This window comes from Pristis pectinata, chromosome 4, assembly GCF_009764475.1.
Source record: "Pristis pectinata isolate sPriPec2 chromosome 4, sPriPec2.1.pri, whole genome shotgun sequence".
Classification (NCBI taxonomy): domain Eukaryota; kingdom Metazoa; phylum Chordata; class Chondrichthyes; order Rhinopristiformes; family Pristidae; genus Pristis; species Pristis pectinata.
This window is the reverse complement of record NC_067408.1, coordinates 5,761,732-5,833,820: the sequence shown is the minus strand read 5'-3', so window position 1 is coordinate 5,833,820 and position 72,089 is coordinate 5,761,732. Positions and strand designations below refer to the sequence as shown.

The following is a 72,089-nucleotide window of genomic DNA, read 5'->3' as shown; positions in this document are numbered from 1 at the left end:
GTATTCATTTATCGGGGCCAAGGAGCAAGGCCACCATTTATTGCCAATGGCAATTGCCGTTAAATTGAGTGATTTACTGGACCATTTGGAGTGCAAAAACAGCCCCTTCGGCCAATCTAGTCCATGCCGGCCTGGTTTCCTGCCTGGTCCCATCTACCTGTATCCAGCCCATAGCCCTCCATACCTGTCTCATTAATCTACCTATCCAAACTTATCTCAAATGCTACAAGTGAACCCGCATCCACCACTTCCGCTGGCAGCTCGTTCCACACTCGCACCACCCTCTGAGTGAAGTAGATCCCCCTCATATTCCCCTTAAACATATCAGCTTTCGCCCTGAACCTATGACCTCTAGTTATAGTCTTACCCAACCTTAGGGGGAAAAGCCTGCATGCATCCACCCTATACAGTATATACCTTTCATAATTGTATATACTTCTATCGGATCTCCCCTCATTCTCCCGCGCTCCAGGGAATAAAGTCTTAACTTATTCAACCTATCCCTGTAAGTCAGGTCTTCATGTTCGGGCAACCGAGTAATTTTTTTCTGCATTCTTTCAAGCTTATTGATATCGTTCCTGCAGGTAGGTGACCAGAACTGCACAAACACTATAAATTTCGCCACACCAACGTGTCATACAACTTCAACATACCATCCAACTCCTGTACTCAGTGTCCTGATTTATGAAGGCCAATGTGTCAAAAGCTCTCTTTACAACCCTATCTACCTACTGACAAGGAATTGTGGATCTGTATTCCCAGGTCTCTTTGTTCTACCGCACACCTCAGAGCTCTACCATTCACTGTATAAGTCTTACCCTGGTTTTTCTTCCCAAATGCAGATGGATGTTAATGCACAGTTGTCTGCATTAAATTACATTTGCCATTTTTCAGCCCATTTTCTCAGCTGGTCCAGAACACTTTTCAACCTTTGATAACCTTCCTCGCTGTCATTAATATAGATGATAAACAATCATGGATCCAGCACAGGTCTCCAATAAGAAAGACAACCATCTACTACCACTCTTTGGCTTCTCCGCTAAGCCAACGTTGACTCCAGTTGACTACTTCATCCTGAATGGCAAGCAACTTAACCTTCTTGTGCAGCCTCCCTTGCGGGACTTTGTCAAAGGCCTTGCTAAGGTCCAGGTAGACAACGTCTACCATCTTCGCTTCATCAGGTTTCTTGGTAACCTCCTAGAAAAACTGAATTAGTTTGGTTAGACATGACATGCCACGCACAAAGCCATGTTGACTATCTTTAATCAGGCCCTGTCTATCCAAATGCTTATATATGCTGTCCCTCAGAATACCTTCCAATAATTTACCCACCACTGACGGCAGGCTCACCGGCCTACAATTTCTCGGCTTATTCTTAGAGCCTTTCTTAAACAACGGAACAACTTTAGCTATCCTCCAGTCCTTCAGCACCTTACCTGTGACGAAGGTATTATAAATATCTCTGCCAGGGCACGCCCATTTTCTGCACTAGCCTCCCACAAGGTCTGAGGGGACACCTCATCAGGTCCTGTGGATTTTTCCATCCTAATTCGACTCAAGACAGCAGGCACGTCCTCTTTGATAATTTAGATTGGTCCATGACCTCACAACTCTTATTCCTCAGTTCTATAGACTCTGTGTCTGTATTCCCAGTATACACAGATGCAAAACAAATCTTAAAACTCCCCATTTCTTTCGCCTGCGCGGATGGATTACCGCACTGATGTGCATAATATAGCTATGGAAACCCTTGGGATTCTCTTTGACCTTGTCTGGAAGAACAACTTCTTGTCCTCTTTTAGCCCTCCTGATTTCTCTCTTCAATGTTCTCTTGAATTTCTTATACCACTCAAGCACCTCATTTGATCCTAACTGCCTATACCTGATATGCACCTCCTTCTCTTTCTTTACCAGCGCTTCAATATCCCTAGATAACTAAGGTTCCCTAAACCTGTTAGTCTTGCCTTTTATCCTGGCAGGAATATACAGATTCTGTACTCTCAATATTTCACTCAGGAAGGTCATCCACTTTCCAAGCATCACTTTGCTGGAAAATAGCCTAACCCAATCCACACCAGCCAGATCCCTACTGATGCCATCAAAGTTGGCCTTCGTCCAGTTTAGATTCTTAACCCCAGGACCAGCCACATCTTTTTTCGTAATTATCTTGAAACTAATAGAATTATGACCACTAGATCCAAAGTGTTTCCCTACACTCACTTCTGTCACCTGCCCTGTCTCATTCCCTAAGAGGAGATCCAGTACAGCCTCATGTTATTGCCGCGCCAGTGGCCCGTGTTCAATTCCCGCCACTGGATGTAAGGAGTTTGTAAGTTCTCCCTATGTGTCTGCGTGGGTTTCCTCCGGGTGCTCCGGTTTCCTCCCACATTCCAAAGACGTACAGGTTAGGAGTTGTGGGCATGCTATGTTGGCGTCGGAAGAGTGGCGATACTTACGGGCTGCCCCCAGAACATTCTTAGTAACGCAAAAAGACGCATTTCACTGTGTGTTTCAATGTACTTGTGACTAATAAATAAATCTTATCTTATCTCTCTAGTTGATTCAGGAAACTTTCCTGAACACATTTGACAAACTCCATCCCATCCAGTCCTTTTACAGTATGGGAGTCCGAGTTAAAATCACCTATTATCACAACTTTACATTTCCTGCAACTGCCTGCTATCTCTCCACAAATGTGCACCTCTAAATATAACATAGTCCCATTAACGTGGTCTTTCCTTTTTTATTCCTCGGTACCATACAAATTGCCTCGGTAGTCGGTCCTCCAGAATATCCTTCCTGAGCATTGCCATAACATTTACCCTGATGAGTAATGCCACCCCTCTCCCTTTAATATCTCTGCCCCAAAGAGGTCTAAAACAATGGAAACCTGTAACATTGAGTTGCCAGTCCTGCCCCTCCTGCAACTAAGTCTCCCTAATGGCAGCAACATCATAATTCCATGTAGGGATCCACGCTCTAAGTTCACGCTCCTTAGCTACAATACTCCTTGCATTGAAATAGATGCAACTCAGAACATTAGTCCCACCATGTTTAACCTTCCGGTTTCCATCTTTGCTTGTAGTCTTAACATCTAATCTCCCCACATCCTCTCCACTTGCTGCCCTGCCACTCTGGTTCCCACCCTCCTGCAACTCTGGTTTAAACTCTCCCACCCCCCGAGCAGCGCCAGCAAATCTTCGCAGCAGGTGCAAACAGTCCAGTTGCATAGATACCACCTGCCCTAGAAGAGAGCCCAATGATCTAAAAATCTGCTGCCCTCCCTCCTGCACTATCTGCTTAGCCACGTGTTACACCGCACTAGCTTCCTACTTTTTGCCTCGCCTCACCAGCACCGTGGCACGGGTAACAATCCTGAGATCACCACCCTGGAGGTCCTGTCTTTTAACTTAGCACCCAAATCCCTCAATTCACTTTGCAGGACTTAGTCACTTTTCCTGCCTACGTCATTGGTACCAACGTGTACTACTACCTGTGGCTGCCCACCCCTCCCCCCCTTAAGAATGCTGTGGACTCGATCCGAGACATCTCTGACACTGGCACCTGGGAGGCAAAATACCATCCGAGTGCCTCGTTCTCGTCCACAGAAGCACCTGTCTGCTCCCCAAACCAATGAATCCCCTATTGCTACCACTTGCCTCTTCTCCTCGGAGCCAAAGATCCAGTCTCAGTGCCCGAGACCTGACCGCTGTGGCTTTCCACTCGTCGTTCGTGGTGCCCCACCCCTCCTTCACCCCCCCCCCCCACCCCGTCCAACAGTATCTAAAATGATATACTTTTTATTGAAGTTGACTGCCTTTTCCCTTTCTTTCTCCTGATCGTCACCCAGCTACCTGCCTCCTGCAACTTTGGTGTGACCGCCTCCCTGTAGCTCCTGTCTGTGAACCCCTCAGTATCCCGAATAATCCGAAGGTCATCCAACTCCAGCTCCGGTTCTGTAAGGAGCTGCAACCGGATGCACTTCTCGCAGATGTAGCAATCAGGGAGATGTGTTTTATGTTAGTAACATTTGACAAATGCCGGCTCCGGTGGTGGTATTAATCGGAGTGAGGAGGACAATTTCATGAGTCACGCTTCCTTCTCTGTCTCCATAATTACCGGTATTCCTACAACTTCTTCGCTCTCACACTTTCCCATTAGCTCTTATTTGCACACTTCGTTTTGCCGTTAAACAGCATTGACGAGAAACTTACGGCAGACAGTTAACTTAAAAGTACACGTTTGGGTATCTGGAGGAAACCGTCAAAGAGAGAATGTGCAAACTCCTCGCACACATCACCAGACGTCAGGATCGAACATGCTTCCCTGGAAGCGTGCGGCAGAGCACTCAATGTCACGCCACCATGCGGCTTGTAGGCGAAATTGACCAGAGGAAAACAATTGGTTGCTCTGATCTGAAAACCTGCTCAGATATTTCACATTATATCATTGCTCTCGCTGCAAAATACAATGGGATGAATGTTGTCCCGAGCTACTGAACCACTGATATAATTCTGTTCTCAATATCCCTATATGGTCCGATAAAAAATGCTGAAAATTAGTAACATTACCAAATATTTTCGACGTGAGCGTGGTGTGTTTCAATGGGAGACACAATTAGAGGTGAGCCAGACACTGGCGTATTCAACCCCAACCCAAGAGCCAGAACACATAAACAAAATATGATTCTCTTCAGTAGTATTTCAGAAGCCATGCCCTTGTCTGAGATGTGGTCAGTCGGATGAGGACCTGAATGATTCTCGGTCAGGTAGGCCAAAAGTATCGTGAGGTAAAATGCAACGATTCCATAGAGACTGAGTTATAAAAGTCTTAATAGGCCAGAACAGGTATAGACAGCAATTTTCGTCGCCTTAATTATATTTGTGAACCAAGTGGATTTATACAACAGTCCTTAAGTTTTCGTGTAAGTCCTCACCATAACTCATTGCATGTTCCAAATTCCAGATAATTTACCGAAATTAACTTCTAGAGCTCACCCCACAGAGTTTGAGCTGAGGTCTCTGTATTGTTAGCCTAGATCTCTGGATAAATAGTAATCGTCGCACGGCTGTCGGATTTAACCCTATGACGCACCCGACTGAGCAGAGGGGAACATTTTTTAACTCCTCACCTGAGTGATCACGTCTCAATCAGTCGAACATTTTCCAACTACTGCACAGGAAATCAGATTTTTATTATTTGTTCTGATTCCTGGGCTGGGATTTGAGGACGCAAGGATCTGCTTCAGACTCAAGCGTGTCAACCATTAAGCAACAGACAACTTACGCCCATAACTTCTGATAAAGTTATTCATTTTCCATAATCGTTTCGTAACATTTCATGAGTGTCTCTGTGCTTTAGAGGATAACGTGTTATTAATACTCTAAATAACCAAACCTGCGGGAAAGAAGCTTGCACCAAGTCTGCGGACTCTACTGAATTCTCCAGAGTTAACTCCATAATCACCATTTGGGGTCAGTTGCTGCCTGCGTGTGATGGATAGCACAGAGTGCGCTTCAGTAACAACAATTTTGTTAAGGATCTGGATGCGTTACATAGTTAAAACCAGCAAATAGGGCCAATTTCTCCGAAAACTCAAATCAATGATTTCGATACTGCTTCTGAAATCACCACTTTAAGAAGGAAACACTCAAAACGGAGCTGTTCCAACCGACATCGTGAACCTGGATCGCCCTCCATTTAGCACGGGTTTTATCTACGCTACAGAGTCCAAAGTGGCAGAAATGCTCCATATTACAGATGTTTGTGAGACTGAAGCCTGCTTCAAGATAAGGCGAACTGTTCTGAATACTTCAGTGTAATACTTCAATAATTGGGGTACAGTGCTCTCGATATCTGATCGAATAACCAAAATCGCTTCAGCTGCCGTTCTGTTGATCAGCTTGTCCCCCTGTTCCGCAGACAAACCATTGTCACTGCTGCTGCGAAAAGAAAAGCAGGACCGTTGTTACTTGAAAGATAGACTTGGATGCTTTTGAGTTGCTGGTAGTCAAAACGGCCAAATGGAGCCAAAAACAAAATAAAATTCGGCAGTTGCGTGTAAGAGGGAAGTTGTCAAAATCGAGCTACTCCAACGGGTATAGCAGACCTGAATCGATAGAATCCGTATTCCAAAAACAATCTATGATGGTCTCGTAAATTTGATGATTTTTCAAGTGCATCGAGGTTCTTAAATTCAACTTGATTTATCTCCAAACATTGTTCTGTTATTGAACCGTCTGGCTGGCTCATTAGAGCTGTTCTGCTCAAAAATGTTCTTAATAAATTGTAGATTATCAAATTCATCCAGCGTCTCAGTACTGCCAACAGTCGCCAAACCAGTTCTGGAGCGGGCATCCTCCATGTGTCCATTCTGCTCACTTCCTCCGTATTCACCAAGAAAACAAGGCACAGTTGGCTCCGGCTTTTTAATTCAACAGATAACCAAATGGTCCAAGGCGCTTGTTGCTTGGTCTTCCCACCGGCATCGTGTAGACCCAGCAGCGTCGCAGATATCTTCAAAAGATATAATGTGGTTCTACGCGATATGAATCAGCTGCTGTCGACATGAATTGGCACCTAAGTCGCCGGAGGCCGCCGGTCCATTTAAGGCGCTGAGAAAGGGTGGAATCTCTGGCTTTACCTAGAACATTGCAGATTTGGGCAATAGCAATTAAGCACACACACACTGTTTTTAAAAGTTATATGGAAATCTCGGGTGGTCTGGTATCAATGGCGGTAGCCCTGAGCTCTTAGAGTCAATCCTCATATTATGCGGAAGTACTTGATCCAGACAAAGATCAGTCAACCAGAAGCGCGTTCACAAAATTGGTATCTTTTTAATATTAGCCTCAGCTCTCTTGGATTTCAAAGGGGAAATTCATAAAGATACACGTTTTCAAAATAGACCTAAAATTCCATGTCGATAAATGTGCCTGTGGATACTAAGTCTGGAATGTAAGTTTCATGCAATAAGTTTCAGAAAGGGCACCCACAATTACTGTGCATTCTGGAACCTGAACAATCCACAAAGTACTCGTGAGCGAGTGAAAATGGTGTAATTTCACATAAGTCACGCGTGCAGGAGCGGGATCAAAAGAAGAATAAAATAAAACCAGGGAAACTGACGTCCTGGAAAACAAGGGAGATGCTTAATTCTGATGTGAGTAGGGCTGGAATCTAAATTTAAGTGTTTCATTTAATAGACGCAGTATCAGAAGGATGGAATACCAGAGAACGCAGATGTGGAAATCTGGAGCAAGACGCAAATTGCTGGAGAAATTCAGCGGGTCAGACAGCATCTATGAAGGGAAATGGACAGTCGACATTTTGGGCCTAGACCCTTCCTCAGAAAGGATGGAACGGTAGCTGGGTTACAGGTTAAACTTGATATTTACTATGAAGCAATGTAATAGGCCTTAATTTCCATATTGAAATAATTGCATCTACGCTTGTCGTTTTTGTACTTATGGAGTTTCGTCCAAATGTCATTGCGCCAATATGTACAATATGTCTATATTTACGTTCCCACATGCCCACTAAATCCTGAGCATTTACAAACAGAAACACATATACGCACGCGCGCGCGCGCACACACACACACACACACACACACACACACACACACACACACACACACACACACACACACAGAAACAAAACGTGATATTCCGTGTACCTTGATGATCTGGTGCCGCGCTGGAATCGCCGGATGACCTGATAAACGATATCCATCGGAATTGGATAGACATAGAGCAGGAAAAGGATGCCACGCATATTGCTTCCAGAAGTACTTTAGAGATAGAAGGCTTTTGAAGCTTCTGTCCTTTCTGCCCATTATTATCCATTCCTCCAGAATATTAACATGAGGTAAGACGTGAAAATTCGGAAACTAATATCACAGAGATTGAATTTTCGGCGTTGATTGCCTCGTCAATGCAAATATCCTCCTCTGCTGCGTTTTGCGGTTAGGTAACATTGCATACTCTGTCAGTTGATATTCAATAGGTAACTCTCGTCTTCGTCAAACTTCTGATTTCATCTGACACGTTTCGCCTCATGCGTTTGACTGTGTAGTGCCCAGTTCTTGTGGTGTGTCCAGAGTATCGTAGCTTATTTTGTCACACAAGTGTCTTTTCGAATTGCTGCAGTCAATGCCATAGTTCTTACTCACAACCGTCACGATGATGAAGCGCATGCACGTGTAGCACAACAGAGGATAGGATGACAACGAAGAAAGCTGCTTTGGTCTCGCAATTCAATTCTGCGAAGGATCTTTGATGCCGCAAATAATCAAATACAGCCTGGAGGTCACATGCATATATTTTCATCGCCACATTCGAGTTCAACTTTTTAATTACGCTGCGTACCGTATGCGTGAGGATGGCTGACGCAGTGTAAAACAGGTAGACCAACAGTCTACGTGCAATTGCAATTACACTAGCACTGCAATTAACATGCACGAACTTCGTCACAAGAAGAAAGCTTTTCTTTTATAGTTTAGAACGTGACCACCTTCAGTTATGCGGCCTAAAGCCGAGGGATGACCACATTAAGATTTGAAAGTGCACTCCCCCACTGAATGAATCGTACATTTTCACATTTCCGGTAAGAAACTTAAAACATCACATATGAATTCAACTTGTATTGTTGGCATTAATTTTCCGTGCAATTAATTAATTCCACTTCAAAATCCTATTCTGGCAATTCGCCATTATCATATTGATGTGTGAAACAAAGTCAGAATCCATAATTTCTAACACAGTCGCTCATACAAAGATGACAAAGTAACAAGTTAAAAGACGTTGACGACTCGAGTAAAGTGATCCACAAATGAATCTGCCGGATGCCTGCCAAAAATGAGTCATGGAAGCATAGTACAAAACAGCACAGATACAGGCCCTTCGGCACATCAATTCCCCGCCGACTATGGTTCAGACTTGCCTACCATGGGGGACATTGTGAAACACCTTGCTGAAGTCCAAATAGACAACAACCTACTGCCCTACGCTCATCTACCTTCTTGGTTACCTCTTCCAAAAGCTGTGGAAAATCCGTCAAGCACCACTTTCCACACAGAACTCCATGCTGACTCGTCCTAATTAGACTTTGTCTATCCAAGTGCTCGCAGATTCTGTCCTTCAGATTTCCCTACAGTCACTTCCCCAATATTGATGTCGGCTGTCTGTAACGTAGTTCCCTGGCTTATCCTTGCTACTTTCCATCCCTCGGGAACTTCACCAGTGGCTAACGGTAAAGCAAGTATCTCGTAAAGGGCCTCCACAATTTCTTCTCTCGCCTCTCACAAAGTCCGAGGATGCACTCGCTCAGGCCCTGGGTATTTTTCCACTTTCATGAGCTATAAGGCCGCAAATACCTTCGCCCTGGTAATATGACTGTTCTCCAAAACATCGGCATTTGTTTCCTTATCTCTTGTGCAACCATGATTTTCTCTTCAGTGAACACCAAGGAGAAATATTTGTTAAAATCCTACCCATTTCCTTTATCTTCATACCCATCTATCAAGACATAGGCAGTCCTGTTGATCTCTAAGGGGACATGCTCTCTCCCTAGCCACTCTTTTACCCTTAATATACTGTACCTATAGAACCTCTTGGAATTTTCCTTAACCTTACCTGCCAGATGCATCTCATACCCTTCCGTTGCCCTCCTGATCTCCCTATTAAGTTTATTCTTAATCTTTTTATTGTCATCAAGGAATTCACACGTTCCCAACCTCCGGAATCCAAGGTATGTTTCCTTCTTTTTCTTCACCAGAGCCTCAATGTCCCTCGTCAGCCATGGTTTCCTAAACTTGCTAGGTTTACCCTTCACCCTAACAGATCAGCCACGATCTTATTGAATGGAGGAGCAGGCTCAACAGGCCAGATGGCCTACTCCTGCTCCTACTTCTTACAGTATGTTCTAACAGTAACATGCTACCCTGGACTCTTAATATAACACTCTTAAAAGCCTCAACATTCTTTCTTTTCCCTTCAAGTAGGGTCACTCAATGGACCTCTGCTAGACACTGCCTCATTCCCCAAAATTAGCCACGTTACAGTTTAGTACCAACCTGTGGACCTGTCACCCTTTTTCATCACTATCTTAAAACTAATAGAATTATGGTCAGTGGAGCCAACATGCTCCCTGACTACCACTTCACTTACTTTCCATGTCTTGTTCCCAAAGAGAAGGTCCAGTATTGCACCCACCCGAGTAGAGTCAGTAAACCTCCCTGGACACGTTTCACAAATTACACCTCGTCCAGGCCCTAAACACTCTGGGTGGCCCAGTCAATACTGAGGAAATTAAAATCTCCTACTAACACAACCTTATTATTCTTACAACTTTGAGCAATTTCTCCATACACCTTCTCGTCAAGTTTCGGTCGACTCCGATACAGCCCCGCTGGAGTGACCACCCTCCCCCCTTTCTTGATCCTAAATTCTCCCCTTATAACCTCAAAATGTCAACTCGAAGCACTGCTGTTACGTCCTCCCTTATCAAAAAGGTAACACCTCCTCCTTGCTAACTTGTACCTCTTGCCACGCATGCAGCATCTGTATCTTGCCAGTCCTGCCCTTCTCTCAACCATGTTTCTGATATGGCTGTAATATCTCAATCCCCAGAACCAATCCACGCTCTGAGTTCGTCCGCCTTACCCGTTAAGCCTCGTGCATTGAAATAAATGCAATTTAACTGAGTATTCCTTTCCCTCCCTTTTCTGTGCTCCTGGCTATCCTCGTTACCAAACTTGCTCTTCCTGGCTACTGCTTTATCCCGTGACTTGCTCCTGCTCCGACCAATCTAGTTTAAACCCTCCCATGTAGCACTGGGAACTTTCCCTGCTAAGAAATTGATCTCTCTCTGGTTCAAATGCAATCCGTTCCTTTTGTACATGTCGCCTCCACCCGGAAGGAAGCCTAGTGGTCAAGGAACCTGAATCTCTTCCTCTGCACCAACTCCTCGGCCACAAATTCTTTCTATTTTATACCTCGCTCGCACGTGGCACTGGGAGTAATCCCGAGATCAGGACCCTCAAAGTCCTGTTTCTTTTCATCTAACTCCCTGTACTCATTCTGCAAGATCTCATTCCTTGTTCTACCTCTTTGTACCAACGGCCGCTGGCTGTTCGCCCACACCCTCGACAATGTTGAAACTGCTCAGATACATCCTTGACCCTGGAACCTGAGAGGTAGCACACTACCCTGGCTTGTTTTCTGCAGCTACCGAATTTCCTGTCTGTCCACCTCACTGCGGAGCTTCCTATCACAACTTCCCTGACTGCACCCATTCCCTCTCGGCCTCAGAGCCAGTCAGAGTGCCAGATATCTGACTGCTGCTGCTAGCCCCTGCAAGAACATTCCTGTCAACAGTATCCAAAGTGGTACATCTGTAAGTTAGGGGAATGGCCACAGGGAGACCGTGCACTGTCTGCCTACTCTCCTGGTGGTCACCCATCTATCTGAATCCTGCACTGTGGGTGTGACCAACTCAGTAAAAGTCTCATCTATGATGCTCTCACCATCTGGGTTGATCCTGCGTACATCCAAATCCAGCTCTAGATGTTTGACTCGGTTTGTCAGAAGTTGCAGATGTAGTCGTCTGGAAAACAGTGAAGTTACTTGACTTCTCATATCTTTCAGAAGGAGCACTCCACTGCCGTAACTGCCATCCTGCCTACACTGAATTAAGCGCTAAGGATGAACAGAAAAATAAAGACCTTACCCCTGCCTCCTCGCTGAAGCCTCTTGAGCCAAAGCCTCAACTCCCAACTCTTACACTGGCCTCCTCCAAAATGGTCGCTTCAATTAACCTCACCTTCCTTTTATGGCAATTAGACAATCAATGAGCCTTGTTTTTTTCAAGGTTCCTGCTCTCGCTCCCGACTCCTGTAAAAGTGAAACTAACAATCAAGGAGACTTGCCTTTTTCCAGGTTCCCACTATCGCACCCACTTCCTCTAAAAGTGAAACAGGGGTGTTTGTTTAATCTCAGCCAGTAAATTACAATTACCATAGCGGTCAGTCTCTCCATTTTTGTGCCAGGCAACATGATTTGTAGATAGTTCATTTGAAGGGCACTGCAGGAATGTCATGAACAACATTAAAAATCGGTTTAGATTTAAAGCTACTTTAAATATCTTTGCATCAATCTATATGAGCTCTAATGCGGGGGACAGAGCCAGGAGTGGTGCAGGTAGAATATCATCAGAGCTATCGATCTACTGCACAGAGTGGCCTTCCTTCTGTGTCTGATATTTTATTTGCCCTATGTAATATACGATTTCAAAAAGTATTATCAATATCATGTAAGGTGATGACAGATTAGCCTGACAATTACATTATATTATACTTAAGTTGAATTGGTACCAATTATGCTGTCACATTCAAGCTTTTCTTAAACAATTCTGCGTAAATAATGAAGCAGAATCCAATTCTCGACACCATTGAGTGGAATATAAATTCCCAGAATGCTTCTCAATGTGATGTTAAATATTGAAATACTATAACTGGATCCATGCACCGAGTTCCTTTTGATGGTTGAGACAAAAGCACTGGATTTGTAAAAGACATTCACTGATACGTCGGAGGCTTCCGTTCAAATTGAACAAATACCGGTTTCAGACGCTTGGATTGTAATTACTGGAGAGTTTATTTTTGACTGATACAGAAATTCAGCCCCACTATTACAAACAAACGCATACAGAAAGGAAATGTTTACTTAAAGACATCGCTCATAATGAACAACATTCATGGATATATAAATGAAATATGTTCGCCAATAGGTCAGTTGTGATGTAAGCGGATCGTCATAATTTAGCAGTTGGCCTGAGAAGCGGGTGCGCTGCATGGCTTCAAAAAGAGAAAATCGCTCTTTGCTGATTCTGGAGACAGGCAGACCGAGTAATGGTGCGCTACTGGTGCACGCATCATGCGGCCAGTCCCAGGATAGCGTAAGGTTTCATCCATTTCAGGTCTTCGATTGAAACTATAGTTAGGACCTCCACAACAACTGGAAGAAATATAGTCTTGGGAGATATTTGTGTTTTGCCTGCATTTGATGCCAATTAGTAGAAGAATAATCACAAGAAAGAGAAAGGAAGTGCAACCAAAAATGATTATTAAATAAAGATTTAAATCAGTGAAATGTTCGGAATTCCTCAATACGTTACCAGTCTCAGTCACTTTTTCCGTGATGTTCTCCAAAACAGCAATGTGTATTGCAACCGTGCTGGAGAGGCTTGGTTGCCCGTTGTCCTTAACCAAGATGAAGAGAGTTTGTCTAGTAGCATCGGACGCCAGAATATTGCGCGCTGTTCTAATTTCACCAGAATTTTGCCCAACTTTAAACAAACTGGGATCAGTAGCTTTCACCATGTGATAGGAAAGCCGTGCGTTCTGACCGGAATCTGCGTCAGTTGCGATTATTTTGGTAACCAAGTACCCTTGGCCGGCCGACTGAGGAACGCTTTCCTCCTCTGATGATCCACTCTGTTCTGATGGTGAAACAATTACCGGTGCGTTGTCATTTTGATCCAATATGATCACATTCACTGTAGCGCTGCTGCTAAGCGGGGGCACTCCAGCGTCACGGGCTTGAACACGGATCTGGAAGTTTTTGAGTTTCTCATAGTCGAAAGAGCGCAACACGTAAATGGTGCCGTTCATGGAGTTAATGCTGAGGTAACTGGACACAGGAAAATTTTGGATAAGATTCTCCACAAATGAGTAAGAAACATAAGAATTCTGGTCCATGTCACGATCCTTTGCAGTTACCGCGAAAATAGAACTGCCCGGAGAGTTGTTCTCCATCACATATATGTTATAAGATGATGCACCAAAACGTGGGGCGTTATCATTCACGTCTGAAATTACAACCTGGATGGTTTCATTTGCAGATAGTGACGGCGACCCTAAGTCCCGGGCTAAAAAAGGTACTTTATACTCAGCGACCACTTCACGGTCCAACATTTTACTGGTAATCAACTCAAAATGATTTTTCGATGAATTTCGAAGTCTGAAGGGGATATTCTTTGGGATGTCACAGTGAAACTGACCGTTTTCTCCAGAATCCCGATCAATGACATTGATCAAAGTTATTAAAGTTCCTGGTGGAGCATTTTCCGGAATTTTACTCGTGACCGATGTCACTTTTATCTCGGGTGGGTTGTCGTTTACATCAGTTACCTTGATCAACACGGTGGAGCGTGTTGCAATTGCAGGGGATCCGTGGTCCATAGCCTGAACATTCAGAGAATAACTGTTCACTTCTTCATAATCTAACTCTCCTTCTAGCCGGATCTCCCCCAGCTGGGGGTCCAAACTGAACAATTCGAGAACTGTTGGTGAAGCTAACTTGCTGAAAGTATATGTTAGCTCAGCATTCAAACCTTCGTCCAAATCAGTTGCTTTGACTGTCAGTACCAAGGTACCTTGAGGTGCGTCTTCCCTGATGTTACCCTTGTATATCTCATGATCAAATATGGGTGGATTATCGTTGAAGTCCACCACGGTAATGAGGATTTGAGCTGTGCCGGATTTTTGTGGTATTCCACCATCAGTCGCCGTCAGGACCAACTGAAAGGCTGACTGCATCTCTCTGTCCAATGGTTTATCTAACTGTAACTCGGCATTTACAACACCGTACTCAGTTTTCTGCGCTTTGATACTAAAGTATTCATTGGAACTGATAGCGTAAACAGCGACTGTATTTAATCCAATATCCGGATCTTCTGCGCTCTCGAGTGGGAAGTGTACCCCTGGTGTAATTGCTTCAGACATCTGTAAGGCAATGGGACTGTCCCGGAATGTAGGGGAATTATCATTGACATCAAGAATCTCTACTTCGCCGCGATATACTGCCAAAGGATTTTCCAGTATTATTTCAAAAGGAATAGTACACATTGCTGCTTGCCCACAAAGAAGCTCCCTGTCGATTCTTTCACGAACAGACAAAATCCCATTGTCCAAATTTACCTTCATATACCGTCCGCCGTCATCTGAGTTTAGTCTAAATTTACGATCGGACAATTGCGGTAAATTTAATCTCAAATCTTCGGCAATATTCCCAATAAAAGCCCCGATATCCATTTCCTCGGAAACAGAATAGCGAATGTGTCCATAAATCAAGCCTCTTATATATCCCAGAATGATGAAAGCAAACCTGCTGAAAGCAATGGCGTTGTCGACCGCCGAATTCGCCATTGTTCTGCAATCAATTATTTTCCAAATCCAGCCTTCTGCTCGATTAAACCAGAGAACTGATCTCGCCACCAAATTATTGCAGCATTATCCGTATTCTCTAAATGCGTAAAGGCACGGTGTTTACCCTTCTCATCTAAACGCGCACCGCTCGCTTTTCTTGTCGATTCTGATCTTTCTGTCTTGGATGTGGGAAGGGCAATGGATCCATCTCCTCGTTTGAGATTCTTATTGGTACACAGCGACACAACCGGTCCCTTTCAACAACTACATCAACATTTCTTAAAGCTAGACTGCTCTCGTGAATATTTAACAGTGTACAACCATAAATAGTAGTGTTTTGTAAATTCAAGGTGTATTTTGCAAGGTATGTTTTCGAAACTCATGGCCCTAATTTTAGAGGACAATTATAGCTAAAATAATTTGCTTCGTCCTCGATGCATCTTCAATGCAATATGGAATCAAGATATTTCATCCACTGTAAACAACCAGACATCCGAATGTCTTGTCAGTATGTCCACCATTCAGTTATAAATCGTAATGAAGGATTTGTTAACAAAAGAGATGAACACACTGCACTAACCATCCCATCACTAGTTGGTACCAAAAAAAACTCAAGTATATCTCATGAACATGTATCCAGCCAAACATGGTACATAAGTGAGTAAATATCGGCGATTTTTCTTCACCCTGTATTCTGCAAACAAAACACATTGAAATTAACGGAATGGAACATTTCACAACGCATTGCAATTAATGCTCAACATGGGGTAATCATGTTTCACTCGTCTAGATACAGTAAATAAAGATAGCTTGGTTGTAATGTATTTCTCCTTGTATGGATATTGACTACCCTATCCATCTTCGGAAATTTTCATTGATTTTTCGGGAACAGAGAGCAAGGCCAGCATTTATTGCCAATAACCAATTGCCCCTCGGGTGAATGATTTACCAGTAGGGAGGAAATTCCATTAGTCACGCTTCCTTCTCCGTCTCCATAATTGCCGGTATCCCTGCAACTTATTCGCTCCGACACTCGCCCATCAGCTCCAATTTGTACATTTCGCCTGCAATTAATCTGCATTTATGGGTAACTTACAGTAAACAATTTGTTTACAAGTACACGTTTGGGTATCTGCAGGAATCCCTCACGGAGAAAATGTGCAAACCCCTCATAGACAGCACCGGAGGTTAAGATCGAACAGAATCTTCTTGAGCTGTGAGGCACCAGCACTCACTTTCGCGCCACCATGCGGCTTGCAGACGAAATTAACCAGATTCAGCCAATCGGATGCTCTGGTCTAAAAACCTGCTCAGTTATTCCCCATCATATCCTTGCTCTGGCTGAAAACCAAAATTAGCTGAAGGCTCTCCCGAGCTATTCAACTATTAATATAATCCTCTTCATAATATCGGTCTCTGGTACTAAAAAATCCACTAAAAATTGGTAATCTTACCAAACGTTTTTGACGTGAGTATGATGTGTTTCAATAGAAGACACAGTTACAACTGAACTAGACACTGGCGTGTTCAATCCCCAACCCAGGAGCCAGAACAAATTAACAAAATATGATTCTCTTCTCTGGTATTTCAGAAGCCATGTACTGAGATGTGGTCAGTTGGGTGAGGAACTGAAAGACGAAGGCGTCTGCTTGGTCAGGTAAGCCGAACATGTGGTACTGCAAAATACGCTGATGACATAGACACTAAGTTATAAAAGTCTTAATAGACCAGAGAGGTACCGACGGTAAGTTTCCTCACCTGAATTACATTTGTGAATGGATTTTTACAATAGTCCTTAAGTTTTTCTGGTAGCCATTAATATGACACGTTGTTGGTCCCAAGTTCCAGATAATTAACCGAATTCAAATTCTACGGTTTTCCTAGTGGGATTTCAACTCAGGTCTCTCTGCTAATAGTAATCGCCGCCACGCTATCACATTTTATCCCGTAATATTTTAGGCGCACTCGAATAAGCAGACGAGAGCTTAACTTAACTCTTCACTTTAGTGACAACATCTCATTAGGAGTGGCAATTTTCAAATACCGCAAAAGAATATCAGATTTTTGTTTTGTATTCTGATCCCTCGACTGTGGTTTGACAACGCAAACATCTGCATCAGGGGCAAGCGTGTCACCCATTAAGCCATGGGCTATTCACGCCCAAAACTTCTGATAAGATTATTCATTTTCAATAATCCTTTCATAACAATTGCCACCATTAACAAAGATATATTGGGGTTACAGAGGCTAATGTGCCATTAATGCTTTAGATAACTAAAATGACGGGAAAGAAGCTTGCTTCATGAACTCAAGACTCTTCTGAATTCTCCCAGGTTAGCTCTATGATCAACGGTTGAAATTGGTTGCTCTCAGCGTATGACGGATTGCACAGAATGCGCTTCAGCAGCAATTATTTTGGTATGGATCCAGCTGTTTTATGTTGCTAATGGAAAAAACATGCAAATGGAAGCAATTACTCCGAAAACACAAATAGTTTTGATACCGCTTCTGAAATCTCTACTTAATAGTCAAAATGGAGCAGTTCCAAACGACACCGCGAACGTGGATCGCGGGAATCTCTATTTACAAGCAAGCATTGACCCACACAGCTGTTCCCCTTAATGCCTTTACTTAGGCAGTACCTTTATTTACCAAATTTTCGGAGTGTGACCACACTTGCCAAATTTCGTCTGCATTCTGAATGTATTAACTCCAAACAACCGCGTGCAATGTTTCTTGTTTCATCAGCAAATTGATGCATTTTGGTGTCAGTCTCACGGTTTGTTGAGTCTTGGTGGCCAGCGGACGCCTGTTTACGCATCTTTCGAACGGGTTTCTGCAGAACGACCAAAGATGCAAAGTTCTCCGTGGACAACGATGTGCGGGCCCTTCTCCCGCCCTTGCACCCAGAATAGACTTTGCTGCTGAAGACGTGCATTGACGGCCGTACTGCTGCGAGGAAGGAGGCTTCCACTTCATTTGGGCTTCTGGGAATGATTGTGATCTCTCTGTAGACTGGAACACTACAAAGAAGAGAAATAGCAATTAAACGCACCAATACATTGCTTTCCAAATATTTAAAAAGTAAAACTCGAGTGATTGGTATCAATAGCTATAACACATAGCACTAGGAACATAGAACAGTACGGCACAGGAACAGGCCCTTCGGCCCACCGATCATGAAGGCAGCCTAATTAATCGCATCCGCCTGAAAATCGTTCATAACCTTCTATAAACCTGCCTGCTCGTGTGATTGTCTAAATGCCTCTCAAACTTCCTTATCGGATCTGCTTGTACCACCTACCTTGGCAGCGCGTTAAATGCAACTATCACTCTCTGTGTAAACCTTGCCTCACAAATCTCCTTTGAATGACCCCCTCCCACCTCAGCTTAAACCTGTGCTCTCTACTATATGGCACTTCCACACTGAGAAATCATTGTGATTATCTAGCCTTGCCTCTCTGCCTCCGAAACTCCAGAGAAAACAATCTAAATTTGTCCAAACTCTCCTGACAGGTAACACACTTCAATCCAGGCAACACCCTGGTGAAATGCTTCCACGCGCTCTCAAAACCCCCCACATCTTTCCTGCAGTGTGGCAACAAGAACAGCACACAATACTCCAAATGTAGCCTCAGTAAAGTTTTGTACAGATGCAACATGACTTCCTTATAAATGCCCCAACCGATGAAGGCAAGTATGCTGTACGCCTTCTTTACCATTCAATCTACGTTTCTTTCCACTTTAAGGGAGCTATGGACCTACAATTCAGGATCCTTTGGATCCTTTGGATCTTGAATTGTAGGTCCATAGCTCCCTTAAAGTGGAAACATCAATGTTCTAAAGGATCCTGTCCTTCACTGTATACATTCATCTTGCATTTAACCTCGCAAAGTGCAACTCCTCACACTTGTCTGGATTGAACTCCATCTGTCATTTCTCACACTAAATTTCCAACTGATTGATATCCTGCTGTATCCTTTGTAAACCTTCCTCCTGACATTCAGTCCTGGGATTATGCTAAATTATTTGATCTAGATTAATGTCAATCTACCCAGGGCGCTTTCACAAGGTTCACATGTTTCTTTTGTTTTTCATCTAATTAGCCACAGCACTCCTATAACTAATGGCGGAAAATGTGTTTAAAAATGACGAGCACCAAGTATTCCCCGCTGCTAAGTGTGCATGCGATGTTAGGCTTGTATACTGAGCCTCAGAGCCGACAAGGCCACTCACGATTGTTGTGCAACATTGCAATTCAATAATTCCTCATCGGTGAAGCTACTGGAGAGCACCAGTATAGTTGTTGCAATTCACTTTCGTGATACATACAAGAACGGGGGAGGGGGGGGGCACCAAGCAAAATTAATAACAGGAAACCATGAATCCTGAGACAATATAAGGGACCTGGGTGATTCTGAATTGAAAAAGGCAAGATGGTAATATTATTTTCAAATACTTCACTCAATAGACTGGGAATGAAGAGGTGGCAAAGTTAGTTGAGATATATCTAACCTTTGTGATATTTACCATAAATAAATATAATATGCTCAGATATGCTCAGATTCACTTAACGAAAGAAGGAAATCTGCTTTTCCATTCATTAGTTCCATGCATTCAGCGTACCAGTTTCAAACGTAATATCTGTACTAATGTTCTGTACGCCAATAACACTCACAACATTCACAAAAACACACGCGCCCGTGCGCGCACAAACACAAGCCACATGGTGTTAATGGCTCTTTTATGATCTTCGCGCAGTGGTGGAATCGCCAGAGTAGCTGACGAACGAAATAGATCAGGATGTCATAAGGATTGTGTGGGGAGTGGGAATGGCGCAAGTTGCGTCTAGAATTAGTTACGAGAAAGCCGGCGCCTGGTGTTTCGTAATATAAGGCCCATTCGAATACATTTCCTCAGGAATATTAGCACCAGGTAAAACGTAAAATGTAGGAAAATCACATCACTCAGATTGAAATTTCAGACGTTGACGGCGACGACACCGCAGTTATTACTGAAATAACCCTCTTCCGCTACCGACGTAGTTAGATGTGACCACTCTCAGACAACATTGATTACACGGTTCATCGTAAGCTTTCCGTGTTCTTCTTTCATCAGGCGCAACAGGTATCATACTGTTGACAATGTAGCCCTGGTTTCTTTTGATGCGTCCAGGCAATTGGACTCCCAAAATTGTTGCAATCAATACTGTGGATCGTTAATACTCGAAGGAGTGGTGAAGCGAGAGGAAGTTTAACACTTTGGAGGATCTACTGAAAACTAAAAAGGCATTTTGGGCTGCCACCCGCTTCCTGAGTGCCTCAATTGATCAAGTAGAGGCTGGAGGTTAAATGCATTCATCTTCATACCAGCTCTGCAATTCGGCTCTTTTATTCCACTTCTGGAACACAAGTGTAAGGATAACTGAAACCGTGTTAAACTGGCTGTACCACAATCTCCGTTTTATTACAATGTCATAAGAAAGGAAACTAAATTAAAATGAATGACTTCTAAGAAGAAATTGGCAATTATTATTTTATCACAGGAAAGAAAATGTTAAACATGGCTCCCTTAGTTATTCACAAAGAGTGTTCTAAATCTGAAGGAGGATTACATTGAGATTTGAGACTGCACTCAGCCACAATGTATCAAACATGTTTCACCTTTTGATTAGGTTGTTCGGCAAAAAAAAATTACCAATAAGGGTAAGACGACAGCATAAAATTAAAACGTACAACCATCCCGCGATATTAATTCAAATTATGCTCTGCTTACTTAATATACGCTGAATTCTGGAATGGAAGATATCATCTCAGTGTATTCTTTGGGTATTGCGGATTGTAAACTTCCTTACGACTAACTCACTTTAAACTCCTGTTTCTGACATATCAGCATTAAAATAATCTTGTCCGAAACAAAGTCAATTCCTACAATTTCTAACTTCACTCATTGTTCACCCATTACCCTTCCAAACGAAGATAACACAGAACTGCTATTAATGAGTTAACAAATCCATTAAAGTGGAAAGCAATGTGCCGGAAGAATACCAGCGATGGGTAAAAGCAAGATGCAAAAACTCTCTTATGAACCTGGCCAGCGAATTACAATGACACTGTGTGTCTCCTCTTTTTGTGACAGGCAGCATGATTTCGATGTAGCTCGTTTAAAGTACACAACAGCTTGTTGTTAAGCAGGTAGGAATTCCGACATTTTCCCCGGCAGTGAACTTGAGAAAAATAGCATTTGCAATCGGTTTCGATTTTATGTCAAACTAAATATTAAGGCATCAAGTTATCAGTACATTAATGAAAAAGAAGAGGTAATAAGTGCAAGAACCAGGATCATTTGGAGTATAATGAAATACATTGCCAAAGAAGCCAAATGCGCTTATTCTTGTATCTGATATTTTGGATAAACTACAAAATGCAAGATTGCACCAAACACTTTTAATATGATATACAACAATGACTCTAAACGTCCCTACGCTACATGGTTTGTTACACTTGCATTTAAAATTAATATCAGTTATACAGCCACATGCAAGTTTTTGGCTAAAAACCTAATCGGGTATAGATAGGTGCAGAATTCTCAGAAAGACTCCATTGGATTACTACAAATTCTCAGTACTTCATACAGAATGCTTTTCAGTGCGATCGTAAGTTTTTTCAAAATGTTCTTGATGCTAAGCATTTTCAGGACCTATAACTGCATCGACGTGCTAAGATGCTTCTGTGCAGTTTACACAGCAGCAATCGAATGGTGCAGGTCATTCAATGACCTGTAATAGGATTCCCATTGAAATGAAAAGCTACTGTACCAGTTTCAGATGCCCAATATCCATACAACGGACCTTCACCATAAACGAATCCAGTTCCTCAAACGAAAACAAGAAACAAATGAAATCCACTGGACAAACAAAGTGCTGGAGGAAATCAGCAGGTCAATCACCACCTGCTTGTGGGATGGGCGTAGGAGTGAGGAACTTGTCGACGTTTCAAGTCTAAAACTTGTATCAGGAGTTAGATTGGAGAGAGGATATAGCCAGTACAAAGAGGAGATAAGGAGTGGTGTTATAGAACCCAGCGCTGATTGGTGGACTGAGGAAGGGTGAACGATGACTGGCAGATTGAGTTCGGTAGAGGAGGGAGGGGAGTGGAGTTGAGAGACAGAGGCGGCTGGATAATATATGGGAGAAGACAAACAAGAGAGGGAAATGGATTCAGCTGATATAGGGGAGAGTGAAGTTTGAGACAGCTAAGAGAACATAGAACATAGACCATTACAGCGCTGTACGGGTCCTTCGGCCCACAATTTTGTGCCGTCGTTATCCTGCTCTAAGATCTATCTAACCCTTCCCTCCCACATAGCCCTCCGTTCCTCTATCATTCATGTGTCTCTCTAAGAGTCTCTTATATGCCCCTAATGTATCTGCACCCACCCTAATGTTACACGCACCCATCACTCTCTGTGTAAAAATTCTCACCCCTGACATCCCCCTTATATCTTCCTCCAATCACCTTAAAATTAAGCCTCCTCGTGTCAGCCATTGTCACCCTGGGGAACAGTCTCTGACTGTCAACTCGATCTATGTCTCTTATCATCTTGTACACCTCTATCAAGTCACCTCTCATTCTCTTTCTCTCCAAAGAGAAAAGCCGTAGCTCACTCAACCTATTCTCAGAAGACATGCTCTCCAATCCAGGCATCATCCTGGTAAATCTCCTCTGCACCCTCTCTAAAGCTTCCACATCCTTCCTATAATGAGGCGACCATAACTAAACACAATACTCCAAGTGTGGTCTAACCAGAGTTCTATAGACCTGCAACGTTACCTTACGGCTCTTGAACTTAGTACACCGACTAACAAAGGCCAACACACCATACGCCTTCTTAACAACCCTATCGACTTGCGCAGCAACCTTAAGGGATCAATAAATATGCACCCAAGATCCCTCCACAGTACTGACAGTCCTGCCGTTAACCTTGTTTGTTGCCTTCAAATTCGATCTTGCAAAGTGTATCACTTCACACTTTTCCGGGTTGAACTTCATCGGCCACTTCTCAGCTCAGCTCTGTATCATATCTATATCCTGTTGTAATCTACAGCAACCTTCTACACTATCCACAACACCACCAACTTTCGTATCATCAGCAAACTTACTAAACCACCCTTCCACATCCTCGTCCAAGCCATTTATAAAAATAAAAGAGCAGGGGTCCCAGAACAGATCCCTGTGGAACACCACTGGTCACCGACCTCCAGGCAGAATACGCTCCATTTACCACCACCCTCTGTCTTCTATGGGCGAGTCAATTCTGAATCCACACAGCCAAGTTTCCCTGGATCCCATTCCTCCTGACTTTCTGAATGATCGTTCCATGAGGAACCTTATCTTACGCCTTACAAAAACCCATGTACACCACATCCACCGCTTAACCTTCACCAGTGTACTTTGTCACATACTAAAAGAAATTAGTCAGGCTCTTGAGGCACGACCTGCCCCAGACAAAGCCATGCTGATGTCCATAGTCAGCCTGTGCTTCTCCAAATGCCCATAAATCCTGTCTCTAAGAATCTTCTCCAGTAATTTGCCCATGATTGAAGGCTAACTGGTCTCTCATTCCCAAGGTCTGTAATTATCCCTACTCCATTTCTTAAACAAAGGAACAACATTTGCCAGACTCCAATCATCTGGCAAGACTCCTGTGCCGTGAGGACGCACAAATCATCGCCAAATATCATCGCCAGAAACTACCAGTGCTGGGCTGGGATCTGATAAATAAGAATGCTGATAAAGGTAACCATTAGAGGATAAATGATGGGCAAATGGAACCAGAATCAGATGGCGGAGGGGAGAAGCCGGTGGATGAAATGTGTGGGTACCAGTTGACTTAAGCTGGGATGAGAAGAGGGCATAGAGGAGTGATGTGTGGCTGGGGCAGGGGGGTATATGGGAAAGGGAAATAAAATAGGAGGGCCGGAGAAGAATCAGAAGGAGATCGAGAGGGGGAGCTAGAGGGGCAAGCAGCATTGCTGAGGGTTACCTGAAATTCAGTATTCATACCATTCTGTTTTGGTCTATCAGTGGAATATGAGCTGTTGCACATGTACTTTGCGATGGGCCTCACCTTGGCATTGGAGAAGATGCAGGGTGGACAGGGAGGTGTGGGAATGGGAAGGGGAGTTGAAATGGTCTGCAACTGGGAGCGCAGGATGGCCACTGCGGACAGAACACGGCGACTATGTAAATCGTCACCTAGTCTGTGCTTGGTCTCACAGATGTAGCTGAGACCATATCGAGCGCACCAAATGCAGTAACCGAGGTTGCAGAAGGTGGACCAGGATCTTTGCTTCACCTCGAAGGGCTGTTTATGTCCCTGGATGCTGGTGAGTGAGGAGGTGTAAGAACAAAGGTTGCATCTCCTTTGGTTGCAAGAGAATATGCCAGGAGTCAGGGAGGGGTGGTGGGGAGGGATGAACTGACCAGGGACTCATGGAAGGAGTAGTCCTTGATGAGGATATAAAGTGGTTGGGAGGAGAACATGTGGCTTGTGATGGGATTTCGTTGCAGGTGGTGGAAAGGACGAAGGATGATGTGCTGGACGCAGAGATTAGTTGGGTGAAAAGTGAGAACTAGGGAAAATATATCTCTGTCCTGTGTGGAGGGAGTTGGAGTGAGAGCAGGTGTCCGAGAACCTCAGGATATTCTAGAGAGGAACTCATCACCCACAGTAGATGGAGAGCCACGTTTCTTGGAAAAGGGCATTTTAGATGTCCTAAAATGATAAGCCTCATCTTGAGAGCAGATGTGACGGAGTCGAAGGAACTGGGAGAAAGTGATGGCATCGTTACAAGATTTGGGGTGGGAGCAGGCTGTGGGAACGTAGCTCAGGGAATCCCAGTGGGTTTATACTAAATGTCAGTGGACAGTTTGTCTCCTGACGTGGGACACGGAGATCTAGAAAACGGAGAGAAGTGTCTGGTGCTGGTTCCAGCTGTCGTTCACCTCTACTCTCGTGGTTCCCATTATCGCCTTTCTTACTTGGATTCCAGTACTGGTCGCATTTGAGCTCCTGCTTTGCACCCTGCTAGCTGACTCCACATTCACCATGCCCTCCCCGGCTGCACCTGCCTCTTTTTTGGTCTTCCTCCATATGTCATCCACCTGCCTGTCTCCCTCATGCACACCTCACCGTTCCCTATCTTTCTCGATCTGCCCGTCATACTTCACCCCTCCTCTGCCATGCAATCACCGCCGACTCTTATCGCACCACTCCACTCTCCTCTTTATACCGGCTATTTCCCTTCTCCACTCTTCGTCCTGATGCAGGATTTCAACCTGAAACGTCGACAATTCCTTTCCCTCACTCGACCGGCTGAATACCTCCAATAGATTTTTGTTCCAGATTCCAGGGTCTACAGTCTCTTGTATCTCCAAAACAACAGGAATATTTACTTAAGTACTTCTCTCGAAATTATCTTTTTTCCTGAATGTTAATATTGCCGTCAGTAATTTAGTTCCTACATTGTGCCTCTGGATCATTGTGAACTTAACGGTTGGCTTGAGACGTGGGAACGGCGCAAGGCTTCAAGAAGAGAAAATCGCTCTTCGCTGACTCTGGAGACAGACAAACCGAGTAACGGTGCGCTTCTGGCACGGAAACTACCCGGCCAGATCCAGGATAGCGTAAAGTTTCCTCCATTGCAAGCCTGGAATGAAACGTATCGCGAGAATCTCCAACTCTGTAACAACAGCTTGGAGAATTGTACTCTTCAATGATCTTTCTGTCCTGTTTACATTTGATACCAATCAGTAGAATAATAATTACGAGAAAGAGAACAGAAGTGCAACCGAAAATGACGATCAAATAAAGATTTAGATCAGAGAAATATTCGGGATTCGCCACGAAGTTACTGCTTTCTGTAGTTCTTTCGGTGATGTTCTCCAAAGCTGTAATGTGAATTGTAAGCGTGCTGGAGAGGCTCGGCTGCCCATTGTCTTTCACCAAGATGACGACAGTTTGACTGGTAGTATCTGATTCCAAAATAGGTCTGGCCGTTCTGAGTTCTCCGGAATTTTGCCCAAGGGTGAATAAACTGGGATCAGTAGATCTCTGCAAGTGATAAGAGAGACGTGCGTTCTGACCTGAATCTGCATCCATGGCTATTATCTTGGTGATTAAGTATCCTTGGCCCACAGATTGGGGCAAGATCTCCATTGCTGCCGGTCCTTTCTGTCTGGATGGTGAAATGATGACGGGAGGGTTATCGTTTTGATCCAGGATTATCACATTCAGTGTCGCGCTGCTGCTCAGCGGTGGCACTCCAGCATCACGAGCTTGAACATGGATCTGGAAGCTTTTGAGGTTCTCATAGTCAAACGAGTGCAGTGCGTAAATGGTGCCGTTCAGCGAGTTGATGCTGAGGTAATTGGACGCCGGCAAGTCCTGGATAGGATTCTCCAGAAATGAATAAGACACGTAGGAATTCTGGTCCAGGTCAGGATCTGTGGCAGTTACTGCGAAAATAGATGTGCCCGGAGCTTTGTTCTCCATTACATACACGTTGTAAGAAGTTTCGCTAAACCGTGGTGCGTTGTCATTTACATCTGTAATTACTATCTGGATTGTTTTATTTGTTGACAGTGAAGGCGACCCCAAGTCCCAGGCTACAAACGGTATTTCATACTCGGGGACAAGCTCGCGGTCCAACGATCCACTTGTAATCACCTCATAATAATTTTTTGACGATGTTCGAAGCCTGAAGGGGGTGTTCTTTGGCATCTCGCAGCGAAACCGCCCGTTCTCTCCAGAATCGCGATCGATAACATTGATCAAGGTTATCAATGTGCCCGGGGGAGCATTTTCAGGAACGTTGCTGGTGGTTGAAGACAGTTTTATCTCGGGAGCGTTGTCGTTTGCATCAATTATCGCGATCAACACTTTGGAGTGCCCGATAATTGCAGGTAATCCGTGGTCCACTGCTTGAATATCTAGTGAATAGCTATTTGCTTCTTCAAAATCCAGCTCTCCCGCAGTCCGAATCTCTCCAGTATGCGGGTCCAAATTGAATAATTCGTGAGCTCTTGCTGAAGAAAGTTTGCTGAAAGAATATGTTAGCTCAGCATTCAGCCCTTCGTCCAAATCAATGGCTTTGACTTTCATCACCAAGGTACCTGGAAGTGTGTTCTCTCTTATTCTGCCCCTGTAAATTTCATGATCGAATACAGGTGGATTGTCATTGATGTCCACTACTGTAATGAGAATCTGAGCTGTACCGGATCTCTGAGGGATCCCACCATCAGTCGCCGTTAGCGTCATTCGAAAGGATGACTGCAGCTCTCTATCCAATGGCTTCTCCAACAGCAACTCTGCAATTAGAATACCGTCCTCGGTTCTCTGCGTTTTAAGATTAAACTGCTCGTTGGAACCGATTGTGTAAGCAGCGATCGTATTTATTCCAATGTCTGGATCTTCCGCGCTGTCGAGACGAAAACGTACTCCTGGTGCAAAAGCTTCGGACATCTGTAAGGCAATGGTGCTGTCCCGGAAAGTAGGTGAATTGTCATTTATATCAAGGATTTCCACTTCCCCGCGGTGCAACGCCAAAGGATTTTCCAATATTATTTCAAAAGGAATAGTACATACAGATGTTTGTCCACAGACGTGCTCCCTGTCGATTCTTTCACGAATGGACAAAATCCCATTATCCAAATTCACCTTCATATACTGTCCACCCGCCTCTGAGGTTAGCCGCAATTTACGAGCAGACAACTGTGGTACGTTCATTCCCAAATCATGAGCGATATTTCCAACAACAGCACCTAATTCTAATTCCTCAGGAATAGTATAGTGTATATGCCCCGAAAACAGATCGAGCGTACATACCAGAATCAGGAAAGCAAAGGTTTTGAAAGCAACGCCGCTGCGGATCGCCGAATTCGCCATTGTTCCTCACCGAATTATTTTCCGAAACAAGGCCTCTGCTCGACGAAACCGGAATACTAATCTCACCATTAAATTATTGCAGAAATTGTTCAACGTTCTGAAACATTTCTATGACCTTATCATTCTTGACTGCACGATCTAAATGCGTACTGCCTGCTTTTCTCGCCGATTCAGATCTTTTTCTGGGATGTGGGCGGAGCACTGGATCCATCTCTGCGTTTCTGGTTCTCATTGGTACACAGCGACACAACCAGTCCCTCTCGACAACTGCATCGACAATTCTTAAAGCTGACCTGTTCTAGTGCATATTTATTAATGTACAACTGTAATATATTGTCATTGATAAGCCAGCTGCTCAATATCAAGGTCCAGTATCCGAAAGTCAGTGATGACATTTCGAGGACAGAAATACTTAAAATTCTGAACTTTCCCGCTAATATAATCGCAATGTAATATGGGGCCAAGTTAGTTCGACCACAGCAATCAGGCAGAAAAACATTTTGGGACGACATTGACCGCGGTTAAACGCAACGAGGGCATTATTAATAAACGAGGTGGACAGAATGCACAACCCGTCCGTGACTGGCTGGCACCAGAGGGGAAAATATATAGTTGAGCATCGCAGATAAACATATATTCAGCACGAAAGACAGTTATAAAGTGTATGTGACATATGGACGGTCTTTTTGTCACGTTCTATTCTACGACTAACGGAATTCAACCCAAGTAAATAAATCCTCGCTGGCCATTGGCCGAATTCAACATTACGAACATTGTGAATTAACGTCAAATAAAGCTAAAGCAGTAAATAGCAATTGATGGAAAGTAAATACTATTTTGACTACATGAGCTCCTCATGTATAATGCCTCATCCATAGTGGTTACAGGGAATAAATGAAACCAAGGAGTGAAGATTCACATCGTAGAAACAGTAAAGGACTTCCATTGCTGCAGCGACTTTCATCAGGCTCCAGAAAGCTGTGCAACTAATAGAATAATTTTCAAGGACGTCAGAATTATAATGTAACGCTGGAATCGCCATCACCATGTTACACCGGCTAGAAACAGCAAAGAAGAGCAGATATGGGAATAAATGTTGCTCTCGACATTTCAATAGTGTGCGCTATTCATCTTCGGAATTTTTAGTTCATTTTTCGGAATCTGGGCAACTTGCAAGCCCAGCAAATATTGCACATCCCTGATGGCATGACGCTGAGGGGGTTGATAGATCTTATAGAGTCTTATACCGACACGAAAGCAAGTCACTTAGTCGATGTCGACATCGGGGAGGGGAGAGAGATACAGGCCTGGTCAATTCTATTTGTCACATTCCGCCTTCCCTTAATTCATTTTAAAGTTGCAACTTATTTTCGCTCACACTTGCCCACCATCGCCCCATTTGTGCCTTTTCTTCATGTTACGAACTGAGTTACTATTAGTGGATGTCCCTTTAAGGTAGAGCATAGTTATGTGTGCGTGTGTGTGTGTGTGTTGGCGTGGTTACGACAACAGAAGATAAAGGACGTAATGACGTTTTTGAAGCAATCAGTCGGGGTCAGTCTGAAGGATAGAGAGAGAGAGAGACACCAGCTTGCTAGTCTCTATGGATGGATGAGAAGCAATAACTGTGCCTGTCACTATAATCCACGTATGGATTTTTGGAGTAATCCGGTGGATTCCACTTTGTCGTTAACCTGTAGAGGGAAACAGGTATTTGTGTGGCCGGCCACGTCTCGGATGCTTTTCGGGGTGGCAGATACTTCGGAAAAAAGCAGTGGAGTTCACTTCGTTGTTGACCTGTAGAAGGAAACAGGTATTTGTGTGGACGGCCACGATTCGAGAGCCTTTCGGGGTGAGGAAGATGCGGTGGAGTGGTCACTGCCGTGTAAACACTGAGATGTGGTTTGGGTTCCAAAGTGGAACATTTGGATTTCGTAATTACTCTCTATTTTCTCTCTACATCTACGTTTTGTCTTCAGTCAACGGTGGTTTTGAAGAAGCCTTTGCTCACGTTTCACCTTATGGCTTGCTGAACTGAAGTTTAATAACCATTCCTGGACTTGGAGTTCGGGAATTTGCCACACACACACACACTACGAGTTTAGTTTTTGGGGTTAATGCTTAAGATTTAACTCTTTTTTTCTCCTAACATTCCAACATTTTTACTTTTATTTTTCTTCTTATCATAAGTAGTTATTAATGAAGTAGTTTTAAACACTTATACATGACTCGGAGTGTTTCTTTTGTTGCTGGTTCGTAACATTCATCATTAACCTTGCATTTACATCTTTTATGGCAACCAAGAAACATACCATAATATCTTTGGAAAGAGAAAAGAAACACCAACAACTGTGGGAAATCTGATGGGGGTGTGAAGCTGCAAACTCCGCACAGACAGCACCAGAGGTCCTGATCAAAAACCGTCTCTGGAGCCGTGAGGCAAGGGCACTTACTGCTGCGCCACCTTGCGGTCTAAAGGCGAAATTGATCAGAGGCAGCCAATAGCTTACCCTGGTCGAAAGACCTGCCCTGATCCTCCCCACCAAAATCAAACTCCCGCCACAAGCTAAAGTGCCTGGAGGTGCAACCGCGGACTGCTCAAGCCACAACACAATGCTCTGATCAATAGAAATGAAAAGGCTACTGCAAGTTAATAACTGCCCTAAGTGTTCAGCGTGAGGTACAGTGGCTCAATGGAAGCAAATTTAAGTCTGAGGCAGATACTTGCGTGTTGAAACCTCAGTACGGGTCCAGAACAAAAAAAGAACATCTGTAGAATTACGAAATACTGCACTGTCTGAGACATGTTCAATTGGCCGAGGTGTCAAAATGTTTTCCCGTCTGGTGGTTCAGGGGAGTATAACATATGGTGACGACGCAGTGATTAAATTACCACAATGTCTGAAGTCATATATAGACCAGAACAGATGACAATTTTCCTCCCTTGGCTGATATCTAAGAGTCAAGTGTAATTTACCGGTAGTATTTCCGGTGGTCATCGTAAAGACCACTTGTTTTTTCCCAAGTTCCAGATTATTAAAGGGCGACACAGTGGTGCAGCTGGTACAGCTGGTTCCTCGCGGCTCCACAGACACCAGTTCAATCCTAACGTGGTGTGTGCTGTCAGTGTGGAGTTTTCATGTTCTCTCTGTCACATACTGGGCGACATCGCTTTCCTCCCACCTCATGAAGACGTGTGCATTGGTAGCTTAATTGGCCACTGTAGGCGAGTGGTAGAATCTGGAGGAACTTCATGAGAAAGTGGGGAGAATAAAATAGAATTATTGTGGAATGGGTGCTTGATGGCCGGAGATGATACGGTAGGCGGAAGGGCAAATATTTCCGTGCTGTAGGGCTCTGCAAATGAATTTAAATTGTACAGCTGTCCTGATGGAATGTGAACTCACCATTGCTGGATTGTAAATCGAAACCTCTTAATGAACAACGTAATCGCTGCATCGTCACATATTTTGCCTGAATGACCAGACTGGAACATCCTTTTAATTCCTCCATTGAGTGACAACATCTCAGTCATAGCAACACTTCTCGGACAGAACACAAGAATATCGGACTTTGAATATTTGTTCTTGTCTCTGTGTTGGGGTTTGAAGACGCAAGCACCTGCTGACAGTCGGAGGCGTACCATCTATTGAGCCAAAACCCACTCACGTCCAATATATCTGATAAGGTTACATATTTTCGATAATCTTTTTGTAATCTTCACTACAAATATACGAGGATATGTCTGCACTGCAGAGACTAAGGTAGCATTTATAGTCGAGATGACGGAAGGCTGCAGGACAGAATTTTGCAGAATTCTCCAGAATTACTTCCATGTTCAACACTTGAGATCAGCTGCTGCTCGGTGTCAGACGGAAGGAACCAGAACCCGCTTCAATTATCTTCTCATCTAACCGGATGCTTCAGAGTTCCTAATTGTCAAAACGCACAAATTTCTGGGGAAAGTAAAATTGAAGTTTTGATACCGCCATCTCAAATCTACACTTTAAAAAGTAAATAGTCAAAAACGAGCTTCTCTATCCGATGTTTCGGGAGCGGATGGGTGAAATCAACTTTCTAAAATAAGAGGGTGCTCTAGGAAATTTGTTGTATTATAAATAAATGAAGAATCTTCGATTCAGCCTGATTTACCTCAAAATAGTCTTCATCTGTAGCTACAAACAATAAGACTCGATGAAGATTTGGCCCACCGGGCTGTTCCAGTTTAATCCTTTGCTGAGTTTTCCAAATTTGCCGAGTGTCACCGCACTTGTCCTCAGAGTGAAATCGAAATTTTTGAGCTGACCTCCTCCAGGTGTCAAATCTAAACATTTCTCCTGCATTCACTGGTTTGTTACACTGTTGCATCGTTTGTTTTCTTCATCACAAGATAAGCAAACGGATGGAATACCCACTGACGCATCTTCCGAGCGGCCGCGTGAGTGCCAGCAGTGGCGCTGAGTTCTCCTCAACTTCCAATGCCAGACGTTTCTTCTGCCCTTGCCTCCACTGTTGGGATCTGATGTTGCCGACGTGAATTGGCACACCTTAACTGCTACTCGGCTGGAAACTTCGCTTCATTCAGTCCCTGGAAATAGACGTGGTCTCTGGATTAGTCTGCAACATTACACAGAAGAGAAGCAACGATTAAAAACACCAGAAAATGTTTTCAAATTCAAATAGATATCGTCAGGAACAGTACAGTACTTACATTCAATCCTGGGATAGGTTATCTGGATTAAGATTACTGCACCCAGGGCACTTTCGCAAAATTCCCTGCTGGTAGGTGTGCTTGTAAACACTTGGTTTGGATCAAAAGCTTCTTACAGGAAAAAAAGGGTCCAACCTCATTTTCTGTGTCGCCTTATCCGTAAATAATGCCGAATCGGATAAGATAAGGCTAGCCGATGAATGGTATGGAGAATTGCCGAAGCCACAAGTTCAGGAGCGGTGAAAAAAAATCAGGATAAATTTTAAAAAAGGGAAACGCTCTGAGAAGCTATAAGGGGGCTTATTAATTATTAAATAGGGATGACTAAAAGTATTTTTTTAGTTGTCGTTCGCCTAAAGCGGAACTACTGGAGGAAGAAATAGATGGTTATATTTTTTTAAAACTTGCATTTATGCAGTTACGCGCAATTTTCATTGTGCTAGTTTAATTCGGCCTATATTTCTGTTCCCACACGCCAACTACATCCCCCATATTTACACATGCGCGCTCTCGCTCGCGCTCTCTAATACTCACAGATAGAGAGAGATTGGGATAGATATGGAGAGAGAGGGGTTCCTTGCGTGTGGATGATCTCGGCTCTGCGCTGGAATCGAACAAACTCCGTTAGTATTCCATCAGGATTGTGCGTAGAAAGCGAATAACGCGAGTTGCTTCAATTACAAAATAGTTGAGTCTGGCGTTTCTTGATGTCCGGCATATTAAATTTCAGTTTCTCGGAAATATCACTAGGTACGATCCGAAAAGTAGAAAAACATTATCGCATTACGTTAAATGTCTGGTATTGAAGACATCAAGTGGGCTGGCATTACTGCAATACAGTTCCTCCGCTAGCTATGTGCCTGGCTAGCTATGTGTAGTTTAATCTATCCTTTCCTTGGACTATCTCGCCCTCTGCTGTTGACAGTGCAATCCCAGTTTCGAATGTTGTGTACAGACAATTACAGATTACTTACTCCCATAAAAGTCTACCGAAATTGCTGCAATGAATAACTTATTTCGTACTCGCCCTCGTCACAGTGGGCAAGCGGGCGAACTATGCAGGATGGAATGAAAAACAAGAATGCTGATTTTGTCCCCAAATCACAGTTTCCCAAAGGCTAATTGATTCCGCAATTGATCAAATATTTCTGAGTATCAAGTGCATTCATTCTCTCCCCCGCCGTCGAATTCAGCTCTTTGGACACGGGTTGTAATGATGACTGAAGCCAGGTTAAACTGGTCGTATCCTAGTTCACTGGTAATTGCAATGACACCGACAACAGCAGAGAATTAAATTAATGTGAATGAATTCTAAGGAGGAATTAGAAGTTATCCCTTTATCATGAGAACGAAACATTTCCTTCAACGATTTGAATATTCAGTAATTGCAGCCGGAAGCAGAAGTAGGACCACAATGATATTTGAGACTCCACTCACCCACCAAATGAAACATACCTGTTTCACATCTGTGCTGGTTGGTCGGCACAAGTCTTCAATGATAAGAAAGTTCAGGCCACTGAAGATAGAATAATGCGTATTATCCTTCTCTCCGTGTTATTTTCTATCCAGCACTAATAGAACTGTACATGTTGTCTACATTGACTTCATTAAGGTTTGACGAGGTCCCTCATGGTAGGCTCATCCAGAAAATTAAGATGCATGGGATCCGCGGTGATTTCCCTGTTTGGATTCAGAATTGGCTTGCCCATAGAAAAGAGAGGGTAGTTGTCGATGGGACGTACACCGACTGGAGATCCGTGACTGGTGGTGTTCCGCAGGGATCCGTACTGGGACCTCTGCTGTTTGAGATATTATATATATGAAAACGTGGATGGATGGGTTAATAAATTGGCAGACGATAAAAAGATTGGTTGTGAATCGTGCAGAAAATTGCAAAATTATACATCAGGATATTGATCCTTTGCAGATAAGTGCGTAGAAATGGCACATGGAGTTTAATCAGGCAAAGTGTGAAGTGTTGCAGTTCGGGAGGTCAAATCTAAAGGGAGAGTACACAGTTAATGGCAGGACCCTTAACAGTGCTGATGTACAAAGTGATCTAGGGGTCCGAGTCCATAGCTCCCTGGGGGTGGCTGCAGTAGTTGATAGGATGATAAAGGCGGCATATGGCAAGCTTGCCTTTATTAGTCGAGGCGTTAAGTTCGAATCAGGAAGATATGTTGCAGTTGTATAAAACTCTGGTTAGGCTACATTTGGAGTGTTGCATTCAATTCTGGTTGCCCCATTATAGTAAGGATGCGGAGCCTTTGGAGAGGATGCAGAAGAGGTTTACCAGGATGCTGCTTGGATTAGAGTTTATGTGGTACAGGGAGTGGTTGGACAAACTTAGGTTGTTTTCTCCGGAGCGGCGGAGGCTGAGGGGAAATCTGACATATGAGAGGCAAAGATAGTGTAGAGAGGCGGTTTCGTTCTCCCAGGGTCGAAATATCTTATACTAGAGGCATACATTTAAGATGAGAGGGGTAAATTCAAAGGAGTTGTGCGGGGCAAGTTTTTTTTTCTACACAGTGGTAGGTGGTTGGAATGCGCTGCCAGGGGTGATATTGAAGGCAAATATGATGAAGGCGATTAAGGGGCTCTTAGATAGGCACATGAATGTGCAGAGAATGGAGAGATATGGAGATTATGTAGGTAGAAGGGATTAGTCTAGTTGGGCGTTGAATTACTAGTTTAGTTAGTTGTGCACAACATAGTGGGCCGAAGAGCCCGTTCCTGTGTTGACATTTTCTATGTTCGGTGGTTGAACATTGTTTACTTCAAATTATCCTCCATTTAACATACATGAAATTCTAGAAAGTATGATGCCTACTAAAAGTATTTTTCTGTATGTCGGCGTTCATCTTCCGTGCAATTAATTCATTTCCTTCCAAACTTAGATTCCACTTTTCAGTATTAAAATAATCTGTCCAAAGCGTGCCCACAAACTACCATTGATGACTCCAGGCATCGATGCTCAATCGAAGATAACACATCAAATATAACAAATTCCAAATGTAACAACTTCATTAAATGATAACCAAATGAACGTCCAAAAAACATTCCAAAACTGGGTAGGAACAAACGCAGAGACTCGTTTGTGATCCAGGCCAATTAATTGCAATAAACCAGTTGTTCATTTTCTCCGTTCTATTTTTCAGCCAGCATGAGTGTTATATGTCAAATTTAAAGGGCAAAAAAACTCACGTTGTAAAGCAGATGGGAATTCCCAAAGATTCCCTGGCAACAAACCTAAAGAAAGCAAATACATCTCAGAGGTTTCTTTTATGTCAATGTCGGACTCTCATTGCCTCAGTCGGCCTTCGATCTTGAACACATATTAATAATCTGTTTACGTTTAATGAAAATCTAGATACATTGTGAGCATTTATGCATAACGCTAATGCATAGGAGTGGGTCAAGAGTGATAGAGCGAGGCTTGTGGAGTATAATCAAACACATGGATCTACAACACCAGGTCGCCTTCTCTTTGGATTATATATGTTTTGTGTACACTTGACAATGACTGCATGATTAAATTCTTCATATAATGCAATAGAATGACCATTACAGCGCTATCGTCATCCTTATACCAATTATCCAGCCACGTGCAAGTTTTGCTGAACAATTTTGAAGCCGAAACCAGGTCTGGGTTCAATTATGCCAAATATTAATCCTCAACACTACATAGAGAATGCCTTTTAATGCGATGACAATTTGTTTTAAATTGCATTTGTGTTCAGATATTAATACTTCAACCTATAACTAGATGCTTATGCCAAGACCCTTTGCGCAATTAAAATAACAAAAATCGATTTTTGAAAGTCATTCAGTAACTGCTCGGAGAATTCCCTTCAGATTGAACAACTATCAGATTCACACACCTGTAATCCAGTCACTGGGGCTTTTATTTTTTAACCATTGCAATAATTGAGCCGCCTTAAAATAACACGAAGGGAATATTTACTTCAGTAAGTAAATTTGGCATTGGAAAGGGTGCAGAGGAGATTTACCAGGATGCTGCCTGGATTGGAGAGTATGGATTATGGGGAGAGATTAAAGGAGCTACGGCTGTTCTCATTGGAGAGGAGGATGAGTGGAGACATGATAGAGGTATACAAGATATTGAGAAGGACAGAGAATATAGAGTGGACAGCCAGCACCTCTTTCCCAGAGCACCAATGCTCAAAACAAGAGGATATGGCTTTAAGGTGTTGGGTGGGAAGTTCAAGAGTGATGTCAGTGGGAGGTTTTTCACCCAGAGAGTGGTTGGTGCATGGAATGGGCTGCCTGGGTTGGTGGTGGAGGCAGGTACATTGGACAAGTTCAAGAGATTGTTAAATAATCATATGGAGGAATTTAAGTTAGAGGGATATGTGGGAGGAAGGGGTTAGATAGTCATAGGTGTGGTTTGAAGGGCGGCACAACATGGTGGGCCGAAGGGCCTGTATTGCGCTGTATTGTTCTATGGTTCTAATATTTCACTGAGAAGGATCCATATTGGCTGAATACATAATATGACAGCCAATAATTTGCTCATGGTTGCTGTAACCAGATTACTGTAACTTAGTATTGAGCTTGAGACGTGGGGACGGCGCATGGTTTCAAAAAGAGAAAATCTCTCTTCATGGATTCTGGAGACAGACAGACCGAGTAATGCTGTGCTTCTGGCACGCGGACCATACGGGCAGTCCCGGGATAGCGTAAAGTTTCCTCCAACCCATGTCGTCGAGTAAACGTATTTTGAGACAACCTACGTTTGTAACAACAACTCGGAGAATTATATTCCTGGTTAATATTTCTGACCTGCTTGCATTTGATGCCAATCAGCAGAATGATGATCATAAGAAATAGAACAGAAGTGCAACCGAAGATTACGATTAAATACAGATTTGGATCAGTGAAGTACCCAGGATTTGCGGCAAAGTTGCTACTTCCAGGAATTCTTTGAGTGCTGTTCTCCGGAACTGTAATGAGAATAGTAACCGTGCTGGAGAGGCTCGGCTGCCCATTGTCTTTCACCAAGATGACGAGAGTTTGCGTGGAGGAATCAGACTCCAACATATCGCGGGCTGTTCGAACTTCACCTGAACTGCGACCAACACTGAATAAACTGGGATCAGTAGATCTCTGCAGTTGATAAGAGAGTCGCGCGTTCTGACCAGAATCTGCATCAGTTGCCATTATCTTGGTGACCAAGTACCCTTGACCCGCTGACTGGGGCAGGTTGTCCACTGATGCTGATCCACTCTGTGCTGAAGGTGAAACAATTACCGGAGCGTTGTCATTTTGATCCAGGATGATCACATTCACTGTAGCGCTGCTGCTCAGCGGGGGCACTCCAGCGTCACGGGCTTGAACGTGGATCTGAAAGTTTTTGAATTTCTCGTAGTCAAAGGATTGCAGCGCGTAAATTGTGCCGTTCATAGAATTAATGCTGAGGTAATTGGACACAGGGAAGTTTCGGACAATATTCTCCAGAAAGGAGTAAGAAACATAGGAATTCTGGTCCTGGTCAGGATCGGAAGTAGTTACTGCAAATATAGAAGCACCCGGTGCGTTGTTTTCCATCACATATATGTTGTAGGAGGGTTCAGCAAACTGTGGTGCGTTATCATTCACATCTGAAAGTACAATATGAATGGTTGCATTGCTTGACAGCGAGGGTGACCCCAAGTCCCAGGCGACAAAAGGTATTATATACTCAGGCACAGCTTCACGGTCCAATGGTTCACTGGTAATCAACTCATAATGATTCTTCGACGACGTCTGAAGCCTAAAGGGGATTTCCTTTGGAATCTCGCACTGCACTTCACTGTTTTCTCCAGAATCTCGATCGATAACATGGATCAAAGTTATTAAAGTTCCCGGCGGAGCATTTTCTTCAATGTTGCTCATAGCTGATGACACTTTTATCTCAGGTGCATTGTCATTTATATCATTTACAGTGATCAACACTTTGGAGCGTCCTACAATTGCAGGTGAACCGTGGTCTACGGCTTGAACATGCAGAGAATAACTGTTTGCTTCTTCAAAATCTAGCTCTCCTTCAACCCGAATCTCCCCCGTTTGGGGGTTCAAACTGAACAAATCACGTACTTTTGGTAAAGTTAGTTTGCTAAAAGAATATGTTAGCTCAGCATTCAAACCTTCGTCCAAATCATTTGCTTTTATTTTTAACACCGAGGTACTTCGGGGTACATTTTCGCTTAAGCTGCTCTTGTAGAGATTGTGGTCGAATACAGGTGGATTATCATTGATGTCCACCACCGTAACCAGAATCTCAGCTGTGCCGGATCGCTGAGGAGTCCCTGCATCAGACGCCGTCAGGACCAGTCGAAAGGATGACTGTAGCTCTCTGTCCAAAGGTTTCTCTAGCAGCAACTCTGTAATTACAAAATCGCCCTCGGTTTTCTGCGTTTTTAGGCTAAAGAACTCGTTGGAACTAATTGTGTAGTCGGCGACTGTGTTTATTCCAACATCCGGATCTTCCGCACTCTCGAGAGGGAAGCTTACCCCTGGTGCAATGGTTTCGGCTATCTGTAAGGCAACGGTGCTGTCGGCGAACATCGGGGAATTGTCATTTACGTCAATAATCTCCACTTCCCCACGATAAACCACCAAAGGATTTTCCATTATTATTTTGAAAGGCAGAGTACACACAGTTGCTTGCCCACATATATATTCCCGGTCGATTCGTTCACGAACAGACAAAATCCCATGATCCAAATTCACCATCATATACTGTCCACCGTCGTCTGACGTTAGCCGAAATTTACGAGCGGATAATTGCGCTATGTTCAAACCTAAGTCCTGAGCTATATTCCCGACAAAAGATCCTTGTTCCAATTCCTCGCGTATTGAATACCGAATTTGCCCAGCAACCAAATCCATTGTACATACCAGAATGAGGATAGTACAGGTCTCGAAAGCAATGGCGCTGTTAATCGCCGAACTCGCCATTGTTCCGCGCTGAAATATTTTCCAAACCAAGGCCTCTGTTCGATTAAACCGGAGAACTGGTGTCAACACGAAATCATCGCAGAAATATATCTACACTCTCAAAACACACACGCCGACATCTATCCTCCCAGTTTGACTCCACAAACACGAACTGCCGACGAATTACATCAGTGCTGATCTTTATTTTCTGGGATGTGGGAGGGGCAATGGATCCATTGCCGCGTTTCAGATTCTTATTGGTACACAGCGACACAACCAGTCCCATTCAATAATTGCATCGACAATTCTTAAAGCCAGACGGTCATTGCAAATATTTAATATTGAACAACGATAAAACATATACAATTTCTTTTCTAATTCTATTTAGGGAATTCAATTTAGAGGCCAATTATACCTAAAATGAAGACCCTCCCCATCAATTTATCTACAATGCAAAATACTTCTTCCTCTGACAGTAATAAGGCAGACTGTCTTCTTGGGACTACATCCGTGCCGTTGTCGGTTAACCACAGTGAGGACATTATTAAGAAAACGTGTTCGCTGGTTGACAACAGGGAAAACGTACACCTAAGTTTCACTGATGAACATGTATCCAACACTGAATATGCTTAATGAATGTAAGTGAAGTGTGAGTAATCTTTCGTCACTTTCTATTCTACAGCTAAAGGTAAGTTGCGAATGCCTGTTACAACACAAAGCAAAATAAGAATGTTGATTGTTGGGTTAGGTCAAGAATACAGAAACAGAGAACAGAAGTCAAACCAGACAAAAAGCCAGCGCATATAAATTAATGGGAACTGAAAGCTATCCTGAATACATGAGTATTTAACATATAAAGTTTCATCCACCGCGGTTGCTGGCAATTTTATGGAAACTAGGAAGCGAAGCTGTACATCCAAGAAAATTTGACAAGCCTCCTCTCCCACCCCCTCGCTACGGCCACTGTCGCGTGGGGGGTCTTTTCAGTTGCGTCACAGCTGTAATGTTGAAAAAAACATTTTTTTAAACTTGTCTGGAAACAGCAAAGAAGGACACATTAGCATCCCTGCCCATGAGTTGGCGAATTAAACGTGAATAATGCTCAATTGATAAATGTATCCATTTCCGGAAATTTTAATTCAACTTCAGTACCGAGTTGCATTTAGCAGGCCACCGGTTATTGCCCGTATCTAATGTCTTGAACTGAGTGATTTGGCATGCTGTTTCAGAATCTTATAACGACACAGGAAACGAAGCCATGCAGGCTCAGGGGTAGGGGTTGGTAGTAGGTGGACCTGGTCAATTCCATTAGTCCCATTTACCCAGTTTCTTAATTGCGTGAGCACCTGAAGCATATTCTCAGTCTCGGACGTGCCCATTGGTACCCCGGATGCGTTTTTCTTTGCCATTTTCCTGCATTTTGGCTTAATTTAAATAGCCAATATGCATACCAGAACATCTTTGGCACGAGAACGGAAACAACAGTGCCTGGACAAAGCTCCAACAGAGAGAATGTGCAACCTCGTCACAGGCAGCTTCAGAGGTCAGGGTCGAACTCGAGTCCATGGAATTGCGAGTCAGTACCACGAACCGCTCCTTGAGATCTATGGACGAAACGAAACAATGTGTCAGCTAAGATCTTTCCCACGACAACCCAGCTCCCTTCATAAGCTAAAATGGGACGAGGTGCAGCCCCGGACTAAATCAAGCTTTAATACAATGTTCTGCTCAGTACTGATCAGCATACCTTGAGTCTTCAACGTGAAGTGTTCTGGTTCAGCGGGTGACATATTTAGGGCTGAGGCAGGTTCTCGGATGTTCAAAGTTCAAAGCAGGGTACAGAACAAATAAGGACATTTAGATTTTCTACTTCAGTGTGAATGAAGTGCTGCACTGGCTGCGCTGTCGTCACTTGGGTAAGGGCTTACAAGATGTTCCGCTTTTCTTGTTCGGGTGGGCATAATATTTGGTATTGTAAAATACAGCAACGTCCCGGTGATCAAATCACCAGAGTGGGTTAGGATTCAAGTATAGGCTAAAGTGGTAATTTTGCTCCCCTAAGTGATATTTACGAGCCGCGGATTTTTTTACGACAGTCCGCTAGTTTTCAAGGTAGTTCGTAATAGTACTTCTTGTTATTATCAAATTCCAGATTATTTAAGGAGAGTGCAGTGGCGCAGCTGTTAGAGCTGTTACCTCACAGCTCCAGAGAGCCAAGTCCAGTCTGGACTGCTGATATTTCTTTCTGATATTGCATATTCTCCCTCTGAACGTGTGGTTACCTCTCACATCCCAGAGAGGTGCTGGTTGGTAGCTCTATTGGCCACTGCGAGGAGTGGTAGAATCTGCTGTGATCTGATACGAACTTGGGGGAAATAAAATGGGATTACTGCAGGATCAGAGTAAAATGTGTGGTCAGGGTTAGCCGAAGGCCCTATTTTCGTGCTGTCTCATCCTATAAACGAATTCCGTAAATGAATCTGAATTCTCAAGCTCACCTGGTGTAATTTGAACTCAGCGTAGCTGGCGTCGGCTGTTTCATCAGAAGGAAAGCGCACGCCTGTTTACTCATCTTCCGAGAGGCCTCCTGCATTCCCAACAGTGGAGCTGAGCTCTTCTTAGATCTCTATGTCAGAGCATTTCCTCCCGCCCTTGCGTCTCCTGTCGACGTGAATTGGCACAGGTGGACTACTGCTGGCTCGAGACCGTCACTCCAATGAGGCCCTGGAGAGGTACGGGGTCTCTGGAATAGTCTGTAACATTATGCAGAAGAAAAACAACAGTTAAGCACACCAGAAAGTGTTTTCTAAATTTAAATGGATATCTCAGATTGTCTGCTGTCACGGGCAGTAACCCATGGCACTTAGATTCACTCCTTGGATAGCTGATCAATCGGTTGACCCAAGGGTTAGTTAGTCAAAAAAGGCCCGTCAATTACTTTGCACTCTCTGACTAAATCCCCAGTGTCTCCCCCCACAACCTCTCTCTCTCTCTCTCTCTCTCTCTCTCTCACACACACACACACACACACAAACAAATACATGTACAGATGGAGGGAGAGGGACGTGATGTTCAGTGCGCGTTGACGACCTTGGCGCTGCGCTGGAATGGCCTGACCAACGATCGAATTACGTCGTGATTGCATCAGGCTTGCGCGTGCAAAGGGAACGATGCAACTTGCTTCCATTAAAACTTACAAAATAACTGCTCCAGCATTTCTCGATATGCAGCCTATTAGTATCGACTTTGTTACAATACTAAAATCAGGTCCGACGCGATAAGTTAGAAACCCGTATCGCATAGCTTGAAACTTCAGGCGTCGAAGAACTCGACAATAACGCAATCCTGCCCGACCCTCGTCCGCTAGCTCTGTACGTGGCCAGCTATATGCGTTCTGACCCATTTTATATCTTCTTTCCTTGGACGCATTTCGCATGTCGTCATTTTAAAGCTGGAGAAGAACTGAAAGTCGTTCACATCGAGATCTCAGTTTCCATTCACCCACAGACTGTGTTTCATACCTGTTGTTCGGCAATAATCCTCTCTGATAAGAAACTTACGATCATTGCACATAAATTCAAACTTATAACCCTCTCGGCAGGCACGGTAGTGTAGCGGTTAGCGTAACGATATTACAGCGCCAGAGACCTGGGTTCAATTCCGACCACTGTCTGTAAGGAGTTTGTACATTCTCCCCGTGTCTGCGTGGGTTTCCTCCGTGTGCTCCAGTTTCCTCCCACATTCCAAAGACGTACATGTTGGGAAGTTTTGGGCGTGCTATGTTGGCGCCGGGAGCGTGGCGACACTTGCGGGCTGCTCCCAGAACATTCTGCGCAAAAGATGCGTTTCACTGTGTATTTCTATGTACATGTGACTAATAAAGAAACCTTATTTCATCTTATCTAATTTTGGTTGATTCACATCACAAAAAAAGATACTGAATTTTGCAATGTGCAATATCCATATTGCAGTATTTATTTATTATGAGCATTACATTTCTTGTAATTAAGATATATTCTTTCAAGACCCCAGCTTCCACATTTAGAAGAAAGAACTGTGCAGGCCCTCCATTTTTGTATCATCCATGTGCCTATCTAAGAGTCTCTTAAATGTCCCTAATGTACTTCCCTCTGCCTGGTAGCGCGTTCCGCACACCCACCATTCTCTGTGTAAAAACATACCTCTGATATGCCCCCCCCCCCCACTTTCCTCCAATCACCTTAAAATTATGTCATCTCCTGTTCAACATTTCCGCCCTGGGAAAAATTCTCTGGCTGTCCACTCGGTCTAGGCCTCTTATCATCTTGTACACCTCTATCAAGTCACCTCTCATCCTCCTTCTCTCCAAGGACAAAAATCCTAGCTCGCTCAACCTGCATTAAAAAATATATTGTCCAAACCAGCACACAATTTACAGTATGAATTATAATTTTAAAAAGAACAGAAAATGATGGAAATCTCAACAGGCCATGCAGGTGAAAGAGACACAGAATTGAAGTTTCAGTCCCAGACCGCTTCTCAGTTCTGAAACGTTAACCATGTTTTTCTTTTCTTTTTTTCCCCAGATGTGCTGCCTGATCTACGAAGTGGTTCCAGGCGTTTTCTTTTTTTATTTTAGATTTTCAGCATCTTCAGCTTTTCATAATTCCCACATTTTATTAACCCCTTCATAAGTTTTCACGCCCTTGTCACTCAAAAGACAATAACATCCAACCTTAATGCAGGTTTGTTGATATTATCATTAAGTGAAAATCAATTGAATATGTCGGAAACTGCCAAAAAGAAGGTACAACTAAGGCGCTGAGATTCTTTAGTCAATCATGGCCCATAAATAACAATAACCTGAGGTTTCAGACTGGCCGTTTTGTTCCAGAGTGCATGATGTTGATATAGTTCATCTAAAAGGGCGCAAACTCTCACCTTGCAAAGTAGGGTGAGAGTCCCTAATTTTTCTGCACTAAACCTCAGGCGTTCAAATATAATTTTGACCTTTTTTTCAAACTTATTTTCCAATATACGAGCCCTATAGCTTCTACGGGCCTTCAAGAGTTTACAAACTATTTAGCGTTAGTGCAATCCAAAGGTTTTATTCAGGCCACAAGGACAATAAGCTAAAAACCTCAGTGACAAGTCAAAAGCAGTCCTTTCGGAGCAGTGTCATTGTCTTTGATTATACACGGTATGAAAACAGAAAACGTTGGACATACTCAGGAGATCAGGCCGCATTTGTGGGAACTGAGCTAACTAAGTTTCTCTTCCCATAGACGGGTCCGACCTAACGAGTATTTCCAGTGTTTTCTGATTTTACTTTCGATGTCCACCATCTGCATTGCTGTTTTGATTTGCATTTAGTATTGTTCACACTCTTGTGGCATATAATCAAAGAACTAAGGGCCTTTTTTACGTGCCGAATATTTTACATAACCTTTGTATTACGTGATTGCTCCATGGATTTTAATGTAACAAAATAGAATGATGATGCTACAGACGTCACAGAATTTGTTATATTATGTTTAAAAATGGAACTGTATACGGCCATTTCAGTTTGTTTTATGCTAAATATTTTCCGCTGCATATGTATGCAGGATCAGGTTCCAGGCTCAATTAGGCCAAGTAGGAATTCTGGCCAATTCATATCGAATGCATACTAATGCGTTGAGGTGTCTTCCAGAAGCATTTTTCAAATTATAATATTTCAGGTTCTACAAATAGATCCATGCGCCAAGGCACTCTTTACGATTAACCTAACAACAACTGAAACATGAAGGTCATTAGTAACTAGTCTTGGAATTCCTTTCAGAGTAAACAAATGCCAGTTTCAGGTGCTTGAATCCCAGTTGCTGTAACATTGATTTTTTCACGATTTGCACAAGCGAGTCCCTTGTCCCCACGAAAACTAAGAGAAAGATATACAAATGCGTTATTTCCTTAAATATCTCACGGAAAATACGCCACATTCTCAGATATGATAAAGACCGCCAATAACTTGGCTATTTTGGTTTTGACTTTAGCATTGAGCCTGAGACGTGGGAACGGTGCATGGCTTCAAAAAGAGAAAATCACTCTTCGCTGATTCTGGAGACAGACAGACCGAGTAATGGTGCGCATCCGGCACACGGACCAGCCGGCCAGTCCCAGGATAGCGTAAAGTTTCCTCCATCGCCATTCTTCGATTAAAAGTGTCCTGAGAATCTCCAGGTGTGTAACAACAGTTAGAAGTATCCCCCTGGTTAGCGTTTCTGTCCTGATTACACTTGATGCTAATTAACAAAATGATGATCACCAGAAAGAGAAGGGATGTGCAGCCCAAAATGACTATTAAATAAACATTTTGGTCAGAGATATTTCCAGGATGCGCTGCAAAGTTACGACTTTCTGTGGCGTTCCCCAAAACAGAAACATGGATTGTAATCGTACTGGAGAGGCTTTGTTGCCCATTGTCCTTCACCAAGACAACGAGGGAATGTGTGCTGGTGTCTGTCTCCAGAATAGTTCTGGCTGTTCTGATTTCACCGGAGTTCTGCCCAACATTGAACAAACTGGGATCAGTAGATTTCAGCATCTGATAAAAGAGCCGTGCGTTCTGGCCAGAATCTGCATCGGTTGCCGTAATCTTGGTGACTAAGAATCCTTTACTCGCTGCCTGGGGCACGAACTCCACCGCTGCGGATCCACCCTGTGCTGAATGTGAAACAATTACCGGTGCGTTGTCATTTTGATCCAGGATGATCACATTCACTGTAGCGCTGCTGCTCAGTGGGGGCACTCCAGCGTCACGGGCTTGAACATAGATTTGGAAAGTTTTGAGTTCCTCATAGTCAAAAGAGTGCAGCGCATAAATGGTGCCGTTCATTGAGTTAATGCTGAGGTAATTCAACACTGGGAAGTCTTGGTTAAGATTCTCCAGAAAGGAGTAAAAAACATGGGCATTCTGGTCGAGGTCAGGATCCGTTGCACTTACTGTGAAAATTGAAATGCCCGGAGCGTTGTTCTCCATCACATATATGTTGTAGGATGGTTTAGCAAACTGGGGGGCGTTATCGTTTACATCTAAGATTACAACTAGAATTGTTTTATTACTCGAAAGTGATGGTGACCCCATGTCCCAAGCTGCAAATGATATTTTATGCACAGGAACGGACTCGCGGTCCAATGAATCACTGGTGATCAATTTATAATAATTTTGCGACGACGACTGAAGTCTAAATGGGACGTTCTTCGGTATCTCACAGTGAACTTCCCCGTTTTCACCAGAATCATGATCGATAACATTGACTAATGTTATCAAAGTTCCCGGCGGAGCATTTTCTGGGACTTGGCTTGAAGCTGACGTCACTTTTATCTCGGGCGCGTTGTCATTTACATCAATTACCCTGACCAACACTTTGGTGTGTCCTGTAATTGCAGGGGACCCGTGGTCCGCAGCTTGAACATTGAGTGAATAACTGTTTACTTCTTCAAAATCTAGCGCTCCTTTAATCCGTATCTCCCCAGTGTGCGGGTCCAAACTGAACAATTCACGCACTCTTGGTGAGGCAAGATCACTGAAAGAATATGTAATCTCAGCATTCAATCCTTCGTCCAAATCATTTGCTTTTACTTTCATCACTAATGTTCCCAAGGGTGCGTTTTCATTTAAACTGCTCCTGTAAATGTGTTCATCGAAAACTGGTGGGTTATCATTGTTGTCCAGTACGGTAATCAGAATCTGAGCTGTGCCGGATCTCTGAGGGACCCCACCATCAGTCGCCGTGAGCACTAGCTGAAATGATGATTGCAGCTCTCGGTCCAAAGATTTCTCTAACAGCAACTCGGCAATTAATATACCGTCCTCGCTTTTCTGTGTTTTTAGGATAAAATATTCACTGGAACTGATTGTGTAAGCACCAACCGTATTTACACCAATGTCCGTATCTTGCGCCCCCTTGAGAGGGAAAAGTGCCCCAGGTGCTATTGCTTCGGATATCTGTAAGATGATGTTGCCGTCCTGGAAAGTGGGGGAATTGTCATTTACATCAAGAATCTCCACTTCCCCGCGATACACCTCCAAAGGATTTTCCAGAATTATTTCGAAAGGTATAGTACACATATCTGCCTGTCCACAGATACGTTCCCGGTCGATTCTTTCACGAATAGTCAAAAGCCCATTATTTAAACCAACCTTCATGTACCGTCCTCCGTCAGAGCTCAGTCGAAATTTGCGAGCTGACAATTGCTGTACGTTCAATCCCAGATCTTGAGCGATATTCCCCACAAATGCATCTCGCTCCATTTCCTCGGGGATAGAATAACGAACCTGCCCGGAGGTTAGAGCTAATGCACACACCAGAAACATGAATGCAATCACACTGACAGCAAACCTAGGCTGGTACGCCATTGTTCCGCATTAAATTATTTTTTTCAATCCAGGCGTCTCCTCGGTTAATCCGAAAAACTGTTCTTGCCACCAAATATGTATGGAGATATATTTTCCAAGTGCCGAATCTGAGCAGATTATACCTTCATTCTTCTCTTGATTCCACGATCTAAACGCAGGCTCTGCTCCCCTTTCTCACCGACTCTGGCATTTTTGTTCTGGGCTGTGGGAGGGTCAATGGATCCATCCGTGCACTTGAGCTTCTCATTGGTAGACAGCGACACAACCAGTTCCTTTCAACAACTGCATCTGCAATTCTTAAAGCTGCACCGTTCTATATATTTAATGGTGCACAACTATAAATTGTAGTCGTTAATAAAATAAACTCTTCAATTTTATTTTCATCTTTTAACTTCGAACGTGAAAACGCACACGTTTAGAGATCATTGTGAGCAAACAAGGCCCATCGCATTACTCAGAACAACATAAGGAATAATAAGGAGGCACCTGTATCTCTGATTCTACATATTATACGGGAGAAAAACTCTCTGCTTGCAACCATACCTACATTGGAGCATCGTGAACACAATTAAGGGAAGTAACAAGATGTATTTCTTTAAAAGCTACAAGAATTTCTCCTTGTTTTACAGCTGGAATTTATCCCCACCAGTAAAAATGTCTTCAAGGAAAAGTAACCCCTTTAACGATAGCAAGAAACATGCTTGAGTATGTCAGCACCGCTTACCAGATATTGAAGTTGGAATTCAGCAACATAGCGCATTTGACGTCAGCAAGACTTGAAGCAATTTCATGGCTGCTTACTTTTGATTTAAATAAAGTACTCTTGGAGAGAGAGAAAACTGCCCAGCACATCAATTTCATGATACCAATAGATGACGGATAGTTTTGGCTACCGCGGTTAAAAAAACTGCATCTTTGCAGATCTTGTCATTCAATGACCCAGTTTAGGGCATTTCTTTCTTGCTTTGTAAGTACCTTGGTCGAATCTTCCGGACTGATACAGCGTATTTGTGGAGTTAAATCTTCACTGGTGTTGCTTCCACTCGGATTCAGATCACTTTATTTTCATGTACACCAGAATGCAATGAAATTCCTTGCTTGCGTGCTCAGAGATTAAACAATATACGTGGTAATAATAAATGCAAGAATACATAAAGTGACGAATTCAAAACAACAGAATTGTGCAGACTGTAATGTACTCTCAAAAAGAAATGCTAAAATGACAATCATGGAATTAATAACGGAGGTCGAAATAAGCGTCCGAGAATGTGACAGCACCACAGGGAAGGGGTGCGAACGAGGTGATTGGTTCAGAAGTCTGAAAGTAGTGGGGGGAAAGCTGTTCTTAAGTACGGTCGTCCAGGCTTTCAACCTACTGTATCTACTTCCAGAAGGTAGAAGAGAGAAATGGGAATGGCCAAGGTAGCAGGCACACTTTACCATACTATTAGACTTTTTGAACCAACATACCGTGAAGACGGACTGGATGGAAGGAAGCGACAAGCCTGCGATGAACTGGGCAGTGTTTTCCACATCTACAGCTTCCGTCCATCCCTACCATGCCGAACAACAAATAAATGTGGTTTCAGGGAAAAGAAAAGAGTGTTAATGCTTACATAGATATTTTGTTCTATAAGATATTTTCAAGGGCATGGGACACTTTATATTCAAAGGCATAGTTTTCAAATGTAATCACTCTTTTGTAGCCTGCACGGTAACAATTGTCTGCATCAGCATCCCCCCTCAAGAGCAAATATTAGAAAATATATGCGATTCCATTCCTTAATAGAAAGATACACATTGTCAAAGTACAATGGAGCGCTGCACAAGACTTCTTCGATACTTCAGATCAAAGTGGAACAGCAAAACTGGGGATTGTACAGTCTTGCAGCTACTATTTTACTCTTTAAAATGTTCTGTATAATTTATGTCCAGGTTAATTTCACCGAACTAAATGTTTATCTAGCCATTAATATCCTTTCCTTTTCTCTGCAACTATTAATTTCTTGTCATCGAGTGCGAATAATGAAGGAACACCGATTTTTCCAGAATTGAAAATGGACTGCAGAGGGCTGTGCATAAATATTCTTCAAATTACTCTGTCTAAAATGTTCCCATCTCCGATTTGTATCATTAGATCGATGTGTCGATCACGAACATTAATATATTTGCAAAGACGTCGTTCAGCCACGGACTCTTCACCAAGATGATGAAATATGGATAAATATAATTTTAGTACAAGATACCTGGAATGATGTGATGTCTTAATCTGGTGCCCTGATTCATATATGCTATAAACGGTAACCATGGCAATTTTCCTCCCCTGAATGACATTTGGGAACCGTGGATTTTTACGACAATAAGCCTTTTTTTTTGCGGTGGCAATATCTAAGTCTCGTTGTTGTTTTCAAATTACAGATTAGTAAAAGGCAACTCAGTGGCGTGGCTAGTAGAGTCACTACCTCACAGTTACATAGACCAGAGTTCAATTGGACTTCTGTACTTTCTGTATGAGATTACACGTTCTCCCTGAGACCGCGTGGATCTCTCACATCCCAGAGACGTTCCGGATGGTAGCTCCATTGTCTACTGTCGGTGAGTGGTCGAATCTGGTGTGAGCTAATGCGAATGTGGGGAGAACAAATTGGGGTTAGTGTAGGATCAGAGTAAAACAAGTGGTCAAGGTAAGCCGAAGACCCTATTTTCGCGCTGTCCCGACCTATCAATAAGTTGTATGATGCTGGCCTGGTGGAATTTGAACCTAGCATTTCTGTTTTGTTGGTCTAAATCTCCGAATTAATAGACTGGAGATTTAATTGCTGTCGCCACGTATTTTACCAAATTGGCAGACGGAAGCATCCATTAACTTCTCCCTTGAGTTACAACAGTACACCATAAATAGGACACGATAATGACGGCTTGTGATTATTTGTTTATGCCCCTGCTTTGGGATTTCAAGACGCAAGGTTTTCTTCATTTGAGTCGCAACCCATTCACATCCAGATTTCTGATAAGGTTACGTATTTTCAATAATGTTTTGGTTAACTTCACCATCATTAAACAGATGGCCTACCTTCGCTGAAGAGGCTAAGATGCCATCAGTACTCGAGATGATGGAAGACTGCGGAACACAATCTTTCTCCAAGAAACATCGGGCTGTTCTGAATTCCACACAGTTAATTCTTTCTCCGTTGCTCTCAGTGCCGGGAGGAATGAAGTAGAACCAGCTTCAGCTGCAATTATCTTGGCATGGAACTGGATGTCTTTGAGCTTCAGAGCGCACAAATGGAGTAAGTTTCTCCGAAAAGTGAAACTAAAGTTATGGTGGAGACGCAAGAAAGACTGCAGATGCTGGAATCAGGATCAATACGTAAATTTGCTGGAGGAACTCAGCAGGTGAGGCACTTCAAAAAGTAATCAACTTTGAACTGCTTCAACTGATGTCTTGGAACTGGATCGATTGAATCACTTTCTAAAATCAAAATGGAGCTTTAGAAAACGTGATGAATTATCAAGCATCTTCATGTTAACCTGAACCGTCTCCAAATATTCCTCCACTACTTCAAATTAGGGACATGCAAACTTTGGTCCACAGAGCTCTTCCACCTCAATCCGTTACTGAGTAAGAACAACTTTTCCAAATTCTCCATTGTCAACAGAGCTGAATCGTAATTTTGTAGCTGGCATGCTCCGTGTGTCTGAATCTGAACATTTCGCCTGCATTCACAACAACAATATGTCCACTGCGTTGCTGGCTTCGGCGGTCTCATCTCAAGGAAAGCAGACGGATGTAACGTTCTCTTACTCATCTTTCGAAAGGACTCCTGTCTCCAAGTAGCGACGCTGAGCTCTCCTTAGAATTCAATGTCCAAGCGTTTCTCCCGCCCTTGCGTCTCCTGTTGGACGCTGCTGTTTATCCACGTGAATTGTCACAACTGGACTTCAGCTGGGACAGAATCCGCCGCTTCAGTGAAGCTCTTGCAATGAACACACTGAAGCTCTTCCAATGAAGAGTCTCTGGGATTGATGCAACATTATATAGAAGAGAATCAACAGTTAAACACACCATAAAACGTTTTCGAAATTTAACTGGACATCTCAGTCTGTCTGCTGTCAAGGAGAGTAACCTATGGCACTAGGAGTCACTGCTTGGATAGTTAATCAATCGGTTGACTCATTTCGGCAAAGAGCCCAATATCAATTACTTTGCAGATTGGTTCTTTAACATTGCGTTATTGGAAAACTGATGAACATTGTGGAAATCCAGCGAGGCCACACATGCAGGAGAAGGGGTGGGATGGAGGATAGGAAATCAGGACAAATTTAAAACGCGAAATGCTCAGATCTGAGAAGTTAAAAGGAAGTTCATCTATTATGAAATGTAAAGTACTGGAAAGTAAAGTTACTTTCTCATGACATTTACCATTAAACAGTACAACAGGCTCTGACTGCCTTACCAGAAGATGTAAATTCACCCATGTTTCATACAGTTATGCATAAATATCATGATACTAACTAAAATATAATGCCTTTATTACTGTTCTCACACGCTGACTACACCCAACGTCCCTTCTCAACCTCTCTATATCGGCATACGTATCCATCAACCGGCCTTTGGTTATTTTCTTCGGCTTAACTTCGGAGCAGATTTCTGACATACTGGAACATCTGTGGGAAACTCTCAGAGAGAGTGCAAACTCTGCGCAGGCAGCACCGGCGGTTAGTATGGAACCCGGGTCCCTGAAATTTTGAGACAAATGAGGCAGCCAATTGGTTGCTTTCATATAAAGATCTGCTCGATTATTTTCCACGACTACGTTTCTCACGCTGCAGGCTAAAATGAGTCGTAGTGTCCTACTGCGTAAAAAACAGGTTCTTCGGCCCACCGTCCTTTCTGACCGTCAATTACACTTTTGTACCACTCCCATTTACCAGCACTTAGTCATGAGACCGCTGTGAGTAGGCAATTTAAGTACTCATGTAGATACTTGTTAAAGCTTGTCAGAGTACCTGCCATCCTCCCAAGCAGCTTGTTCCAGATTCCAATCACTCTCAGAGTGACCATGTTCCTAAGATCCCATCTACCTATCCCTAAATTTGTGCCATGTTATTTTAGGCACCTATGTTGTAAGAAAATTTTTCCTACTATCCACCATTCCGATGCCCTTCATAACTCCCCTCTCACCCATCACCTACTCTTCTTTGGTCCAAGAAAGACAACGCTGTCTATGTAGTCTCTCTTCATTGCTCAAACGCTTCATCTGAGGCAACCTCCTGGCAAATCTCTCTGCACCCTCTTCATTTTCGTTCACGCCTCATACATTCATATACAAATTGATAGTGAGTCCCAGCCCTGATCCCTGTGGTACACCATTGGTCACAGTCTTCTATTTACATAAACAACCCTCCACCATCAACATTTTCCTCCTATTACTCAGCCAATGTTTCATCCGATTTGTCAAATTGCCATGGACCTGATGGGGAATAACTCCTGGATGAACTTCGCATGTCAAAGGTCTTACTGAAGTCCATGACGAATTACTTATATCAGTATGTTTTGTTACTTTTTCCCAAAATTTCAGACAAATTACTCAGTCAGGAACTTCCCCAAACAAAAGCTTATCGATTGTCTTTGATTAATCCCTGCTTTTCGTTCAGAGTTATTTCCAATAACTTCCTTACCATTGTCCTAATCACTTGGCTTATCCACACTGACCCTTTTAAATGTTGGTACTACATTTGGTATCGTCCAGTCATCTGGCACCTCACTTTTGGCTCGCAGTCCCTTCCCTTGTCCCCCATGGTAGTTTGGGATACATCTAATAAGGTGTCCTGAATTTATCCAACTGTAAGCCGGTTAAAACATCAACTACCTACTTTTTAATGATAACATGTTCTGGACTTTCACCACCCACCTCTTTGAACTGTTCAACTGCAATGCCAATTTTCTTCAATAGTTACTTAAGACCTCACCTTCCTCTTGCAGTTCCATGCCAGATTGTTAATTTGCTACTAACGATACGAACTCCTTTCTTTCGTTACCTTTTTGCATTTAATATAATTGTGAAATGGGCCGAAGTCCTCCAATAGCAAAACTCAATGGTTTAATCCTGGCAAGTGAAATTTTACTTTCAGACCGAAGTAATCAAACCATAGAACCATAGAACCATACAGCACAAAACAGGCCCTTCGGCCCACCGTGTCGTGCCGTCCATCAGACCACCCTCACACTACCTAACCCCTTCCTCCCGCATATCCCTCTATCTCACGTTCCTCCATATGCCTATCCAACAAGCTCTTGAACATGTTCAATGTATCTGCCTCCACCACCACCCCAGGCAGTGCATTCCATGCACCAACCACTCTCTGGGTGAAAAACCTCCCTCTGACATCTCCCCTGAACCTCCCACCCATACCCTTAAAGCCATGACCTCTCGTCTTGAGCATTGGTGCCCTGGGAAGGAGGCGCTGACTGTCTACTCTATCTATTCCTCTCAATATTTTATATACCTCTATCATGACTCCTCTCATCCTCCTCCTTTCCAGTGAATAAAGCCCGAGCACCTTAAGCCTCTCCTCATATTCAATACCCTCCAATCCAGGCAGCATCCTGGTAAATCTCCTCTGCACCCTCTCCAATGCCTCCACATCCTTCCTATAATGAGGCGACCAGAACTGAACACAGTACTCTAAATGTGGCCTAACTAGAGTTCTGTAAAGCTGCATCATAACCTCGCGGCTCTTAAACTCAATCCCGCGACTCATGAAAGCCAACATCCCATTGGCCTTCTTAACTGCTCTTTCCACCTGTGAGGCAACTTTCAACGAACTGTGAATATGAACCCCCAGATCCCTCTGCTCCTCCACACTGACAAGTACCTTGCCGTTTACCCTGTACTCTGCCCTGGAGTTTGTCCTTCCAAAGTGTACCACCTCACACTTCTCCGGATTGAACTCCATCTGCCACTTGTCAGCCCAGCTCTGCATCCTATCAATATCCCTCTGTAAGCTCCGACAGCCCTCCACACTATCCACAACACCGCCTATCTTAGTGTCGTCCGCAAACTTACTAACCCAGCCCTCCACCCCCTCATCTAAGTCATCTATAAATATCACAAAAAGTAGAGGTCCCAGAACCGATCCCTGCGGGACACCACTAATCACTGCCTTCCAATCCGAGGGCACTCCTTCCACCACAACCCTCTGCTTTCTACATGCAAGCCAGTTCCTAATCCACACAGCCAAGCTTCCTTGGATCCCTCGGCCTCTGACCTTCTGAAGAAGCCTACCATGAGGAACCTTATCAAATGCCTTACTAAAATCCATGTAAACCACATCCACCACACTGCCCTCATCAATCTTCCTAGTCACCTCCTCAAAGAACTCTATCAGGCTTGTGAGGCAAGATCTTCCCTTCACAAAGCCATGCTGGCTGTCCCTAATCAGTCCATGATTCACTAGGTGTTCATAAATCCTATCCCTTAGAATCCTTTCTAACAGCTTACCCACCACAGACGTGAGACTCACCGGTCTATAATTCCCTGGCCTATCCCTATTACCTTTTTTGAACAAGGGGACCACATTCGCAATCCTCCAATCCTCCGGCACCACCCCTGTAGACAACGAGGACTCAAAGATCCTTACCAGCGGTTCAGCAATCTCCTCCTTAGCCTCTCGAAGCAGCCTGGGGAAAATCCCGTCAGGCCCCGGAGATTTATCTGTCTTAATATTATTTAACAACTTCAACACATCCTCTCTCTTGATATCAACAACCTCGAGAACATTACCCCTATCAGCACTCCCTTCCGCATCATCAAGACCCCTCTCCCTGGTGAATACCGAAAAGAAGTACTCATTCAGAACTTCTCCCACTTCTGCCGCCTCCAGGAAAATTCTCCCACCTTTGTCCTTAATCGGACCTACCTTCACCCTAACCATCCTCCTACCCTTCACGTACTTGAAAAAGGCCTTGGGATTTTCCTTAACCCTACTAGCCAAAGCCTTTTCATGTCCCCTTCAAGCTCTCCTCATCCCTTTCTTAAGTTCCTTCCTCGCTACCTTATATTCCTCACCGGCCCTGTCTGAACCTTGCTGCTTATACCTCACATATGTTACCTTCTTCTCCCTAACAAGTCGTTCCACCTCTCTCGTCACCCACGGTTCCTTCACCATGCCATTCCTTCTCTGCCTCACCGGGACATATTTATCCCTAACATCCTGCATAAGATCCCTGAATATCGACCACATCCCCATGGTACATTTTCCTTCAAAGAGGACATCCCAATTTACACTCCCAAGTTCTCTCCTTATAGCCTCGTAGTTAGCCCTTCCCCAATTGAAAAACCTCTTGTCCTCTCTGCACCTGTTCCTGTCCATGACAATTTTAAAGGTTATGGAGCAATGGTCACTGTCCCCCAAATGCTCACCCACCAATAGATCCTTCACCTGTCCCGGTTCATTTCCTAAAACTAGATCTAACATGGCATTCCCTCTAGTCGGCCCATCAACATACTGCGTCAGGAATCCCTCCTGGACACATTTAACAAATTCTGTCCCATCTAAACCTTTGGCACTAAGCAGGTTCCAGTCTATATTTGGGAAGTTGAAGTCTCCCATTATAACAACCCTGTTATTTTTGCTTCTCTCCAAACACTGCCTGCCAATCTGCTCCTCTATATCTCTACTGCTACCGGGGGGGCTATAGAATACTCCTAGTAGAGTGACTGCTCCTTTCTTGTTCCTTAACTCCACCCATACGGATTCTAGAGATGATCCTTCTACAACAGCCATCTTTTCCACAGCCGTAATAGTGTCCCTGACCAGTATCGCCACCCCTCCACCTCTTCTCCCCCCTTCCCTATCCCTCTTAAAACATCAAAAACCAGGAATATTCAATATCCACTCCTCTCCTGACGCCAGCCACTTCTCAGTAATAGCCACGATATCATAGTCCCCCATACTTATCCAAGCCCTCAGTTCATCCCCCTTATTCCTGACACTTCTTGCATTTAAGTAAACACACGTCAGTCCATCTACCTTACTACTTTTACAGCCTGTATTCTGCTTCTCCTTCCCCAAAGCCTCTCTGCCTGTTTGATCTAACTTTTCCCCATTCCCTTCTTCCTCTGACCTACTCCTCCGGTTCCCTTCCCCCTCACAAACTAGTTTAAACCCTCCTGTACCACCCTAGAAAATCTCGCCGCAAGGATATTGGCCCCCTTCTGGTTCGGGTGTAACCCGTCCTCTCTGTACAGGTCCCACCTTCCCGAGAAGAGATCCCAATGATCCAGAAATCTAAAACCCTCCCTCCTGCACCAACTTCTCAGCCACACATTTATCTGCCACCTCCTTCTATTCCTACCTTCACTATCACGTGGCACTGGCAGCAATCCCGAGATTGCTACCCTTGAGGTCCTGTTCCTCAATTTTCTGCCTAGCTCCCTGAACTCACTCTTCAGGACCTCATCCCCCTTCCTACCTATGTCATTGGTGCCAATATGGACCACAACTTCTGGCTGCTCTCCCTCCCACTCAAGAATTCTGTGGACCCGATCAGTGACATCCCGGACCCTGGCACCTGGGAGGCAACATACCATCCGGGATTCATGCTCACTGCCACAGAACCTCCTGTCTGTTTCCCTGACTATCGAGTCCCCTATCACTACCGCATGTCTCTTTCCCACCTTTCCCTTCTGAGCAGCAGTACCAGCCCCAGTGCCAGAGACCTGGTAACTGCAGCTAGGCCCCTGCAGGTCATCCCCCTCAACAGCTTCCAAGGTAGAAAACTTGTTACTGAGGGGAACAGCCTCCGGGGCTCTCTGTCCTGTCTGCCTCTAGTTGCACCAGCCGATTGAGTCAGCTGCCTAATTTAAAACGTGGCGTTCTCAGAAATTTGTTGAATTACCACACACATCGAGAATCTTCCTCTCAACATGAATTTACTACAAAATTCTTCCACAATAATTTCAAATTAAAAGACTTACACAAGTATTGCTTCGGAGAGTTGTTCCTCTTCAAGCATTGTCTTGATAAGAAACTTGTTTTCTGAATTCTCTAGGTGTGACACCGAACTTGTCAACAGAGGCAAACCACATGTTGGTTACTTTCCCTGTGTCGAATCTGAAATGTTTGTCGACATTCTCAATGAAAATAAGTCCACTACACAGATGGCGCTGACATTTCTCATCAGGAAATAAATGGATCCAGCTTCCGGGCGGCCTCTTGTCGAAGCAACAGCAGCTCGAAGCTCTCGAGAGAAGTCAGTCTCCGAACGGAACCTTTTGCTCTTGCGTCGGCGTTCGGACTCTGCTCCCATCAGCGAGTTAACGCCGACACGAGTCGACACAACTGGACTGTTGCAGCGAGACTCTGAGAAGGGACGAGGTATCTGGCTTGGTCAAAAACAACACAAGGAAGAGAAACAGTAATTAAGCACACCAAATAATAATGTTCTGATAATTAAATGGACCTCAGATGGTTTGCTGTCAAGGAGAGTAGTGCATAGCACTCACTTAAGTCCTGGGGCGGGGAATTAGGGAAACATTAACCCTCCTAAAACATTAGATCTGAAAACGTTCCAAAAGCAAATTTGTTCTCCATTCTTGATTTGTAGATCGGCACGCCATTTCCATTATACTAATTCAGTTACTATATCTACAACTAAAACTTCCTACATACGAAACCCTATCAATCAAACAGATAGGGAAAGGGCGAGAGAGAGAGAGAGACAGAGAGCGTGACAGAGAGAGAGAGGGAGAGAGAGAGAGAGAGAAAGAGAGCAGTCGCATGGTGGTCAGTGTGCTTTGGTGAACTCATGCCGCACTGGAATTCTGCCCACTTCGAAATTCCGTGAGGGTTGCACGGGAGTAGGGCGGGGGAGTGCTGCTGGGGTGGGGGCGCGGGTGAGGAAACGGCGTTTGTTGCATCTGGAAGGTTTGAAGGGACAGCCTGCGAGCGGCAGTCGGGGATATTCACCTATTAGACTACATTTATTCGGGAATGTGTCATAGACTTTTTCCTAACACCATGTAGGAAGCGAAAACTGGGAAAATTATATCCCACAGCTTGCAAATTCAGGTGCTAGAGACCTCGTCACTCCCAATGTTATTTCAATAACCATGCTGTGAGTTGAGTTCATTTGGTGCTCCCTCGCAGCTGATATTGATAGACAGCTCTTTCTGTACCTATTTCATTTTCCCTTCCCTCGGCGGCGACATTTTGTTCTCTGCATCTTGTGTATCCAGACAATTTTATTTTTATTTGTCTCACAAAAGACTTCGCAAAGTGCTATCAGAATGGTGAAGTGGGTGGATGTTTAAAAAACTGGAGGGTGGGCTGCCAATCAAGGACACCACCATGGGCTCTTAAAAACTCTTCATCTTTTCTGAAGACCCTTGGTGCTTCAATTGTTCAAGTAATGGTTGAAGGTCAAATGCATTCATTCTTACATTAGAGATGGAAATGAAGTTCTTTCATTCTACTTTTGCGTCATAAGCACAATGGTAACTGAAGACGTGTTAACTGGTACAACTCCAGATCACATGCAACAGCAATGACACCGGCAAATAAACTGTAAATTAATATGATTGGATTTTAAGGATGGATTAGAAATTATTCCTTTCTCAAAAGAAAGAAGCAAAGGTTTGACTTTGAATACTGACGATCTTGCTATTCAGTCATTGCGACCAAGAACTGAAAGTTCAGAACTCAGTTTGCACTCACTCACTGAATGTCTTTCACATATGTACGAAGTTGTTCGGCAATAACAAATTCAAACTTATAACCCTCCAGCTACTTCGGTTGATTGAAATCACAGTCTATTTGACATAGGCTACATGCTATAATGAACAATGTCTATTTGTTGTATTCTTTAGGGGTCATAAGCATTAACTTTCCGTGTAATTACTTCATTTCCTTTCAATAACCTAGTTTTCAACTTTCGGCATTAAAAATAATATTGTCCAAACCGGCCCACAATTTATGAATTATAATAAAAACATAAAATGATGTAAATATTCCACAGACCAGGCGATTGAAAGTAAAATAGAATTGAAGTTTCAGTCCCAGACTCGTTGTCACTTCAGAAATGTTAACCCTGTTTTTTCTTCTTTCCAGAGGTGCTGTCTGGCCTACTGAATGGTTCCAGTTTTTCAATTTTTTATTCCAGATGTTCAACATCTGTATTTTTTTTCAGATCTTATTAACACGTCCCTTAGTTTATACTCCATTGTCACTCAAAGGAAAACAACATCCCACCTGATATAAGTTTGTTAACAACGCCACCATTCAAATGAACGTGCCGAAAATTGCCAAAAAAGTGTGCATTCCTTTGTCGATCAGGGACAGTGAGTGGCAGTGACTCGAACGTTCAGACTAGCTGATGTGTGCCAGCCAGTGTAATTTTCATATAGCTCGAGTAAAAGCGGACAAAGTCTCACCTTGCAAAGTAGCATGAGATTCCTAAATTTTCCCTGCACCTAATCTCAGGCTTCCAAAATATAGACTTAATGTTTTCCTATATTTATTTTTCAATATCTAAACCCTATAGCCTCTACGGGCCTTCTGGTAATCAAAAACTTATAAACGAGTTTAGCATTAATTATACTCCAAATGTTTTATTCAAGTGATAAGCACAATAATGCACAATAGTTCGTGACGAATTGTAAGCAGTTCATTCGGTGCAGTGTCATGGTCTTTGATTATATACCATAAAACTCAAAACGTTGGAAATTCTCAGGTCAGGATGCATTTGTGGGAACAGAGGAAAATCTTTTTTTCTCTTCCCACAGAAGCACCTGACCTGCTGAGTATTTCCAGTGCAGAGTGGAATCTAATACCTATTTGTTTGCTTTCTGCACCTGATGTTTTAGATAACCTGTGTAATGTATAATTGCTTCATGCAGTTTTAATGCCAGCCCGGATATTCGCTCCTCTCCCCCCTCCCATCGCGCGGAAGATACAAAAGCATGAAAGCACATACCAACAGGCTCAGCGACAGTTTTTATCCCACTGTGATAAAACTATTAAACGGTCTCATACTAGGATAATATGGACTCTTGACCTCACAGTCTACCTCGTTATGGCCTCACACTTTGTCTACCTGCACGGCACTTCCTCTGTCACACTGTATTGTGCATTCTGTCATTGTTTTACCTTGTACTACCTCAGTGCAATGTTGTAATGAAATGAGCCGTATGCGTGGCATGCAAAAGTCTTTCACTAAACATCGGTACGTCACAACAATAAGCCAGTTTACCAATTTAGAATGATCCCAATTGCCCTGCAGTAATGCAGTTTATTATAATTGTTTTAAAATGCTACCTTATACTGACATAGTCGTTTGCTTTATGCTAAATATTTTCGGCTTCAGAGTGATACAGAATCGGCGTCCAGGCTCAATCGGGTCAAGTACGAATTCTGGACAACTCATACCAAATGCGATTTAATGCGTTTACTCGTGTCCTGGTCACATTCTTCAGAAAGTAATATTTCAAGTACTACAACTTGCTCCATTTTCCAAGGCTCTGTGTAATTGATCTAACAATCGAATCCTGAAGGTCATCAGTGACTATTTGTAGGATTCCCTTCAGTGAGCAAATGTCAGTTTCAGATGCGTGGAACTCATTGACTGAAACTTTTATTTTTGACTATTAGTACAATAGAGCCCCCATTCCCCCCACGAAAAAACAAAACATAGATAAAAGGGAATATTTCCTGAACCGCTTCGCGCACAATTATCCAGAGATAAGATTTGAAAAAACACCTCCATAACTTTGATCATTCCTCGTATTATTGTACTTCAACATTGCGCCTCAGACGTGGGAAAGGCACATGGCTTCAAAAAGAGAAAATCACTCTTCGCTGATTCTGGAGATAGGCAGACCGAGTAATGATGCGCATCTGACACACGGACCAGCCGGCCAGTCCCGGGATAGCGTAAAGTTTCGTCCATCGCAGGTCTTCGAGTATAAGTGTCCTCGGAATCTCCAGGTCTGTAACAACAACTGGAAGCATACCCCTGGTTAGTATTCCTGTCCTGTTTGCACTTGATGCTAATTAACAGAATGATGATCACCAGAAAGACAACTGATGTGCAGCCAAAAATGACGATTAAATAAATATTTTGGTCAGAGATATTTCCAGGATTCGCTACTACGTTGCGACTTTCAGTGCTATTCTCCAAAACTGAAACGTGGATTGTAACCGTGATGGAGAGGCTCGGTTGCCCATTGTCCTTCACCAAGATGACAAGGGATTGTGTGGTGATATCCGACTCCAGAATAGTTCTAGCTGTTCTGATTTCACCTGAGTTCTGCCCAACATTAAACAAGCTGGGATCGGTAGATTTCAACATCTGGTAAAAGAGCCGTGCGTTCTGGCCAGAATCTGCATCGGTTGCCATTATCTTGGTGACCAGGTACCCTTGGCCCACTGATTGGGGCACAATTTCTACTGCTGCTGGTCCACTCTGTGCTGAAGGTGAAACAATTACGGGTGTGTTGTCATTTTGATCCAGGATGATCACATTCACTGTAGCGCTGCTGCTCAGTGGGGGCACTCCAGCGTCACGGGCTTGAACATGGATCTGGAAGGTTTTGAGTTCCTCATAGTCAAAAGAGCGCAGCGCGTAAATGGTCCCGTTCACTGAGTTAATACCGAGGTAATTGGACACTGGGAAGTCTTGGTTAAGTTTCTCCGGAAAGGAGTAGGAAACATGAGCATTCTGGTCGAGGTCAGGATCCGTTGCACTTACTGTGAAAATTGAAATTCCCGGAGCATTGTTCTCCATCACATATACTTTGTAAGATGGCTCAGCAAACCGTGGGGCGTTATCGTTTACATCTAAGATTACAATTGGAATGGTTTTATTATTTGAAAGTGATGGTGACCCCAGGTCCCAGGCGGAAAAATGTATTTTATACACAGGAACAGATTCACGGTCCAGCCGTTCACTGGTAATCAATTTATAATGGTTCTTCGACGACGACTGAAGCCTAAACGGGACATTCTTCGGTATATCACAGCGCACCTCCCCATTTTCTCCAGAATCGGAATCGATAACATTGATCAATGTTATCAAAGTTCCCGGCGAAGCATTTTCCGGGACTTGGCTTGAAGCTGACGTCACTTTTATCTCGGGTGCGTTGTCATTTACATCAATTACCTTGACCAACACTTTCGTGTGCCCTGTAATTGCAGGGGACCCGTGGTCCGCAGCTTGAACATTGAGTGAATAGCTGTCTGTTTCTTCAAAATCTAGCCCTCCTTTAATCCGAATCTCCCCAGTGTGCGTGTCCAAACTGAACAATTCACGTACTCTTGGTGAGGCAAGGTCGCTGAAAGAATATGTCACCTCAGCATTCAATCCTTCGTCCAAATCACTTGCTTTGACTTTCATCACTAACGTTCCCAAGGGTGCATTTTCATTTAAACTGCTCCTGTAAATCGCCTGATCGAAAACCGGTGGGTTATCATTGATGTCCAGTACGGTAATCAGAATCTGAGCTGTGCCGGATCTCTGAGGGATCCCATCATCAGTCGCCGTTAGCACCAGCTGAAATGATGATTGCTGCTCTCGGTCCAAAGATTTCTCTAACAGCAACTCGGCAATTATAACAGCGTCCTCGCTTTTCTGTGTTTTTAGGCTGAAATAATCATTGGAACTGATTGTGTAAGCAGCGACCGTGTTTATTCCAATGTCCGGATCATTCGCCACCTTGACAGGGAAATGTGCACCGGGTGAAATCGCCTCGGACATTTGTAAGAAGATGCTGTTATCCCTAAAACTAGGGGAATTGTCATTTACATCAAGAATCTCCACTTCCCCGCTATACACCTCCAAAGGATTCTCCAGTATTATTTCGAAAGGTATATACACATATCTGCTTGTCCACAAATACGTTCCCTGTCGATTCTTTCACGAATAGACAAAAGCCCATTATCCAAATTAACCATCATATACCGTCCTCCGTCATCAGAGCTCAGTCGAAATTTGCGAGCTGACAATTTCTGTATGTTCAATCCCAAATCTTGAGCGATATTCCCAACAAACGCCCCTTGCTCCATTTCCTCAGGAATAGAATAACGAACTTGTCCGGAGGTTAGATGCAATGCATGCACCAGAAATATGAATACAATCACACAGACGGCAAACCGCGGCTGGTACGCCATTGTTTCGCATTGAATTATTTTTCAATCCAGGCCTCCTCTCGATTCATCCGAGAGAAAAATGTTCTTACCATCAAATATATAGACACGGATATAGTTTCTAAATGCCGAATATAAACAGATAAAACGATTATCCTTCTCAGCTTGACTCCAAAATCTAAACGCAAGCACTACTCTGCTTTCCTCATCGACACTGGTGCTTTTATTGTGGGATGTGGGAGGAGCAATGGATCTATCTGTGAACTTGAGCTTCTCATTGGTAGACAGCGACACAACCAGGGTCTTTCAACAACTGCATCTGCAATTCTTAAAGCTGCGCTTTTCTTCTAAATATTTAACGTTGTACAACTATAAATTGTTGTCATTGATAAAACTAACTCTTCAATTTTGTTTTCATCACCTCCAAAGATATAATGCTCACTTTGAGAGAGCATTCTGAGCAAATGCCGCCTATAGAATCGCTCGGGACACAAAAAGGAACGGTTAGCGCGACGCTATTACAGCGCCAGCGATCGGGGTTCGATTCCCGTCGCTGTCTGTGAGGCGTTTGTACGTTCTCCCGTGTCTGCGTGGGTTTTTTCCGGGTGCTCCGGTTTCCTCCCACATTGCAAAGACGTACGGTTAGGTTAATTTGGGTTTAAAATGGGCGGCGCGGACTCGTTGAGCCGGAAGGGCCTGTTACCACGCTGTAAGTAAAATATTTAAAAAATTAAGAAGGCACCGGTATTTCCGACCCTGCAAATCATAAAGGAAAAGACTCACTATTTGCAGCAAACCTCTGCTGGTAACCTGTAATCACAAATAAAGGAAGTAACAATATGATCTTTTTTAAAATAAACGACAAACATTTCCCTTCTTTGACAGCTCGAATTAATCCCTGCCAGTTAACTTCTTTTCAAGGAAAAGTAACCTCTTTAACGACAGAAAAAAAACATGCTTTCGCATATCAGCATCACTTACCAGATTTTGAAGTTGGAGTTCGAGGGCATGGCGCATTTTAAATCAGCAAGTTCGAAGCAATTTCATGTTTGTTTATTTTTGTTTCAGACAGGGTGTTGTTGGACAGAAAATAAACGTGCCCAGCATATCAATTTAATGATGCCAATCGAAACTGGAGACATCTGGCAACCTTGATGTGAAAACTAATACCTATTTGCAGATCTTTTCAGTCAATCTTCCAGTTTAAGACACTGTTTGTTTGCTTGGTAAGGAGCTTGGTGAATCTTCACTGGTGTTTCTTCCACTCGATGACAAACAAGAATGGATATATTTTCATGGAAAGGAAAGGCGAGTTCATGCTTAAATAAATGCGTAGTTCGGGAAACTGGACTGGACTTGCGTTTTTATAAAGCATTGAAAGGGCAGTCGCTCTTGTGGAGTCTGCACTATAATTAACTGCCTGCAAAGGGATCACGAGCAAATATAGAAAGTACATGAGATCCCATTCCTTAACAGATAGATAAACATTGCCGGAATTACAACGGACTTCCGGCCGTGACTTCTTTGACTCTTCAGATCCAACTGGAAGAACAAAATTGGGGATTGCGTAACCTCTCACCAACAATTTTATTTCGCTCTTTAATATGTTCTATAGAATTCAAATGCAAGTGACTTTCTCCGAAATAAAATATTTCTTTATCTACTAACATCCTTTTCTTTTATCTTCAACCATTGATTTCTTGATTGGCATCGAGTGCGATCAGTGAAGGAACACCAATTATTCCAGCATATGAAAGATATTGTGGAGGGCTGCGTACAAATTTTCTTCAAACTACTCTGTCTAAAATGCCCTCGTCTCCGATTGCTACCATGGTGGACTTCGTCGAATGCTTTACTAAAGTCCACATAGATAACATCTGCTGCCCTACACTTATCGTTTGTCACTTCCTCAAAACAAAACGTAATCAAAACAAAATGTAAGACATAACCTCCGTCAAACAAAGTCATGCTGACTGTCCTTAATATCCATGCTTTTGCATATTTGAGCAGACCATGTCCCTAAGTTTTTTCTTCAATGATTTCCCCTCCACTGTGCTGAGGGCTATAACTTGCTGGTTTACGCCTCTTGCCCTTCCGAAACAAAGGAAAAGCACTGGCTATTCACCACTCCTCTGGGGCCTTGCGTGTGGCTAAAGCGGTTAGGCAGATCTCCACCAAGGCCTCAGCAATGTCCTCTCTTGCCTCTATCAATAACCATATGCTGATCCAGAATATAAAAGCAGTTGGATCCATTGAGATTGGTAGATTGGATTCAAAATTCGTTTCACTACAGAAGACAGAGAGTGCAAGGGTGTTATTTTGACTGGAGAACTTTGACCAGTGATCTTCCACAAGGATCAGCGCTGGGACCTCTTTTGCCGGTGATATACACGTAAATAATTTGGATGAACTTGTTCGTGGTCTGATTAGGAAGTTTGCAGACAACATAAAAATTGGTGCAATTGATGGTAGGTTGTCAAAGTATCCAGCACAATATAGATCAGTTGGAAATATAGTACAGAAATAGCAGACAGAATTTAATCCAGACGTGTGAAGTATTGCACTTTGGGAGATCAAATGTGAGAAGAACGAATACAGTAAATGGCAGAGCCCTCAGGAACATTGATGCACAGGGGGATCTTGGGTGTACAAATTCATACCTCTCTGAAAATGGCAACGCGAGTAGATGGAATAGTAAAGAAGGCGCACAAATACTTAACTTCATCAGTCGGGTCATTGAACATAAAATTTGGGAAGTCATGTTGCAGCAATAAAAAACTTCAGTTAGGCCTGAGGTTTTCAACCTGTGGTCCGCGGACCCCTGGAAGTCCGTGGCATGTTGCCAGGGGGTCCGCGAGCAAGCCAAGAAAAAAAATGCAAAAGCGACCTGTTACAAAGACGTAGCTTACTTGCTTGCTCCAGTTTTCCACTATTCAGAAAATCGGCCATATCTATTCTATCTGTTATAGGTGACAATCTTAGAGACTTAGACGGTGTTCCCTTCTGGTAATCTGCCGCTTAATATTCCATTTGAGTAGTCAGAGTAGTCAGTAGTGTTCATTACTCACTACTATTCTGTTGTGCACTATAGTGTTAGTGACGTTGTTGGTGTGCCTTAATAATATTGCTTACTTACCTTGCATTTATGCCACAGTGACGTCACTGTTAAAGGAAAAGTGCACAAGTGTGTAAATTTTAGATTAGTTTTGATAATTTTGTTTATCAGTAATAATAATTAAACTGTCCAGCGTGTATTGCTGAGTATGGAGAAATTTCTGAAGAGAAAAGCTGACCAGAAACCGGAAGATTCTGATGACGAAGGGGATAAGGGTCACCGAAAGAGAAATCAATGCAAGTACGATCCAGAATACATTTCATATGGCTTCATCGCAGTGGGAACAAATGCGGACCAGCCTCTCTGTGTTGTGTGTTTGCAAACATTGTCCAATGATGCAATGAAACCAGCGAAATTGAAGCACCATTTAACAACAGTGCATTGAGATATTGCTGGTAAGCCAAAGGAATATTTTGAGCGGCAAAAGGTGCTGTACCTCAAGCAGAAAGGCAGAATGACAGCCTGTGCCACTGTAAGTGAGAAGGCTCTTCGTGCGTCATATTTGGTAGCATTAAGAATAGCACATTCCAGAAAGCCTCACACAATTGGAAAAGAGCTTATACTGCCTGAAGCAGTAGATATGTGGGAAGTTGTACTGGGAAAAGAATCCAGTCAAAAACTGAAAGCTATTCCACTGTCTGATAACACAGTAAGCAGAAGAATTGGCGATATGGCGGAAGATATACAGAGCCAGCTGACAGCACGTCTTCAGCAAGTCAGATTTGTGATTCAGCTTGATGAAAGTACCGATGTTGTCAGTGCTGCACAGTTGTTGGTTTATGTTCGATAATGCTGGGAAGGAGAGGCTTTGGAAGACTTATTGTTTTGCAAGGCTCTCACAGGGCGTAAAACCGGTGAAGAACTTTTCCGTGTGCTTGACACTTTTTCTGTACAATCGGCATTGGCGTGGACACAGTGTACTGGAGTATGGACGGATGGTGCTGCCGCAATGACGGGACAGAAATCGGGTCTAGTCGCACGAGTGAAAGAAGTAGCTCCACATGTAGCAGCAACCCACTGCATGATTCACCGTGAGGCTTTGGCTGCAAAGGATATGGATGAAAATCTTGCGGGTGTGTTTTCCATGTGCATTAAAATCGTTAACTTTATCAATGCTAGGCTGCTCAATCATCGTTTGTTTGAAAACATATGCCGTGAAATGGAAGCCAAGCATAAGCATTTGTTGCTACATACAGAAGTCAGATGTCTGTCATGAGGCCGCGTTGTGCAACGTGTATATGAATTGCGAGATGAACTGCTCATTTTTCTAAATGAGCATAACCGATCATTGGCACAGTTATTGACAGATGAGATGTGGGTTGCCAGATTAGCTTATCTTGCAGATATTTTCAACATTTTCAACAGCTTAAATCTATCATTGCAAGGACCTGGTTCAAATGTTCTGAAAACGCATGACAAAATCAATACCTTCCAGAAAAAACTCTGTATCTGGAAGGGAAAATGCGAGCAAGGTGTCTATGATATGTTTCCGTTGCTGGCTGACTTTCTGACAGTGAACGAGACTAACGAGGCCATTGCGAGCACCATTTTGAACCATATTCAACAGCTGTCACATTATTTCCATGAGTATTTCGGCGAAGATGATACATGCATGTTTGATTGGATTTGAAATCCGTTTGAATGCATGCTTACTGATTTAACTGGACGTGAACAAGAAGAATTGGCTGAACTGTCATCTGACAGGACTTTGCGCTTGCAGTTCAACCGAATGTCACTGTTGTTATTCTGGATATCATATTCCCAGGAGTATCCACTGCTGTCTGGCAAAGCTGTCAATGTTCTGTTAACATTTGCAACCACTTACCTGTGCAAAATAGCATTTTCTGCAGTCACTGCCATGAAAACTAAATACAGATCAAAACTGAATATTGAGGATGACATACGCGTATGTTTGTCGCACATACCACCACGTTTGGACAAACTCTGCAGTGCAGAATAGGCACAACCTTCACATTGAACTGAACACTGAAAGACAGCACTGGTAATTATCGGTGATTGAAATAGTCACTATTTCAATAGGGCCTATGTGCAGTAATTTAAGTGTTGTATGCAAGAATTATCGATTGTTTGATTTTGTGGACTTTGGGGTTCTGCCATCTAACATGTTCTGGGGAGCCGCTGCATGAAAACGGTTGAAAACCACTGTGATAGAAAACTTGAAAATCTCTCAGAGAGTAAGACCAAATGTTGTTACTGTTTCTGCCTCCACCTACTGTTCTGGCAGCTTATTGCAGATATCAACTACTCTCTGTGTGAAACCTCTACCCCTCAGATCACCTTTATACCTCCACCCTTTCACATTAAGCCCATTCCCTCTAGTTTTAGGCCCCTACCACAGGAAACTTATCATCTACACTATCTATTTCTCTGAATTTTCAATATACTGCATAGGATGATAGGATCCGATTATGTTTCATTATCTCTGTAGCGCATTGCTAAGATCAAGATGGTGGCTCACGCCCAGCAGGCTAAACTATTCATAGTGAACGACAGGACCCTGGGGAATGTTGTTGAACAGAGAGACATTTGGGTACACGTATATAGTTCCCTTATAATTGGAGCACAGGTAGACAGGGTGGTAAAGAAAGCATATTGTATGCCTTGCCTTCATCGGCCGAGGCATTGAGTATAAGAGCTGGTACTCATTTTATAGTTCTACAAAACGTCGGTTGGTTAGCCTGCATTTGCAGTATTGTGTACATGATAGGAAGGTTGCGATTAAGCCAGAGAAGATGCAAAAGATATTCACAAGGATACCGCCTGGATTCGTGGGCTTGAGTTATCAGGAGATATTGGGTAGCTGAGGTCTACAATAACTGGGGGAATTGTACACGTGGGTAATTTTTCTGCCCTGTTTACATTTGATGTCAATCAGGAGAACGATGATCAGAAGAAAGAAAATGGAAGTGTAAATGAAAAATTTAATTAAATAAAGATTTAAGTCAGAAAAATATTCTGGATACTTCACCAAATTACTACTTTCGGTGACTCATTCGGTGTTGTTCTGCAAAACTGTAATGTCCAGCTGTAAACCTCAATAAAGTTCTACACTCTGCACAACACCACCAACCTTCGTGTGAACTTCAAACTTACTCACCCACCCTCCTACTTCCTCATCCAAGTCATTTATAGAACTCACAAAGAGCAGGGGTCCCAGAGCAGATATCTGTGGAACACCATTGATCACCAGCCTCCAGGGAGAATATGCTCCATCTACAACCACCCTCTGCCTTCTATGGGCAAGTCAATTACGAATCCCCATAGCCAAGTTTTCCAGGATCTCGTTCTTCCCGACCTTCTGAATAAGCCTATCATGGAGAACCTGATCAAACGTTTTCTTAAAGACAATATACACCACATCCACTAATCTACTCTCAATGTGTTTTGTCACATCCTCAAAGAATTTAATCAGGCTCGTGAGGCATGACCTGCCCCTCACAAAGCTATGCTGACTATCCCTAATCAGACCATACTTCTCCAAATGCTCTTAAATCCTGTCCCTAAGAAACGTTTCCATTAATTTGCCCAACACTGAAGTAAGACTCACTGGTCTATAATTCCCACAGTTATCCCTACTCCTTTTCTTGAACAAAGGAATAACATTTACCACCCTCCAATAATCTGCTAATGCTCCTGTGGCCATTGAGGACGTAAAGATCATCGGCAAGGTATCAGAAATCTCTTCTCTTGTTTCCTGTAGTATCCCTTCGGACCTACCTATCCTAATTATGTTCAGAAGTTCCAGCACGTCCTCCTAAACATCGACATATTCAAGCTTATCAGCCTGTTTTACGCTGTCCTCACAAATATCAAGGTCTCTCTCGCAGGTAAGTACTGAAGCAAATTATTCATTAAGGGCCTCCCCTACCTCCTCCGACACATGTTTCCTCCACTATCCCTAATCGGTCCTACCTTCACTCTGATCATCCTCCTGTTCTTCATGTACGAATAGAACGCCTTGGGGTTTTCCTTAATCCTTTTCACCGAGGCCTTCTTATACCCCTTCTTGCGCTTCTAAGTCATTTTTATCAAAAATCTCCACTTCCCCGCGATAAACCTCCAAAGGAGTTTCCAGTATGATTTCAAAAGGTATTGTACGCATCTGCTTGACCACAGATACGATCCCTGTAGATTCTTTCACGAATAGACAAAAACCCATTCTCCAAACTAACCTGCATGTACCGTCCTCCGTCATCAGAGCTCAGTCGAAATTTTTGCGCAGATAATTGTGTACATTTCGTCCCAAATCTCGAGCAACATTTCCAACAAATGCTTCTTTCTCCATTTCCTCGAGAATAGAATAACGAATTTGCCCGGAATTTAGATGCGGTGCACACACGGGAAACTTGCAATCAATCACAATGAAAGCAATCCTCAGAGGGTAGTCCATTGCTCCACATTCTACTCATTTCAAAAAGTAGGCCTCTGCTTGATTAGTTCGTTGAACTGTTCTTCCCACAAAATGCAAATGCATAGATTTTTTTTAAATGATGAATCCAAACAGATAAACGTCGGCACTGCTCGTCTTTCTCGTCGACTCTTTTTTTTTATACTGGGATGTGGGAGGGACATGGATCCACCTGTGCACTTCAGCTTTTCATTGGCAGACAGCAACACAATCAGT

The 72,089-nt window shown here is 43.3% G+C and overlaps 4 protein-coding genes across 4 annotated transcripts; all 4 read right to left on the bottom strand.

Annotated features, from left to right (window-relative positions):
- Positions 1–12,678: 12,678 nt before the first annotated feature.
- Positions 12,679–15,380, bottom strand: LOC127569087 (protocadherin-10-like). Its single transcript, XM_052013422.1, has one exon. It carries the CDS (start codon positions 15,206–15,208, stop codon positions 12,821–12,823), a length of 2,388 nt encoding a protein of 795 aa, XP_051869382.1. The 5' UTR covers positions 15,209–15,380; the 3' UTR covers positions 12,679–12,820.
- Positions 15,381–25,603: 10,223 nt separating this feature from the next.
- Positions 25,604–28,325, bottom strand: LOC127569082 (protocadherin-10-like). Its single transcript, XM_052013416.1, has one exon. It carries the CDS (start codon positions 28,154–28,156, stop codon positions 25,760–25,762), a length of 2,397 nt encoding a protein of 798 aa, XP_051869376.1. The 5' UTR covers positions 28,157–28,325; the 3' UTR covers positions 25,604–25,759.
- Positions 28,326–36,013: 7,688 nt separating this feature from the next.
- Positions 36,014–48,183, bottom strand: LOC127569143 (uncharacterized). Its single transcript, XM_052013519.1, has 2 exons — positions 45,826–48,183; positions 36,014–39,917 (listed from the first exon to the last, which is right to left on the bottom strand). Exons 1-2 carry the CDS (start codon positions 48,181–48,183, stop codon positions 37,431–37,433), a joined length of 4,845 nt encoding a protein of 1,614 aa, XP_051869479.1. The 3' UTR covers positions 36,014–37,430.
- A 13,798-nt stretch (positions 48,184–61,981) lies between these two features.
- Positions 61,982–64,353, bottom strand: LOC127569142 (protocadherin-10-like). The gene is given in 2 exon segments (XM_052013518.1): positions 61,982–64,056; positions 64,059–64,353. Coding segments are annotated over 2 exon segments (2,370 nt in total).
- Between the last annotated feature and the right edge of the window lie 7,736 nt (positions 64,354–72,089).

Bases quoted from the DNA above. Each gene is read 5' to 3' on its own strand.
- LOC127569082 (XM_052013416.1), bottom strand. From the start codon at position 28,156: ATGGCGAATTCGGCGATCCGCAGCGGCGTTGCTTTCAAAACCTTTGCT.
- LOC127569143 (XM_052013519.1), bottom strand. From the start codon at position 48,183: ATGGCGTACCAGCCTAGGTTTGCTGTCAGTGTGATTGCATTCATGTTT. The intron at 39,918-45,825 runs GCTCAATGCTAA...TTGAGAGTGTAG, and splicing joins GCACCGTTCCCACGTCTCAG to ATATATTTCTGCGATGATTT.
- LOC127569087 (XM_052013422.1), bottom strand. From the start codon at position 15,208: ATGGCGAATTCGGCGGTCGACAACGCCATTGCTTTCAGCAGGTTTGCT.